This window comes from Hylobates moloch, unplaced genomic scaffold (assembly GCF_009828535.3).
Source record: "Hylobates moloch isolate HMO894 unplaced genomic scaffold, HMol_V3 SCAFFOLD_7, whole genome shotgun sequence".
NCBI lineage: Eukaryota > Metazoa > Chordata > Mammalia > Primates > Hylobatidae > Hylobates > Hylobates moloch.
The window spans coordinates 33,234,549-33,301,293 of NW_026652282.1; the positions used below are offsets into that span (position 1 = coordinate 33,234,549).

The 66,745-nt window shown below is 38.4% G+C and overlaps 1 protein-coding gene across 2 annotated transcripts; it reads left to right on the top strand.

Moving 5' to 3' along the window:
- The first annotated feature begins 8,582 nt into the window (after positions 1-8,582).
- On the top strand, positions 8,583-42,105 carry LOC116811598 (cytochrome b-245 heavy chain). Of its 2 annotated transcripts, XM_032756715.2 has the most exons (13): positions 8,583-8,686; positions 10,660-10,755; positions 12,058-12,168; positions 20,610-20,694; positions 22,304-22,449; positions 24,576-24,766; positions 27,584-27,713; positions 29,877-29,969; positions 32,496-32,749; positions 33,626-33,788; positions 35,006-35,152; positions 38,185-38,309; positions 39,405-42,105. In XM_032756715.2, the coding sequence occupies exons 1-13, from the start codon at positions 8,642-8,644 to the stop codon at positions 39,529-39,531; spliced, it is 1,713 nt and encodes a 570-aa protein (XP_032612606.1). In that variant the 5' UTR covers positions 8,583-8,641; the 3' UTR covers positions 39,532-42,105. The 2 variants fall into 2 exon arrangements, with proteins under 2 accessions (XP_032612606.1, XP_058297517.1); XM_058441534.1 differs by lacking the exon at positions 12,058-12,168.
- Positions 42,106-66,745: the final 24,640 nt, after the last annotated feature.

The window sequence follows — 66,745 nt, forward strand, 5'->3', positions numbered from 1 at the left end:
ATTGCCACATAGTTGGAAGTAAAGCACTCCTCAGCAAATATAAAAGACCAGAAATTATAACAAACTGTCTCTCAGACCACAGTGCAATCAAACTAGAACTCAGGATTAAGAAACTGACTGAAAACCACTCAACCACATGGAAACTGAACAACCTGCTCCTGAATGACTACTGGGTACATAACGAAATGAAGGCAGAAATAAAGATGTTCTTTGAAACCAAAGAGAACAAAGAAACAACATACCAGAATCTCTGGGACACATTCAAAGCAGTGTGCAGAGGGAAATTTATAGCACTAAATGCCAACAAGAGAAAGCAGGAAAGATCTAAAATTGACACCCTAACATCACAATTAAAAGAACTAGAGAAGCAAGAGCAAGCACATTCAAAAGCTAGCATCAGACACAATGAAGGAAAAGACACACAAAAACCTTCAAAAACAAGAACTGGACTATATTGTGTAGACCACTAGCAAGACTAATAAAGAAGAAAAGAGAGAAGAATCAAATAGATACAATAAAAAATGATAAAGGGGATATCACCATCGATCCCACAGAAATACAAACTACCATCAGAGAATACTATAAACACCTCTACGCAAATAAACTAGAAAATCTAGAAGAAGTAGATAAATTCCTCGACACATACACCCTCCCAAGACTAAACCAGGAAGAAGTTAAATCTCTGAATAGACCAATAACAGGCTCTGAAATTGAGGCAATCATTAATAGCTTACCAACCAAAAAACGTCCAGGACCAAATGGATTCACAGCCGAATTCTACCAGAGGTACAAGGAGGGGCTGGTACCATTCCTTCTGAAACTATTCCAATCAATAGAAAAAGAGGGAATCCTCCCTAACTCATTTTATGAGGCCAGCATCATCCTGATACCAAAGCCTACCAGAGACACAACAAAAAAAGAGAATTTTAGACCAATATTCCTGATGAACATCGATGCAAAAATCCTCAATAAAATACTGACAAACCGAATCCAGCAGCACATCAAAAAACTTATCCACCATGATCAAGTGGGCTTCATCCCTGGGATGCAAGGCTGGTTCAACATACGCAAATCAATAAACGTAATCCAGCATATAAACAGAACCAATGACAAAAACCATATGATTATCTCAATAGATGCAGAAAAGGCCTTTGACAAAATTCAACAACCCTTCATGCTAAAAACTCTCAATAAATTAGGTATTGATGAGACGTATCTCAAAATAATAAGAGGTATCAATGACAGACCCACAGCCAATATTGTACTGAATAGGCAAAAACTGGAAGCATTCCCTCTGAAAACTGGCACAAGACAGGGATGCCCTCTCTCACCACTCCTATTCAACATAGTGTTGGAAGTTCTGGCCAGGGCAATCAGGCAGGAGAAGGAAATAAAGGGTATTCAATTAGGAAAAGAGGAAGTCAAATTGTCCCTATTTGCAGATGACATGATTGTATATCTAGAAAACCCCATCGTCTCAGCCCGAAATCTCCTTAAGCTGATAGGCAACTTCAGCAAAGTCTCAGGATACAAAATCAATGTGCAAAAATCACAAGCATTCTTATATACCAATGACAGACAAACAGAGAGCCAAATCATGAGTGAACTCCCATTCACAATTGCTTCAAAGAGAATAAAATACCTAGGAACCCAACTTACAAGGGATGTGAAGGACCTCTTCAAGGAGAACTACAAACCACTGCTCAGTGAAAGAGGATACAAACAAATGGAAGAACATTCCATGCTCATGGATAGGAAGAGCCAATATCGTGAAAATGGCCATACTGCCCAAGGTAATTTATAGATTCAATGCCATCCCCATCAAGCTACCAATGACTTTCTTCACAGAATTGGAAAAAAACTACTTTAAAGTTCATATGGAACCAAAAAAGAGCCCACATTGCCAAGTCAATCCTAAGCCAAAAGAACAAAGGTGGAGGCATCACACTGCCTGATTTCAAACTATACTACAAGGCTACAGTAACTAAAACAGCATGGTACTGGTACCAAAACAGACATATAGACCAATGGAACAGAACAGAGCCCTCAGAAATAATACCGCATATCTACAACCATCTGATTTTTTGACAAACCTAACAAAAACAAGAAATGGGGAAACGATTCCCTATTTAATAAATGGTGCCGGGAAAACTGGCTAGCCATATGTAGAAAGCTGCAACTGGATCCCTTCCTTACACCTTATACAAAAATTAATTCAAAGTGGATTAAAGACTTACATGTTAGACCTAAAACCATAAAAACCCTAGAAGAAAACACAGGAAATACCATTCAGGACATAGGCATGGGCAAGGACTTCATGTCTAAAACACCAAAAGCAATGGCAACAAAAGCCAAAATTGACAAATGGGATCTAATTAAACTAAAGAGCTTCTGCACAGCAAAAGAAACTACCATCAGAGTGAACAGGCAACCTACAGAATGGGAGAAAATTTTTGCAGGCTACTCATCTGACAAAGTGCTAATATCCAGAATCTACAATGAACTCAAACAAATTTACAAGGAAAAAAAACAAACAATCCCATCAAAAAGTGGGCAAAGGATATGAACAGACACTTCTCAAAAGAAGACATTTATGCAGCCAAAAGACAGATGAAAAAACGCTCATCATCACTGGCCATCAGAGAAGTGCAAATCAAAACCACAATGAGATACCATCTCACACCAGTTAGAATGACCATCATTAAAAAGTCAGGAAACAACAGGTGCTGGAGAGGATGTGGAGAAATAGGAACACTTTTACACTGTTGGTGGGACTGTAAACTAGTTCAGCCATTGTGGAAGTCAGTGTGGCGATTCCTCAGGGGTCTAGAACTAGAAGTACCATTTGACCCAGCAATCCCATTACTGGATATTTACCCAAAGGATTATAAATCATGCTGCTATAAAGACACATGCACATGTATGTTTATTGCGGCAATATTCACAATAGCAAAGACTTGGAACCAAGCCAAATGTCCAACAATGATAGACTGGATTAAGAAAATGTGGCACATATCCACCATGGAATACTATGCAGCCATAAAAAATGATGAGTTCATGTCCTTTGCAGGGACATGGACGAAGTTGGAAACCATCATCCTCAGCAAACTATCGCAAGGACAAAAAACCAAACACCGCATGTCCTCACTCATAGGTGGGAATTGAACAATGAGAACACATGGACACAGGAAGGGGAACATCACACACTGGGGCCTGTTGTGGGGTGGGGGGAGGGGGGAGGGATAGCATTAGGACATATACCTAATGTTAAATGATGAGTTAATGGGTGCAGCACACCAACATGGCACATGTATACATATATAACAAACCTGCACGTTGTGTACATGTACCCTAAAACTTAAAGTATAATAAAAAAAAAAGTGGACCACTGGGCAATCACTGGGCAGTTATAAAGATAAAATAACATATATACATGAAAGTGTTATGCATAATGTAAAAAGCTTATAGAAAAAATAATCATTTCTCAGGTATGAAGCTACATTTTAATAACCTGAAAATATTTTAAGTAATACATTCATTATCCATATATTTTCAAAGACAAGAATGATGTTATTGATTATGGTAATATGAAGGTTACCTCAGATTGTTACCACTTGCAACCTGCTCACAATGTAAATTCTGTTATCAATAACTAATAATAGAAAATAACATATTATTATATATTCCTGTTAAACTTTTCAAATATAGTACACGTAACTCTGTGAACAAATCTTCCCTCTAGGGCATTCCCTAGACAGTCCTCAATTTAGCTAGCAGTGTTTGCAAGTTTGCATTTTCTCTAACAATTCTTAATCAATCACTGTCATCATCATGGTCGTATCAATTGCTAAACATGTCCTGTGACTATGTGATAGTCCAGGCATCAATCTAAAATCTAAAAAGATTTTTGCTTTACAATCCACAGTGAAAGAATAAACAAGGCAACGCTTTAAATAGAGTTTTTTTTTAAATTAAGCTTTTCTTTATATCAACTTGGATATAATTAGGCAAAAATTGGGAAAATACGTGTCATATCTAATATCAGTTTCTCACAGTGCCAAATTAATTAACTAGAATAATGGTGATTAAACTCTATAGACTACTTGATTATTGCAGAGGAACATAATTTTTAATTTAAGCTTTCAAGAATAAATCTTAGACTGCAAAGTCAGGGAATTTTCTGGACTTGGGTCTACTTCTCCTCTCTCATTGTTTTTTCAACCAGAGATGTTTGGGATTTCAATCACAAGCCTGAGGATGTTGGACATTACTGCCTAGTGGGTATGGTGAGTACTTCCTTATGTTCACCACAGTCTAGTTTGCTACTAACAGCTTAGGAGACAGTGAAAGCCAATGAGGGTGGGAGAAGATAAACTGTTAGCTAATGCATGCAGGTTCAGTTTTCTTCATCCCCATGTCTAGTCAATGCCTTTCAACTAATACTTGTTACTCTTTCATCAAACTTTCTGCCTGCCTTTCTTAGAGCAGTGCACATTACATTTTACTTAACCAGTGTTCTCAAAAGGGAAGTTACTAACTTTCTGTAAAAGAAAGACTTTACTCTTCATTGCAACTGATCTCTCTCCCACTGTAAAACTGATTGAGATGCTTAAGGTTCTCAAGAAATTGCTACTCATAGCCCTGTGATTACTTTTATAAGGGGGTGGGGGGAGTCAGTAGAATGGAATGGTTGATTACTCAGGGAAAAGATTCTTTCTTTTTTGAATTTTCTTCTCAAATTGTGGAGGGAAGGAAAGGGAGTGGGAAAATGTTCAAGAAATAAGTTTATGTGAAACTGGGAATGTTATTTCCTGGTATATGCAGATTCATGATCCCTTTGTCATTGCCTCCCCAGCAGAGCACAGGCTTCAGGAGGCAGGTGGAAAAGTATGAGAAAGGCTTGAAAATTTAAGTGGGATAAAGGAAGATAATCCAATAGGCACAGAAAGAGAATAGTGGGGATAAGTACAGAGGAAAAGACTGATGAGTTTCAAGAGCTTATGGCGAAGCAGTCATCTTTGTAGAGGAGTTTGAGAGTGGCAGAGATGAGGAGAGAAAGTGGATTTTTAAACATGTTTTATTTTTCTTTGGGTGTAAAGGCCTCACTTCTTTGATTACATGAAAAAAATAAGTAAAGATACGAGTAACTTTTTTGTTTCAGTCAAAAAACAGAAACCACTGTATTTCAACAGGGGGAATTTCATACCAGGAAATGTGTTACATGGATTATGGAAAAGTAGAGAATCCCAACAAGGGGTGCAGAGGCAACATAACATAAAGATGAACAACTGCAGGAAGTGGTTACCACCCTAGGGGTTAGAGGGAAACTAGGAGGTGGCGGTGTAACTTGAGTTCAGAAGCCAGGGCCACCTGGCAGAATCTTGAGCTACAGTGGTGATGGCCAGGAGGAGCTCATGCCACAGGGGAGAGGCTGACTGGTGAAAGTTGGAGCCTCAGTGCAGATGCAGCCCCTTCATGGATGCCACTTAAAACAGAAAGCTCAGGGAAGAAACACTATGGCTTATCTCCTGCTGTCCATTCTCCAATTCAGCTAAACATACTATAAGCCAGAGGGCCAAGGAGACTGGCAATACAATTTTCTCTGAAACACAGTAGAGCAAGGAAAGTGGGGAATACACCTGAGAGCAAGAGGCAAATAATTGGCACATGTTTTGATTGTCTAAGTGTGTTTCTTTGAATTCATCTCTGTGTGGAACAGAACCACGAGACTAACTTCTCTTTATGTGGGTTACACATGCTCTAAGAGCCATAGCATTCTAAAAAGTACCTTTCCTTGAATATTAAGAAGTGAAAAACACTACTACTTTGCTAATTATCATAATTACAGAAGCTTCCCAAGTAGTTCATAGATAGCAATCAAAAGAGTACATATGTCTTTTTTTTCCTTCTTTTGTTCCCTTTCACTCCTCCCATTTCTTTTTTTTTTTTACCTCCATATTAGCTATAACTGCTGTACAACCACCGTTGTGCAATTAGTCAATATTGATCTCATAATGGGGTTACTATCCTACCCTCCTGTCTCTTTCATGTCTTGAAGAGTGGGTAGCAACAAGGAAAATGATGCTACATTTAGCTTTTGGCATCTACCATATCTGACATATCTTTGTGCTGACCCTGTTTACTCACTTAGCATATAGGATGTCATGTTTGCCTGGAAACATTATTGCCATCTAAACATTTTGGTATATTTCTTGTATTTTGTTATGTTTTCATTTCCTGTAGTTGTATGTGGAGTGACTTAATGTAGGGTTTTTAGTGTAGGCATAGTAAGGCTTTTTTCTAGTATCTTGGTCAAAATTATAACCAAATTTCTTGGGTTTCAAATCCCAACTCTACTATTTTCTAGTCATGTGAACTTGGCCAAGTAACTGAACTGCTCTGGAACTCAATTTCCTTATCTGTAATATAATCATAATAATAGAACCTGCTTTACAGTGGTTGAGTTGTGAGGACCAAATGAATTGATGTCTGTGTGTTTGCATGTGTGTCTGTATGTGTAATACACACCTATATGCAGTCATATCACTTAACAATGGGGGATTTGTTCTGAGAAATGTATCCTTAGGTGATTTTGTTGTTGTATGAAAATCATAGAGTGTACTTACACAAACCTAGATGGTATAGTCTACTACACGCCTAGGCTACATGGTATAGCCTATGGCTGTTAGGCTACAAACTTTATAGTTTTTTATTGTACTGAATACTGTAGGCAATTCTAACACAATGGTATCTAACCATAGTTAACCATAGAAAATAGACAATAAAAATAAAGTGTAAAAGATTAAAAATGGTACACCTGTATAAGGCACTTACCATGAGTAGAGCTTGGAGAACTAGAAGTTACTCTAGGTGAGTCAGTGAGTGAGTGGTGAAAGAATGGGAAGGCCTAGAACATTTTTGTACACTCCTATAGATTTTATGAACACTGTACACTTAGGCTACACTAAGTATACAAAACATTTTGTTTTTTCAATAATGAAATAAATTTAGCTTACTGTAACTTTTTATTTATAAACTTTTGCTTTTTTAATTTCTTGACTCTTTTGTAATAACCCTAAGCTTAAAACAAAAAAAAGTTTACAGCTGTACAAAAATGTTTTAATATCCATATTCTAGAAGCTTTATTCTGTTTTTAAAATTTTTATTTTTATTTTTTACCTTTAAAACATTTCTGTTAAAAGCTAAGACACAAACATACACATTAGTCTAGGCCCACACAAAGTCAGGATCATTAGTATCACTGTCTTCCACCTCCATATTTTGTCCCACTGGACAGTCTTCAAGGGCACTAACATGCATGGAGCTGTCATCTATGACAGCAATGCATTCTTCTGGAATACCTTCTGAAGAACCTGCCTGAGATTCTTTTACAGTTAACTTTTTTATAAGTAGGAGTATACTCTAAAATAATGATTAAAAGTATAGTCTAGTAAATAAATGAACCAGTAACATAGTCATCTATTTTTACTGTCAAGTACTATGTAATGTACATAATTGTATGTGCTATACTTTTTACAACTGGCAGCTCAGTAGGTTTGTTTACACCAGCATTGCCACAAACACATGAGTAATGTGTTATGCTACAATGTCACTAGACAGTAGGAATTTTTCAGCATGCACACAGAAGTATTTATATTATATTATATTATATTATATTATATATATATATATAGAGAGAGAGAGAGAGAGAGAGACGGAGTCTCGCTCTGTCGCCCAGGCTGGAGTGCAATGACACAATCTCGGCTCACTGCAACCTGACTCCCAGGTTCAAGTGATTCTCCTGCCTCAGCCTCCTGAGTAGCTGGGACTACAGGTGCCCGCCACCATGCCCAGCTAATTTTTGTATTTTTAGTAGAGACGGGGTTTCACCATGTTGTCCAGATTGGTCCCAAACTCCTCACCTCAAGTGATCCACCCCCCTCAGTCTCTCAAGGTGCTGGGATTACAGGCGTGAGCCACCGTGCCTGGCCAACACCATTATAATCTTATGGGACCACTGTCATACATGTGGTTCGTCATTGACCAAAGCATCTGTATTTATATATATATGTTTCAAATTATATATATATATGATATCTATACATGAACATACACACACACATATATAGACATATATAGCACATAAAATTGGCACATAGTAAGTATCTTGTAAATATCAACCATTACAATTGTTACTACTTTTCTCAGCAAGGCTATAAATGCTGTCGGCCTGTCAAAATCACACCTGTTTAATGTGTTTTACCCAGCACCAAGTCATGTCTAGTTGAGTGGCTTAAAAATTGCGAGCAAATAGCTGGTTAGTTAAAAAGTTATTTCACTGTGTAAAATACATCCCTTAAAATGCACTGTTATTTATCTCTTAGTTGTAGAAATTGGTTTCATTTTCCACTATGTTTAATTGTGACTGGATCATTATAGACCCTTTTTTTGTAGTTGTTGAGGTTTAAAGATTTAAGTTTGTTATGGATGCAAGCTTTTCAGTTGACCAATGATTATTAGCCAATTTCTGATAAAAGAAAAGGAAACCGATTGCCCCAGGGCTGCTGTTTTCATTTCCTCATTGGAAGAAGAAGCATAGTATAGAAGAAAGGCAAACACAACACATTCAACCTCTGCCACCATGGGGAACTGGGCTGTGAATGAGGGGCTCTCCATTTTTGTCATTGTAAGTACCAACAAGAGATAAGTTATAAATTCTCTGACTTCTTGGGGTTATCTTGGAACTAAAATAGACCAAAGCTTTTTTGTTCATTTGAGGAATTGTGTTGAAACTGATTTACCATGTGAACATATATCTATCTGTAAACAGACTGAGTCCATTCTTCCAAATTCCTTAATGGAAAGAACATATCTGGGGGCTCACTTCTAGCTTACTTCTGAATTCCTAGGAGGACTAAATTAGCCAGCATTTCGCAGAAGGAGTAGAAAATATTTCATGCTAATGATCTCTGATTCTGAGTTGTTTAGTAATGTTTACTCAGACGCACATGTCTATGTGTTTATACTACTTTAAAAATGACAAATTGAAATTTTTTACCATTTTCTAACTAAAAAAATGTAAGATTGACTCATGTATGGGAAGTAGGCCTTTATTTCAGTAATTACACTAAATGTAATAAAATTTCTCAAATTTATTTTCAAAAAACAAGTACCTTCTTTTTTTCAAAGATCTAAACTTGAGTTATTTACAAGATTTATAAAAATTCGAAAGAACAGAATTGAAATAAGTCATCTAGATTCATAAATATGTAGTATGTATATTTATATATAATTGTACATATATATAAATCAATATACTCTATCCGGAGAAACTATGTAAGTAAAGATATAGCTAATTTACAAATGGACACAATGATTTCTGTACCTTTTAAAATAAAGAAAATCAACTATTCTCTTAAAATGGTGTTATCAGCAAAGCAATAATGGACAAATTGGGTAGATAGAAATATAATTTTTAAATAGCCTTTCTAAATAACCAATAGAAGCATTACACAGATGTTAAAAAGAACAATTATGAATGGAATATGAATGGAACTTTTATAAAAATTTATCATGAAAAATAATGAGTCTTTGAGTTTTAAATATAGAAAGAAATTAGCGGCACAAATAAAAACAACAAATATTTTGTTATAAAAAATGTTTATGCCAAATCAACATTCTACTGCAATAGAGAATTCTTCCAAGTATTCGAAGCTGTAAACTTAACTTCTTATCACCATTTTTAAGAGCAAATAATTTCTATAGAAAGTAAGTTCAAATTAAACTTTTAGCTCTGGCCACAATTTTTCCCAGGAAGTGACCTCCTTCTAAATTATATACTCATGCACTTGAAAGTGAAAACACAGCTTGGAAAGTCAGAGTAAAGAAAGAACGGCAAGATCAGGAAATTGGGAAGTTGCTTTAGCACCTTTTTCTTTGTAAAGAGAGAATATTATCAAGTGTCTAGGGCATATAATAGCTTCAAAGCATAGTTGAGAAAAGATCACTATGGAGCTGAAGGTAGAGACCTGGGTAGTGTCACCACTTGATCCAGTCAGTGCTTAGGATAAAATGAACTGTCATGATCTAGAAAGCTGTTTTTGTTGTAAATCCCAAGCCCCTCACTATGCTCAATATTCTCTCCTTGAAGCATTAAGTAAAACTAATGAAGGAAAATGGAAGGCTTGGCATTTTAGCTGATGAGAATTCACTAGCTGGATTACTGTGTCGTAGAGGGAGGTGATTAGCACTTGTGAGAACAGAATGCAGTGTCATACTGGTGGAGGGAAAGCAATAGTAACATGTTCCCTTCCTTTCTCATTTTAAGTAGAGTGGCCTGCTATCAGCTACCTATCCAAGGTTAAGCAAAAGAGAGGAGGAAAAAAAGGGAGTAGGGGAATGTAAGACTGATAATTTGGTATACTGGCCAAATCATAAAACAATCATGGGAAACAACACAGGGTGGAGAAGTTTTAATTATAGACAACTGTAGTGACACTATTGAGGAAACAGCTGGCTGTAAGCTGGTTATATCCAGCTTTGTCACTACCTTTGTCAAAGTTGGACTTGGGGAAGTCCTGACCCTTATCTGACTCCAGTCTTGTGTGGAATCTACTGTTGAAATGTGAAAACTTCATGCAATTATTTCTGTTTGTGCAGCTGGTTTGGCTGGGGTTGAACGTCTTCCTCTTTGTCTGGTATTACCGGGTTTATGATATTCCACCTAAGTTCTTTTACACAAGAAAACTTCTTGGGGTAAGTATAAATTCCATCCCATGCAATATTGGCTGGTTCACATTTCTCATCAGACATTCTTGTTCATCTTCCTGTTAGCATTTTAAATATTCTGACCAACCCAAACAGTACCATCAGCCTCACTCCCTCCATTGCAACTTTCTGGGCAAGAGTCACTTAAAGCCTTCCAGTCTGGGACCAACAAAAGTGGGGCAGAGGGGCCCAGTGGCATCCTTCCCCAACCAAGAACCATGTGCCATTGTTTAGCTTAAAGGAGAAATCTAATACTCACTCTGAAATGGAAGGCCAGGTTGGAGCAATCCATCCAGGAGCGACACATGTGGGACAAGTGGGACTTTCCATATTTTCTAAGTCACCTAATTCTACTACTTTTTTGCATGAAGAGCTCTGCTCCTAATCACATGTTATGAAATGATCTTCAGAAAATAAACCTCTCTCTACATATGGAGACTTGAGGAACTTGCTCAAGGGCCACATCTGTTGACTAGGCCAGTAGAGTGAAGGCCCTTCAGTTTCCTGGGGTCCTTTAGTATTCTGAGTTTGCTTGAACTGTCAGGCCTCTTGCCTCCAGAAAACATCTGTTACATCATGCTGAAACTATGAATTAATTGCTTAATATTAATTATTATATGTATTATAAATCATATATAAATAATTTTAGCATATAATTATGCTAGATTATTATAATTGTTGTTAGTTTATTCACATTGATGCTTTCTCCCTCCAAAATATGCAACTTCTTTAGACATTACAAATACAATAATTATAATGCTAAAGCATTTTACCATACCCATTTAAGATACTGTTAAGATCAATCTAAGTGCTAAGAAAATATTTAAAATCTTTAAAAGTCTTGATACTTAACTCTAGTTAATGATATGCGCCTTAAGTGTTAAAGGGAAAGTGAACTGTTGTCTGTAACTTACTTTGAAATGCATCAAAAATTAGATGAGTTGATGGATGGATACAGGAATGGATAGATAGATATGTGATAAAGCAAGCATAAAAGGTATAATCTGGGAGGTGAATAAACAGGTATTTATTGTAAATTTCCTTCAACTTGTCTTTATGTTTGAACATTTTAATAATAAAACGTTGAATTAGGGCAAAAGGTCAATTTCAGATGAAAACAAAGGGTCCTAGCTAGCCCTAAAGGAAAACCGTTGGCTCTGAAGGACCTTCCTGTACAGATCACTTGGTGTCTCTGGTGTGTGGCCTCATGCTGAGAACCTTGGGGAAGAGGGGACAGGGCACATTCTGTGCTCAAAAAAGTCACTCTGCTCCCTTTCCCGCCTCTTCTAGTCAGCACTGGCACTGGCCAGGGCCCCTGCAGCCTGCCTGAATTTCAACTGCATGCTGATTCTCTTGCCAGTCTGTCGAAATCTGCTGTCCTTCCTCAGGGGTTCCAGTGCGGTAAGAGAAAATGTTTTACTAAGTTCCTCTAATTTTCAAAGGCCATCAAGCAAAATGCCTTTTTTTTAGGTAAAAACAAATGAATGATTTGTGAGGATTCCAGCTTCTGTAGAATATTCATGAGCCAAGCCATTATCTAGTATATTTCTGTACTATTTGTGGTTGGAGCTCCCTAAGACAACTATTTGGAAAACAAATTTTGAAAAAACACACAAAACCACCTATACCTCAACAATAGCAATGAAGTAGCACACACATGTACACGTTTACACACACACATATATATACATGATAGATATGCATATATACAGAGCGTTAGGAAGTTGACATGTGATATTTGGGAGTTAATCTTTCAGTGTCATTCAAAAAAATTTAAGTCAGAGGAAATATCTTCTGTGGATAATATCCCAAGGAGATGGAGTCAATGGACAGAGTCACACTATAATGAATCTAACCAAGAAGTGTTGGCTTCATGGAACTGGGGAGCATAGAGCTTTCTAAATGTCCAGAATTCCTTTGACTCTCACTTCAACAATTTAGTAAGCCACTAAATGTACTGTGCTAGAAGGGGGAAAAAAATAAGTAGGAAGAATCTCTGTAACCCATAAAATGATATACAAATTTCTCACTAGTATTATTGTACAAAGATGACAAACAAGGAACTTAAAATCTACAAGTGTACTCAAATAAATATTATACAAAGCAAAATATGATGGGTCCCACAAAGCTTTACAAATAAAATACTATGGTGAAGCAAGAGAGAAGTTGTGTCAGGTGGGGCAGGGAATGAAGACGGGCATTTTAGAGAAGGTGACATTAGAGATGAGCATATAAAAATAAGTAAGCTTCTAAGAGATGTAAAGGAGAGAGAAAGGCATTCTATGTGGAGAAGATGGCATGGACAGAAGCACAGGAAATAGTGAGGAAATCGTATTCTTGAAGGCCAAGAATTGGTATAGCCTTGGCTTCTCTTTGTATTATTATTATAACTATTTTTTTGCCACCTGTGACCATACCAAAGAGGGTAGCTGGGAAAAAGTAGGGATTGGTGTCCTGGTGGGACCAATTCCATGGTTCATTAATGACTAGTAGCTTCTGGGTTTTTTTTTAAATAAAAGGTATAGTAAGCTTTTTGAAAAAAAATACTTATTAAATAGAGATCATTTATGGAGGAGAGCAGAAAGCAAACTACTTTTGTGGGAATGTAGGGATTGTACAGGGCAGATGCCTGACATAAGGCTGGAGAAAAGAGGTAGGATTTTACTGGTAAACTAGAACTGCATATGTATAGTTGAGGAGTTCATGCTTAATTTGGCAATTACATAATATTTAAAGGAGGCAGTGAACTAAACTGTAATAACAAGCATAACTTGCCTTGAACTCTGCCTCATTTTTCCTAGTTACACTAAATTCATGCTGATCCAGAGAATTTTTTTAAGAACATATAACATTCAATTTACTAATATAGGACTAGAGGCTATAATTTAGCTTTTATTTTATGATTTAACTATTTACAAAATACCATTTCATCTTAAACCAACTGCCAAAATTGGGCTCTCCCAAATCTAAAGTGGAAGTCGGCAGAAATATCTGTTACACCTTCACTTCCTCAGAAAAAGAAGAAGAATGTTGATAACCAATTTAAGATGTTCCAGAAAGAGTCGTGATATCTTCCTCTGAAAAATTCTGTGATGAGGTTCCTTTCCTTAAGCCATAAATTCTATGCCACATAATGTTGTCTTGCAAACTGACAGCTAACCAAAACCAAAATCTAACAACAGTACTTGCTTGGTATTAGACATTGATTACAAGGATTTCCAACAAATCTTCTAAATTTAAGAAATCACAGAGGTAAAATTACACTCAATTGAAAGTTTTATTAATGAGCCACCTATTGTAAAGTATAATGTTTAATATACCGTAAGTGCCCAGTGAACATTTGCTAAATGAAGCCCATACACTATAGCTTATTTTTGAGTTGGGTTCTCTATCACCCAGGCTGGAGTGCAGTGGTACGATCATAGCTCACTGCAGCCTAGAACTCCTGGGCTCAAGTGATCATCCCTCCTTGACTTCCACACATGTGGGGATTACAGGCATGAGTCACCTGCCTGGCGAGTTCCTTGTTTCTAAGGAGACACAATTCATTTTTATTCTCCCTACCCCCATTAGAATAGTTTCAATTTAGAGGAAGTAAAGCCTGAGAAACAGGCAATGTTTTCACCAAGATGGCCTGTTAAGAAATCTTGGTTACTCCGCAAGTCCAAATTGCACTGCTGGTGAGCACCATGTCCCATGAGCAGCACATGTTGTAATGCCAGCTTTTATGCCTCCTGTGACTGAGGAGGGAAGATCTGCATGAGAGTCTCTAAAGATAGGGATGAAATGAGACTGCCCTTCAAACTGCAGAGAAGCTTGGCTGTATAACTACATAGATCTTTATATAAAAGAATACGTTTTAAAACTATCAGCAAGCAACATTCTTTTATAGATCAAGCATGTACTTTCTTCTGGGATTCCTAACCTGAAATGTGAACTTTTCTAATAAAACTTCTTCTGTGATTGTGATTAAAATGAGTGAGTGTGCTGTGACTAATGTTGGAAATCATATAGCTGCCACTCATTGAAGCTTGATGGAATTCACCGCATGAAATCTGCACATCAAACCAGTAAAGTGGGAACACAATTAAATGGAAGTGTTGGCATTCAAACCCGGGTCATTGTGTCCCCAGAGCCCATTCACTTTAAATCATGCTGCCGAAACTCCTTGAAATTGTGCTGTTGCAGTATTATGATCTTAGAAAGCCATTATATATATAAGTGTTTGAGCATGCCAAGTAACCTAGACTAGAAATGACAAGGATGTTATAAATACAAGGACTCAGTAGTAGGACACTATATAAGCAAAATAACCACGAACTTGCATTCAGTTTCTAGAGGTCTCAATCATTGAAACTTTGCTTTGTAATCCTTCTGGTTACCTAGAGAAAAAAAGCCCCAGGGTTGCCCACCCCACCACTCCAGGAAAGGTAGGGGTAAAGGCTCTCCGACTGCTTTGTTGAGAAAAATGGAGAAAAGGTGAAGCTCAGCATACAAAAATCTCTGAGGAAACCTTAAAAACCCCCAACTTGCCATGCAGAAACTAATTTCTATCTGGATGGCAGTCCTAGTCTTAAGATCAGAAAGAAACAGGAAGGTGAGAGGGTGAGGTTTTATCTGTTACCTTACATAGTCTGGGAGTCAGAGGCACTCAGTGTGCCTGTGTTTAATCATGTGGTCTAGCACTAGTCTCTTGGGCTTTCTGTCTCATAGTTTTTTTTTTTTTTTTAGTTGAAAAACAGGTCAACTAACACAAATGTAAGAAGGCATATGTTGGTCTAAAAGTATATTAATTGTTTAAGTCTGTCAATTAGTGAGTTGTCAGTCAATAATGTATTTGCTGAGTGCCATCTATGTGCTAAGCACTGGGGACATGTGGTGAGTAAAGAGTAAGGTATAGCTAGGCCATGAGCTTAAGGAGCTTAGAGTGTTACAGGAGAGACAGAGAATAAATATGGAATTTCCAAATTATAAACAGTGCTATGCAAATAAGGTAGTGTTATTCATATTTATCAGATATTCTACTGCCAGCAGGTGTGGATATTACTGTCAACTTATTTGCCTGAGTTCTGTAGATTCAAAGTTGGATTTGGTAATTTCTCCCAGTTGCATATAAATATCTAAGTCAGATACATTAATGATGCGTGTGGTGAGATCAAGTGTACAAAAAGTAGAGCTTTTGAGTTTCTGTAACGTAAGTGTCACACCCCATAAAATATGTACTTCTTTTTAGTTCCACTTCCCCTTTTCTTGAAATATTTTTTTCTTACTCAGTTTCAATAGAGCATAGAAATCTGCTGAAGTGACTCAATAATCTCCCTTGCATTAGAATGGTAGTTTATTGAAATCGGGCAAGGCTTCCGGTGACAGTAACAGAGAAACTTCCCTTTAGAAGTCAATGGCACAAAGTAAAGTAAGTTAGTAAGGAAGCTAGGGGGCATGATGGCAACCTGGATAATTGGGAAGTGGCTGGCAAGAATTTAGAAGTAACTCAAAGCATATAAATGCAATCTGCATGATGATGGGGAACAAAAAATTATGGGCAGTCACAGACAGTAAAGTCCTTCCTTCCTATGCCACCAACTGGTTGTCTCGCCTCCTTTTTTAAGGAAGTGGTGAGGAGATGGTATTCTTAAAAGCCCAGCATCAGCATGACTTGTGGCTTCTTTTTGGATTTGTTTGCCATTCCTGTCCACACCAAAGAGGGTAGGTGGGAAAAATTAGGGATTTCTGCCCTGATGGTTGGACCCACTCCACTGATCCATTAGTTACTAGTAATCTCACTTTTTCCTTTCAATATAATATATGTGTTTTACATTAACTAGCTTTTTAAAAATTACCTATTAAGATGAAACAGAGTATCATTGAGTGGACAATGTATTTCCCAATCACATCTCTCCACTGTTCTGGCTTTCAGTTAATTTTTCTCTAAGGATCTACAGTTAAAGCTATCGGGGGCATCAACATATATTATTTTACATTTTTTATGACCCATGGTGATTATGATGATAAGGATAGTACTATGGAGACAGTGTATGTTCCACAACAAAACCATATTCTTTTGCTTTAAATTCGGCATGCAGGAGCCAGTGAATTTTCCCCAAAAAATTTCAAAAGGATTTGTCAACAAATAGAAAAGAACAGTGTGCGGCAAGTATAGATATGGGGGTAAATACATCTCAATAGGTTTAGTATAATCATCTCCAGTTCCAGGGCAATGAAAATGTACTTCATTTATCCAGCCAAATAATGATTAAAAGATTTTTTTTAAGTACATGACATACTGTTTTTCACACAGGAAGCTTACCTGCTAGCTGGGGAGTGCAGGCTTACTAACTGAAAACTTAAATAATGATACTAAATAACATCAAATATTGATTAAATACCTGTCAATGAATATATGCAAGAGGGATCTGAGGGACTAACTATGATAATTATACAGGTGAGGAAACTGGAGACTATGTTGTTCAATGTCACACGGCTAGGTGGGAGGACTGGGACCCAACACAGGTATATCTGAAGACAAAACTTGCTCTGAAATGTAATTCAGTACTGCTTTCCAACCCTACTAATTCTCATTCTCTGATTCTTTGGACTCCAACCTGGTTTCACCACTCCTGTAAGGACTGTATCAATCATCTATTGTGTAACAAATTACCACAATAACTTAAAACAACCCCCGTTTATTAGTTTACAGCTCTGTAGGTCACAAGTCCAGCACCCACTTGCTGGGTTTTCTGCTCAGAGTATTGTAAGACTGAAATCAAGGTGTTTTCTGGGCTGAATTCCCACCTGGAAACTCTGAGTAAAAACCATCTTCTAAGCTCATTCTTGTTGGCAGAATTCAGTTCATTACAGATGTAGCACTAGAGGTCCCTGTTTCCTTGCTGGTGATCATCTAGGGGCCACTCAGATCCTAGATGTTCCTGCATTCCCTGCCACATGCCCTCCTCCACCTTCCAACCAGCAGCAGTACTTCAAATCTCTGACTTCCTCCATCTCTGACTTCTAAACCCAGATTTAAAGAGTTCATGTGATTGGGTTTGTCGGCCCAGATAATCTCCCTATTAAAGTCAACTTGGGACTTTACCTCTGCAAAATCCCTTTTACCATATAATGTAACAAAATCACAGAGTGATGTCTCATCATTTTCACAGGTCCAAACTCAAGGGGAGGAGATTATATAAGTCATTGGGGGTCATTCTAGAATTCTATCTACCACAAGGACTCTCAGAAACTATAGAGGAAATTAAGTTGAAATTTAAGAAGCCAAAGAAGGAAGGAAGGAAGGAAGGAAGGAAGGAAGGAAGGAAGGAAGGAAGGAAGGAAGGGAGGGAGGGAGAGAGGGAGGAAGGAAGGAAGGAAGGGAGGAAGGAAAGAAAAAGAAAGAAAGAAAGAAAAGAAAAGAAAGAAAGAAACTATAGAGGAACATGGCAATTGGGAAACAGGAAAAAGTTATTTCCTCAAAATTTTAAGGAATACAAAGTAGAAAATAACTTTCAGCACTTGTAATGAACACAAAAGACAAGGCAGCTATATAAGAAAACAAAGATGGTCAACTTTTCAACAACAGATCAGTAAAATATATTTTACAAATAAATTTTTATTTCAAAAACATTAAGTTTGAAAAATTTTATTTTACAAGTTTTTATTTCAAATAGGAAACCATTATTTGAGAGTCTGAGTCACTGCTCAGCTCCACTGGTGAACATTTAATTGTAACCGATGCCATTGGTGCTCCACCATATTCCCTAAGCACCGGCACTTCCAATCCATGCGACAACTGCCCTTTGCAAGCATCATTCACTCTCTGCCTGAGGATTTTCTTTCAGCTTTCTCCTGGGGCAAGCCTGAAATCCCAGGGGATTGATGCCCTGAGAGCATCCCTCAGAGCAGCCTTCAGCCAATCATGGATGGCAGTTGGTGGTTGAACACCCAAGCTTCTTAACCCGTTAGGTAAAAACCAAAGAACAAAACAAACAAAGTAAATAAATAAAAAACCCTTTGGGATAAGTTCTACACAGTCTCCCAGAGTTCCCTGGTGTGATTGAGCCCAATGATATGATAAGATCATGGTAGCTGATATGATAATGCACTCTTCATTAATTTCCTTCCCAGTCTCATTTCTACCCTCGTTTTCCATGATCACCTTCTGGATAGAATACTTACACTTAAATTCTTGTCACAGATTTTTAGGCACTTAGAATAATAGTGACTATATTCCTGCATTTGGTTTGGTAGAAAAGGGCATTAACCTTTTATAGACAAATAGACTTGGATCCCAGCCAATGTGCAATTTTAGCTTTAGTTTTCTTACCTGTAAAATGAGGACATTAAGACTTACCTTGTTGCATTAAATGAGTAATGATTATGGGTAAACAACCTAGTTCACAGAAGGAATTCAATAAAGCATAATTATTTTATTTTTCCTTTTCCTGGAATCCTCAGTGTCTTCCTTACTACTATTTCTGAAATTTCAAGAATCTGACCTCATGGTTTAAACTTCCTGCCCTCCCTAGTTATGGCTAACTGAGAGATAGATGGTGGAGTAAGCACAATTTTCTGTGCAATTATATTTTCTACAAAATCAGAGTATTTTATTAAAAATAAGTAAGCCAAATATTAAACACCCCTATATTTAAATTGAATAAAACATTTAGAACCAAATATTTTAAGTACATAAATTTTCTTTGGTACTTCACTCTCTTGTTCTTAAAGTTCCCTGAATCTCTGTGACAGTGCATTTAGACTATGGAACAAAGCAACCAGAACAAGACATTGGCCAGTTTTCAGGAGAACCAAGCTCTAATTCAACCATAAATCAGTTTAAATCAGTTTTTTTTCTTTCTTTGAGCATTGGCACGAATTGAGATTCAAACTCACATTTTCTAGCATATGTAGATTTGTCAAATACACTAAAATACTGAGTACAATAGCATTTTTAATGCCAAAGGAAATCATGTAAAGTATGAAATAACAGAATGTTTATATAAACTCTAGTATCAGATGGCCTGAGTTTAAATCCCAGCTCTGCAACTTATTAGCTGTGTGACCTAAGGCCAGGTAAACTCTCTATCCCTTTGTTTTCTCATCTGTTATGTAGTAATAATAATGGTACCTCCCTTGTACCATTATTATAAGAATTAAACAGTTAATTTGATTATTACATTAAAGATTAAATTAAATTAAATATTACATCAATTACATTAAAGATTAATGTAAGAATTAAATTAGTCAATGCATGTAAAACAGTTGCAGAAGCTCTTGGCAAATGTTAGCTATTGTTATTTTGGCTATTAGCATTTGGTCAATGGATCTCCCTTGTGATGTTGTTCACCTGCATGGGCAGGTGTATCCTTCTTTCTCCTCTCATAGTGTGTATATCCTAGAACAGTGTTGTTTGAAAACTATCCACTTGTTCTAGAACTGTTCACTTGTCTGTGTCCCCACTTGACTATGAGGTATGTGATATTAATTTCTACATCCTTTGTTTAATGAGTAAATTAATCAGAACTAGAAACTATGTAGCTAGATATGTTTTTTTGTCCAAGTTTATATTTGTATACAGTTAAGCAATGGATTCCAGAGGAGACTTTATGTCACCAGTATGAGAACAGAAAACATACCAGTTAAGCTAGCCATGTCACTTACTGGCTGTTTGACCTGAGGAAGATGACTGCATCTCTCTGAGCCTCAGTTTCCTCATTTATCAAATAGATATAATGATATAGTTTGTAGGGTGGTCATGAAAATTAAATGAGATAATATGTATCAAATGTTTGACACATAGCAAGCTTTCTTGTTAACAATTACTATTCCATTCTTTCCCCCTTAATCCAAAGTGTTGCTCAACAAGAGTTCGAAGACAACTGGACAGGAATCTCACCTTTCATAAAATGGTGGCATGGATGATTGCACTTCACTCTGGTAAGTTTATTAAAGAAAACTTGGAACCAGAGAGTTCCCTCTATTCCTAGATACCTTTTTATATAAGAGATCTACCAGTTTTATAGTTAGATTAAGTGGTGGTTGGTTATGTTGCATTTTTTTAATGAGTTCTGCTCAAAAGTATTTACCACACTTTCTGCCACTTCAATATTAGGATTTATTCCTTTAGGTTTTAAAGCATTTTTATTTCAGGATTTTCCTATAAAAATGAAAATATGCCATCAGAAAAGTCAATCCTGGTGTCCTCACCCTTTGCTATTCTTTCTAGTGTCAAAAATGTTAATTCACATATGCAAACTTACTTATTCTAAATAAAGTTTTTGGTTGCACGTGTGAATTTGTGGACTTTTTGCAGCAAACCTATAGGAGCCATAGCCCATAAATTGAGAATCCCTCAAGACGGTCATTATCAGCTAAATACCTTCATTATTATTATTACTATTGTTAGTGTTATTGTTATTACATGTATCCATACAATGGATATATATGTGTGTATAGAGATATTATGTGTTATTATTAAAATTATTAGGGTGGTAGTGTCAGTGCAAGAAGGGCTATATTTGAGACCCTTATCTAATTCCACTAATTCACTCAACAAATCATTCATGTGCCAGAGAATATATAAGCACAGTGATAAAGCAGACTTGTACTCTGCCCTTAAAAAGTCTGTTCCTAGCCTGAGTAAAATAGGCTTAGATTACAGGCATTTAACTGAATTTCTCTTCCACTGGTAGATCTGGCAGGCTTTTTTAGCGGTGGCAAATAAACAGTTCAAAAGAAATATATGATAAAATCTTGTTAGAAACTGGCATAGTTTATGGATTAAGAGCACATATTTGCGTGCCAAATGTACTGGATTTGATTCTTAACTCTGCTGCTTCCTAGCTTGATGACCTTGAACAAGGTTTTAAAGCAGTCTGTGTCCCAGCTTCCTCATCTGTAAGATGAGCTGATATTAATAGTACCTACATCACTGAGTCAATGTAAGGATTAAGTCATTGTGAAGTACTTATAACAGTACTTGGCATCTAGTAAGCCCTATGTAAGTGTTTATTAATAAAGAATGCAATTTTTAAGAGAGAGAGATTCATACCTTATGGCCATAGGTTTGTATCAATTCAATCAAATTTGTCATCTCTCTCTGGAGGTAATTTCAGAGTCAGGTTAATGGGCCAGCAATTAGGCATTCATTACATGAGCATTTTCTTGTTTGAGCCCAAATATATTATGGAGAGAGATAATGAGAGCATATCTAAATACCTTCAGAAACTAAGGCTATTGTGTAGAATCTTATAACTTGGTTGAGTCTTTAGGAGCATATAGCTCAACATCTTCATCTTACAAATTAGGAAACCAAGACCAGAGAGTTAAGTCATTTTCCCACAATTACACAACTAGAGAGGATCTTACCCATTAGAATTGCCTTGTCTTCTTGGTTCTGGAGACCCAGTTCTTGTTTATAAGTGTCCTGGGCCTCTCTTTGTCTCCCTGTGGCTTATCATAGAGTCAGAGGCTGTCCCAGAAACCCAGCTTACAATAAATTTGTTCATACCCTTCACTCTCTGTTTCTCTTCTCTGCCCTTTTCAGCGATTCACACCATTGCACATCTATTTAATGTGGAATGGTGTGTGAATGCCCGAGTCAATAATTCTGATCCTTATTCAGTAGCACTCTCTCAACTTGGAGACAGGCCAAATGAAACTTATCTCAATTTTGCTCGAAAGAGAATCAAGGTAAGCCTCTCATTATCTGATTTAGATATTCTCTAGGCTATTACAATTGAGGACTGTATTTCAGTGAGTGAAGACCTCTACTTTGCCAGAAAAAAAAAAAAAAGTTGGCTAACCATCAGAGGGACAAGTCTGTAGGTTACAATAATGGGAGTATAGAAAAAAATGTCTCCCACACTCCTCACCTCATGTGTGGAGGTCTCTAGATGTTTTCCAGGTCTTTAAGCTCATCCATGAGAATGTGTGCATGCGAAGCCTGGAGTAACTCAGGCTTACCTGTGACTATGCCCACCAGTCAAAGAAAGCTGGGAACACATGTCTAGTCGAACAAGGTGTGGTTTACTACTTGCTACAGCAAAAGAAATCTCACATCTTGTGGAACTCTGGGCATCTCAAGGGGATGTAAAGTGGATTTAGAATTTAGGATTCTGTTAGATGGTTTGGGGGAGGATTTAAGAATGCAAGGATTTTCTCTGGATCAGTTATGGTCAGGAATTGGAGGTAGTTCTCAGATAAGGTATCTTATTTTTTCTAGGAGGCAGAGGGAACAGAATAGGACTAAGTCTGTAATAGGCAAAGAAGCAGTAGTCATTGTCTAGGCTCAGACATGATTTTGGAGTGGTTTTGTTTTTATCTCACTCCATCACAGTCACAGAGTGACCTCCTCTGATGCTGGTGTTCTGTGAAATTATTTATGTGAAGTAGGGAACATCCTGACCTAAGTATTAATGTAAGGCCAGCCACCAGCTGACAGTTGTGTGATGCCTTTGTCTTTTCTTACCAACAACATCTGAGGGATGACCTGTGTCTACAAATTGTCATTCCTTGAGAAGCATAGGTGCACTGGGAGTAACTCAACATTTCTCTAGGGGTAGCCAGGAGGGTATCCAGAAGTAAGAACTTCTTCTATCCCAGCAGTTGTTGAAGCTTCCTACACTCAGAGACAGAAGCTCCAAGTCTTCATGCACCCAATGACTTGGGAAGATGACTAAATCACATTAATATGCACTGAATTCTAAAAATGTTTTCTTGTGTTTAGAAAACATCCTTAGTTTTAGAAAAAATAATTATTATCCTCAGACTTACATGAGAAAAATTTGCCTGATATAATTAGGGACAGAATTAAACAGCATCATAAAAAGCAGATTTGTTCTACAATATATTGGGTAATTTTTCTTTTACATTATTCATTGTTTGTCCAATGATGTATGAGGGTGGCAACATTAACATAACTAGGTAAGTCTACACTATCATGCTCTATTCAGTTGTTCCTGGATCACTTTTACTGTATCTACGCTCTCCCACTCTTCTAAATGTTTTCATTTTCAATAACCTGTAACTGTGTTTCCTCCTCAGAGGACTGCCCTGGGGCTACTAGGGTCCCTTTGCTCACAGGCTCAGAGATCTTGGAAGGTTGGTGGGGGGCGGCTGAATGGTTACCTGTTCCTGTGCAACCCTTAGCCAATAACTGGTGGATGCAGACTATGAAACCTGGCTTCCTTGCCTTGAGACAGGATAAACTCTAAGTTGTAACTTACCCTCCAGAGTTCCCTTGCAGGATCAGGCTGAAGCTATCCCCTGTGAGACTTTGCCTGATTTTACCCCCTTGCTTGACTTGTTCGTCTTTTCTATCCTATTCCCTACTGTCTTACCAGTTTTTCTTGGAGCACATGTTTTCTAAGTCACTTGCCCATGAAGTCTCATCTCAGGATCTGCTTCTGGGGAACACAGCTGATGATGTTCAGCATTCCCAGAATATACTTGCAAACTAAGCACTGTGGCCCTTTCAAAATCAAAGGGAGAAAGAGGCTTCAGACACTTTTAGGACATCCTGTAGTTGATTGATTTCCTTTATTTTCTACCCCCTTAGAAATAACTATTTAAGTGTATCAATTCACATTTCCTATGACATCTTAACCATGTAAGACATTTTAAAATTTAGAAACATCTGTTTCAAATTTATATCTCTCTGTGAGGGATGATTAGGATTATTCAAAGAGGGGGTGAAAATATCTATTGTTCTATACATTGGACACTTTATAATAGACCTGCATTTGAGAACCTATAATATTGTGCACGCGCACGTGTGTGTGTGTGTGTGTGTGTGTGTGTGTGTTTATATTTTACAGAACCCTGAAGGAGGCCTATACCTGGCTGTGACCCTGTTGGCAGGCATCACTGGAGTTGTCATCACGCTGTGCCTCATATTAATTATCACTTCCTCCACCAAAACCATCCGGAGGTCTTACTATGAAGTCTTTTGGTACACACATCATCTCTTTGTGATCTTCTTCATTGGCCTTGCCATCCATGGAGCTGAGTGAGTGTTTAAATTCTGAAGTCAAGGATTTCATGTCCCTCAATTTCTAGGCAGGATGCTCTGTTAGAGGCACAGTGACCTCCTTGCCTGTGTGTGGTTAGCCTGTCTGCTAAGGGAATGTGAGAGGATAGCAGAGGTCAGTTTGATAGAAACCACTAAATATTGGCATTTTTTTTTCACGCACCCATGTAATTGCTATTCATAGTGCAGTTATGTATAGCAAGCTTGAAAAATACACCAAAGTCTGAGTGTCTTTGCAAATGTATAAAACATGTTGAGAGCACTGGTAGGATCTGGAATATCTGCAATGATGTCCTCTATGGTTTAATCACTAGTAAATTAAACAAACCTCCAAACTAGAAGAGTTAATGATTAATCAGTGAAGAGGTTTGTTATAGTTCAATAAGTTTTGATTTAAGCCTGCTATCATTTATTTGTTGCCTACCATGTATGAGGACCTATCTCAGGAACTGCAAGAAATACAAGCAGGAAAAATATATGGTTGCTGCCTTCAAACATTCTAATATAATGAAAGTAACAGCTAACTTCTATTAAGGGTCTGTGCTAAGGGTTTGACATGAGATATTTTCTTTTAACCCCCAAAATGTATAGATTTCTCACTATCACCATTTCTTGGAGATAGTAATTGTAGACAAGAAACCTGGAGCTAAACTGTTAAAATATGCAGCCTAAGCCACCTCTCTGGTAAGTGGCCCAGCTGAGATTGGAGCTAGGCAGTCTAAAGCAGGCTGTGGTAAATGTTCTCTTAGAGACACACAGTTCCTGGCTATGTGGTTAGGAGAGTTTGCCTGATTGGAAATCCTCTTTCATACCAAGTTTCCTTTTTTGTACTGTTTCATACCACCTGCACACAAAGGCAGGCCTGGGGAAGTTCCCTGGTGGGTATAAGGCTCCAGGAAATTAGGGGTGGAGGAAGTAGAAGCTCAAGACTCACTCTGCCCAGAGCTCAGTTGGTGGCCAAGACATGAGTGTGAAAAAGGGGAAGGGTGGGGAAAGCTGCATTGGGCACTGCATTCTTAAACTACTTGCTGACTGTGACCCCTTATAAACTCTTTGTAAGCACGGAGAAATCAATGTAGACCAAGAATTTGTTGACTCTCTTAAAGCACTCAAGTATCTTTAAATGGGACTTAGTCATAATCCAGTGTTTCAGGTAATCCTAGAGAAGAGAAATAATTTCTTCCCCTCTCCAATTTAGTAATTCCACCACTTCCTGTTTGTATAGTTTCGCAGATATTCATCTTCCTTTCAAGCAGACAGAGGAGATATGTTTATCTCCTTTTCCACTTGAAGAGAATCTGCTCTTTACACTGGTTAGGTGATTTCTCACAGTCTCATGGCTCCATAGCAGCTGAATTGGGTTTAAAATGCAGGTTTCTGGACTCCTGGTCCTGGCATTGAGACGAGAAGGAGAAAATTAGATTATTTTCCTATCATTTACTTCCCATGGGAACTTAGGCATTTTGAACTTTAATAGTTATTTTTTGGACTCTTACTTTGTGTCTGGCATTTTTTATACATCATGCAAATTGCTTATTATAATGAACCTTTAATGAGGTACTATTACATTTGTTTTACAGCTGAAGGAACTGAGGCTCAGAAGAAGTTAAATAATTTGCCTGAGTCCACCAAACTAGTAAGGGGTAGAACTGAGATTTGAACCCAAGTCTGTCTGACACAAAACAGAATTGTTTTCACCAAAACATTCTGCTTTGAGTTACTAAATCATTCTGATTTAGTAAAACGGGGGTAATAATACTTGCCTCTCAGGCTTGTCATGAGGATTAACTGAGATAATTTGTGTAAAATGTCTTTCCCCAAGCCTGATTGTATTGAGCACATGATAGGTGCTCAATACAATAATTCTCTTCCCCAAGACCTAAGGATAGAAAGGAGTGGTTAATGAACTTGAATTCAAACATTCTCAGAATACACCAAATGACACAATAAATTTTAGGTCTCCAAAACAAACCTTTACAATGGGTTTTCTGTGTCTTTTCTTCTTATATATTCTGAAGATGCTGTCATTTATGTTCCTTGAAGTCTATTCAACATTGTGCCTTCCTCTCTCTATCACCAATAATTGTCTTATGTTTCAGTAGTTGCTCAGCTAACATTTATTGAATTGAAATGAATGGGCTCTGAGCACTTCAAGGTACACACTATTAGTGTTGATGTCTGTGAGAATGTTATAATCCCTATATAGTTAAGTATCTCAAACTGGTTTCAAAATTTGGTTTGATTTAGATAATTTCTGAACCCACAAATAAGGTACTTCTTGTAAGCTTCAGGGCTACTGTATATGACTGTCTCAGTTGTCTACTATAGTGGGTGCCTGGCCAAGGACAGTAAAGTTAGCCCACACTTTGATGATTGAGTCCTTTGCTTATAGGACTATCTTCATAGGAAGGGTACCTTTTTCTAATTTGCACAAAGGCACTGTAGGGGCCAGCAGTCACTCTGTTAGATTTGCAATTTTCTGCTTTTGTTTGTTTGTAAATGAAAATGATATGTGAGACAGAAGCAGAAATTCTTCCTTAAGAGAATTTGATCCAAGACTTACCTTCTATAATGTTACATGTAAATATCCCTTTGGTAATTGCACATATATTTTTTCTGTTACTGGGTATTATACATTTTCTTTCCTTTCATCTATTCAGAGGGAGCAATAAGCTATCACTTTTAAGTGAAAAGGACAGGACCTACATCAGAGGACTTAAAATATATGCAGAATCTTTTAATAAAAAAATTTAATTTCCTATTACTAAATGATCTGGACTTACATTTTTCTCCCAGACGAATTGTACGTGGGCAGACTGCAGAGAGTTTGTCTGTGCATCATCCAGAAGATTGTGAACAAAAAATCTCAGAATGGGGAAAAATAAAGGAATGCCCAATCCCTCAGTTTGCTGGAAACCCTCCTATGGTATGTACAATTCATTGTTGTTATTACAGTTTCATTACTGACAATCTTTAACCTGTATCTAAGAAACATGTACAGATGTTATACATCTATATAGATGTCCATTACAAATGTCATGGAACAGCTAAAACGTGTGTCTACTTTTCTCTGCTATACTTATTGGATAGAATTTTTTCTTGAAAACTAAGCTTTGCATTGTTCTGTTATTAACATCCTGATACAAAACTTGGAAAAATAGTGTTTTTAAAAATGCTGTTTTGGTTCAAGAAGTTCCATCTCTTTTCTTCATGATGACGCCAGCTAATGATTTTTAGGTGGACACTTGGGATTCCATTTTGAGCTGAGTTGGATAGCTCAAATAAATCACTTATAAGGAGCAAAGGGCCTCTTCAGATATTAGCACATAATACTTTCCATACAGCTTTCAGATTTGAAAAGGAAATTGATGAGGTGGTACATAAGGCTACATTTAGGCATTAGGAGTTTTCTGTTTATGAGGCATAAAGGAGGCTGGACAGCCAGGTTCATACCAACATCCAATGGCATCATGTGGTGGGCAGAAATGTGGCAAGGGTGACCAAGGAAATACATGGTGAAATACTTTCTTCTTCTATTGGAAGCTCTGAAGGGCTCCATTTTGTGTATCCCCATATCACTGCTCCATAGAGTAAGATGTGGGCCTTGTAATCTTCATATCATTCCCCACACTGGCAGACAGTATACTTTGTTGGTTATTGTGCTAGCCATTGGTATAAAACTAGGCAAAAATCAACATTTGTGCAGGGCTTCTGAAGAGGATTTTTTTCCTTAAGCACAGTATAACATAAAGGCAAATTTTCCATTCCATTTTCTCCTTTCTTTTTTCCTACTCTCTTAGCATAGGAGCACCCTTCCTCTAGACACAGCATACTATCTGAGGATGTAGGATCTTTAAGCATCCTTTCCCATTAATGAAAGCAAACAGACGTATCAGTGAATTGGCTCCACTACATGCAGACATCAATAGAAAGGATAAAAAGGGAACTGTATTGCCAATCCTCTTGTGGGCAGGGGAAGGCACATTTCCTCGATGACAGCTGGAGTCAGAGTACTAGTACCTTAACAGAAACCTACCTCAAAGAGTTTCTAGGTATACTAGCAGCAATATCCAAATCTGCCTCCATTCAGTGGGGCTCCATGGTAGCACTCAGGAAACAGATGGATAATTTGAGACTGTTTTAACTATCTATCCCATTAAAACAAAGGCCAACAACAGAACATTGTTTATATTTGGGGCAAATATTCTTCAAGTTTGGCTGAAGGTGGGGAGATTCAGGTGCTCTCAATTTCCAACAGTAAGTTTCCTATAAAAGTAATTTAGTAGAAAGATTATATGTGAGACTATGGGAAGCACTCTTATTTTTTCCCCCTTTGAATACATTCTGGAAAGTCATCTTTTAGATAATATTGCTGTCTAAAATTCTTTGCTAGTTTAGGTATTAAACTAGAAATCCAACTGGCTGAGTTTCAGGATGGATCTGTTTGGCCTCAATGTTTTTATATGGCCAATAATGCTACAGAGTAATTCCAGTGTTCAGAAACACTGCATGTTCTGCATGTTCTGACCCAAGATATACCTAACGAAATCTGAAAAGCTCTAGGTTTATCTCCATTCATCAAGTGCATTGCATACTCCCAGAATTTCTCAGAATATTGGAGAAACAGCCAAACTCTTGCATAAAATTTGTCATCTTGCATATTTGTCACTGTGACTACATAACTAAGAGAAAGCAATCACAATGTTGTGTTAAAAATATTGTGTTGCTGAAATGTTATCCTTTAAAGAAATGTTAATTCTGAAACCAACCTTGCTTTGTTATAGGATTACTGCAACTGTAGTTGCAACACTGAGAGGAAATCCCATTCTTGTGAGCAGTTCCTCTTGGGAAAGTTTTATATTGTCAGTACAGTTCCCCAATGTGACTAAGGAGAATGTTTACTTTTTCTGGCTCAAAATTACCTTAGTTTCAGATATTTTCATCTATTCCATAGTAGAAGAAATTTAATGTCAAATATTTAAGCAAGCCTACAAAGATTAACTTGGCTTCTAAAATTTTTCTCCCTCTGAATATTTTGTTATCTATTACCACTTAATGTATCTCATTTTCATTTTTGCTCTGATTACAGACTTGGAAATGGATAGTGGGTCCCATGTTTCTGTACCTCTGTGAGAGGTTGGTGCGGTTTTGGAGATCTCAACAGAAGGTGGTCATCACCAAGGTATTGATTGGTTTAGTAATTACTAGTGGTCAGTGTCTAACTATATCATGGACAAGTCTTCCCAACCCCTCTATATCATTGATCAGATATTACAGCAGAGAGAAGACCTACAGTTTATTTCAATTTACTTAGCTCAATAATCCAATGTTTGAGCCTTTAACTGGGGAAACTACAAGTTACCATTTTTGATGTTAAAATGAAGCCAAGTTCTTTCTGGGCATGAATCTCCCCCACCCACTGTGTGTGTGTGTGTGTGTGTGTGTGTGTGTGTGTGTGTGTATGTGTGTGCGTGTGTGTGTGTTTGTGGAGGGGAAGGCGACAGAGGCATTATTTGGTTAGTTAAGAGCAGAAAAGAAAAAGAGGTGAGTTCAAAGGGGCATAAATTGAGTCTTAAAATTTTCAGATGCCAAAAGAACCAGAGATCTAAGGGTAGGTCTCATTGAGGCTGAGCTAGTTTTTCAGGTTGTTTTTACCACCTTTTCTGTGCTGTGTATGTAATAATCTAATAGGAAAGTTGAAGTGCCCAAAATTTCAACAAGTTAGTAAATAAGCTGCCTCTCAAATTTGCTCTCCTAATTCCAAGTCTAGAGTGGCTTTTCCTGAACTCTAATCTGTTTCTCATCGCAAAATAAATATCCAACTAAATAAATGTAAATGGAACTCCTTGTTATAATTTCAGGAAACACCAGGGAAGTCTATCTTTATCAAATAAAATTTAATTCAATTCAACTCAGTTCAAAAAGTGTTTGTCAAAACCCTACTATGGGTTATTTTTGCAAAACACGCAAATTCTTCCTGTCCTCCACCCTATCTTTCCTCATTTGCTGTCTATGGTGGGTCATAGTAAAGTTAGTTCAGCTGGCTTTGGAAGTCTTGAAATATAGGAAACCACAACAGTTCTCCTTTTGTGATATTTATGTTGCATTATAAGAACAATCCCACAGATCAGCAAAAACAGTTGCTGCAAAATTTCCCTTACTAGACTAGAGATGACTGAATCAGACAAGTATTTTTCTTAAACATACTTTTAAGGAAAACTTGTTTTCCTTTGAAGAAAATAGATACTTGTTTTCTTCTCATATAAATAAATATGAGAAACAAGATGTTATCCCAAAGTATTCCAATGAGAATGCTGTCCACTTATTTAGTTACATCTCATTTGTGCCTATGATAGCAAAATTGTAATATGGTAAAAATTGTTTCCATGACACAAAATTGCAACACGGTAAATAATTTTCAACATAATTTTAATTTTCTGTTTTCAAAATGAAGCTTTACCACTTCTTATTTCAGAACAGAAGGGAAGTTGGTTATAGTTTTTATCACGTAAGATGCATTTAAATCACAAGTTCTGGAAACGTTTGACATTTTTTTAAAAAAGAATTTTTCATTCTTCCACAACTCCCTGTTCGAGAAAAGCCCGGCAATATTGGTTAACGTTGGGAAGCTGCTATTTTATTTATATTGATTTTTCTTTCCTTTGATGCCCCTTGGTTTGTCTGTAGTTATACATATAAGGTTCTTCTAGAAGTCTTAGGAATCATCAAAGAAACAGTATATTACTTTCTGTATTGCTCTTCACTGTGTTCTATTTTGTTTTTTAATTATTCACTCAGTAGTTGATGGACATTTGGATTGTTTCCTGTTTTTTGCTATTATGAATAAAGCTGTTATAAATGTGTGTACGTAGACAGATGAGGATGGCAATGGGTGGGTAGAAAAGATGGTGTACTCCCCAGGTAGGGAGAAATGTAGAAATAACGCATGGAATCAGGCAGATTCAAGGTATGAGTCAGGACAAAGATAGACCAACTTAGTTAGTCTTGTTTTGGGGAATGTTGCTACATAGCTAGTCAATGGGATCTCCTTCTTCTGGCCAGCTATTAGGTTGGTGCAAAAGTTATTGCGGTTTTTGCCATTAAAAATATGGCAAAAATCGCAATAACTTTTGCACCAACCTAATACTAAGGCCCTCTCTCATCCTCTTGGGGGATAGGAAGGCTGAGCAGGAAACATCACTTTTTGTAAATTTTTTAGCACTTTTTTTGACTTCTGAGAGGAAAAAAAATCACAATAGGCTGATTTCTTATGTCGGATTCCCTGGTAAAGACTGAGAAATAACTGCATGCAGAAGGTTTCTAAGGAATTCTATAAGAGATAAACCTGGAAAGGAAGTAAGAAAGGCAGGAATGGGGAGAGAGAAAAGCTGACCCTCTTTCTAGTTGCAACTGTGGCCTCAGCTGATACTACAGGGAGTGCGAGAATTGAGATGGCCCCTTAGGAGTTAACCTAAATTAAGGAAAAAGGGACTAGGCCTTAGTATCCCTTAATCAGCCCATCATTAGTAATGGGCTACAACTGAGGGCAATTCCCTGTGACAGACACATCTGCTGGAGGAACTGCTGTGTTGTCCCTAAAGCAGAGATCTAGGTGGGCCAATTTAGCTCAGTCTCTTATCCATATGGACACTAAAAAGGCAAGTATTTAGGAAAAATGTCATTTCCAGACATATGTTTTATTCTATAGGTGGTCACTCACCCTTTCAAAACCATCGAGCTACAGATGAAGAAGAAGGGGTTCAAAATGGAAGTGGGACAATACATTTTTGTCAAGTGCCCAAAGGTGTCCAAGCTGGAGTGGCACCCTTTCACACTGACATCCGCCCCTGAGGAAGACTTCTTTAGTATCCATATCCGCATCGTTGGGGACTGGACAGAGGGGCTGTTCAATGCTTGTGGCTGTGATAAGCAGAAGTTTCAAGATGCATGGAAACTACCTAAGTGAGTAAGAAGTACATATTACCAACGTATATGAGTTCAGGAAAAATGGCACTAAATAGCTCCTCTTCCTCCATGTTTTACTAAGTCTCCAAGAAAACACACAGGTTCTAAGAATATAGGTAGCTATTTCTGTGGTCTCCGTTTCATATGTGTAGTGTGTTTATGCATATTTTCATAAATCTTTTGTGAAATATGAAACCTTTGAATCAAATATTAGAAATAAATACTTCCAAATTCCTTTAAATATGTAAGGGTCAAGGCCAAGTTATATTAACTTTCCTAACAAATATAATTGTAGTGTATCAAAAATATTCTTAAATTTTCATTGGCATAATTTATTTGAAGTTAAATGCCATATATTAGCCCCTTTGCCTCCTTTTCCCTGCATGCCTGACATGCTATCAGGCACTTAATAGATGCTAAAGAAAGGTTTGAGAGTTTGTTGAATAACTCGATGAATAGACAAATGAAAAGTGGAGACATTAAATCTACAAGATGTAATGATGCAGCAAATTCTCACTTCAGCGTGCAGCGTATGCAAGAATTTCAAGAGTGGGATGTCCTGGCAAGACATAGGGTGTGTGTGGAGGGGGCGTTGTTGTGTGTGAAGAGGGGTGGGGAGATAAAAAAAAAACAAAAACTTGTTCTGAGTTACCAAATGTTTTTGGTTAGCCAAATATTTCTCTTCTTACTTCCAAACCCAACGTTGGCACTAAGTTTGGTTACTTGAAAGCTATTTCACAGAAGGAAGCACCCAATAGATACGTTATTCCAATTTGAATTAACATGTTGCACATCCCCAATAATTATGGGTGTCCCATCTCACTCTGAAGAGCAAGACATCTCTGTAACTATCTCCTCCCCATTTCCCTTCAGGATAGCGGTTGATGGGCCCTTTGGCACTGCCAGTGAAGATGTGTTCAGCTATGAGGTGGTGATGTTAGTGGGAGCAGGGATTGGGGTCACACCCTTCGCATCCATTCTCAAGTCAGTCTGGTACAAATATTGCAATAATGCCACGAATCTGAAGCTCAAAAAGGTAAGTCCTTTCATTTATCGGAGGGCCTAGAGCAGTAATCATACTCTGCCATGTGAGGCCTGAGAGTGCTTTCAGGGCTAAGGTTGACAGAGACCATGGGAAGTGAAGAAAAGCTTCTGGTGGTTCCAGAGAGACAGGCTTTTCTTCAAAAGAATATTTGTTAAATCTTATGTGCTTCTAGATAATTAGGCCTATTAGTGAAGGGAATATATTGTATTTGTATAGTGTTGCTGGAAATTCAAAAGAAAGAAAGTTGGGAAAGTATTCACAGCCCCAACTTAATAACTATAATTTTTGCATATTCTCTTAAATATTTTCCACTTTTACATATTTTTAGAAAGTTGTAAATATTGAGTATGTATAATTTCATGTCCTGCTTTTAAAAAAACATATTATAGAAAGTGTTTTTCAATGTCTTCACAGGCTTTATAATGATGACTTTAAATGATCCCTTCATGTTCTATTGAGAGGATATTGAATAATTGTTCTTTCATCTTGTGTTAGATATTGAGATTGATTCAATTTCCAGCTGCCCCCCCCCACTCCACTCACCCAATACTTTTTTTGCAAAGGGAGGAGAGGAGACCTGAAACTCTACTTATGAATATCTCCTCAGGATCAGTTCACAGGGGATTTTTTGGTTACCTATAAATTTGGTTTTATTGTGTAATAAAGGGCATCCTAAATAAACCTCGGGCCATTCTAATAACTGTAAAGATAAACTCTAATAGGGACATTAAGCCTACCTTGACTTTTCATTCTCCCTGTACCTCTTTTCCATGTGGAGGAGATGTGCATAGAACCTTATTTTTCCCCTAGGAACTCATGAATGTCTGGCAGTAGCAGGCAGGGAAGAATTTCTGTGGCAATCCCTGCTAGTCTAGATTCCATGAGGTTTTCTGAGAAGAGGTTCGAAGGAAGCCAGAGATTCTGGGAGAGTGAGAGCAGACTGAGAGAGAAACTTGGTGGGCTAATAGTTTTTTCTTAAGCTATGTATTTCTGAGGCCAAGTTACTTATTTACTGCCCTGCTAGAATGAAGGCCAGAGCAGGTTCATGTAAACTACCCTGTGAAATGTCCAGAGCCTTCTGAAAATCTATGTTTCTAGGCATTCTGAGCATCAGGAAAAAGTTTAGGTGACAGAAAGTGGAATTCCACATGTTAATGCTGATAGGGCCTGCCAAATATAATCTGCTTCATGATCCACCCCATTTTCAGATCTACTTCTACTGGCTGTGCCGGGACACACATGCCTTTGAGTGGTTTGCAGATCTGCTGCAACTGCTGGAGAGCCAGATGCAGGAAAGGAACAATGCCGGCTTCCTCAGCTACAACATCTACCTCACTGGCTGGGATGAGTCTCAGGTAAGGACAAGACTCCAAGGCTCAGGTCCTTCCCATAGTGTACAGGGCTTACGAACTTCCCCTTGGTTATTGGTGTGTCTTGTGTACTATTTTTTCTAAGTATGGTTAGTGGATTTGGTGATCCGGTCCATTCACTCTCATTTAGTATCGCCACATTATATTTAGACTGCTAAGATTAGAATCAAAGCCAAGGAGCCTGTGAGGGAATAAAAGCCATCACTTTGACATTATTAGAGCAATTCTTCCACCAGGCACTCTGAAACCAGGTGATTGAGATGATGCACAGGGTTATTTTGGGGAAAATTTAGCTTTCTGTTTCTCTCTGTCTCTCTCTCTTTCTCTCTCTCTGTCTCTGTGTGTGTGTGTGTGTGTGTGTGTGTGTGTGTGTGTGTGTGTGTGTATAAAACAGACGGTCCCCAACTTACAATGGTTCAACTTAGGATTTTTCAACTTTACAATGAAGTGAAAGCAATATGCATTCAGTAGAAGCCATACTTCAGTACAAGCCATACTTCAGTACTGTATTCAATAAATTACATGTGGTCTTAAAGCTTTTATTATAAATAGGCTTCGTGTTAGATGATTTTGTGCAATTGTAGGCTAATATAAGTGTTCTGAGCACATTTAAAGTAGTCTAAACTATGATGTTTATTAAGTTAGATGTATTAAACCCGTTTTAGACTTACGGTATTTTCAATTTAATGATGGTTTTATCAGGATATAACCCCATTGTAAGCTGAGGAGCATCTGTTTATATAACGTACATAAGCATATAAAGGATTCTGTATATATATATATTTTAATATGTATATATGTATCACGTATATATTTACATGTACTATGTATATATGTATTTATAAAATCATTTAATTTATGTTTTTGTATGTTTTATAATATACTCACTACATTTATAATTATTATGCATATATATTGCCACTTATTATTCTTATGTATCTATTCACATAGATTGTCTAATTTTATCATCTCACTAACCCTGTAAGTAGCTCCTATTATTATCCACACTTTGCAGATGAAGAAACTCAGATCAGGTTAGGTCATTTACCCAACAAGTAAGTGACAGAGACAGAATGTGCCAGAGCCTGTCCTCTCAGCATCTTGCAGTAGTTCATGATTATCATTTATAAATTACTGTATATCTAATAAAGGTGATACATATGCATGTATGTGTGTGTGTATGTGTATGTGTGTGTACAATGAGAGTGCTCTTTCAAAAATGTTTGGAGACCACTATAATAAAGTAGCCAGTAGTTCTCAACTGGGACAATTTTGCTCTGCTCCCCTCCAAGACACACACCAGAGACAGTTGGCAATGTAAATATCCTACAATTAACAAGACAGCCCCCGACAACAAAGAATTATACAGTCCCAAATATCAACAGTGATGAAATTGACAAACCCTGAAACAAGTTAATGATTCCTGGAGTGGTAACATCTTTGTAAATGAGCAAACATTAATGACTAGGCCTGGAAGCAGCATAAGCTATCACCATGAGTGAGGAGCTAAGGCAAGAGTCTCTGCATATTTCTCTCCAGTGTCTCAGCTGGTGTCTTAGTCCATTTGTGCTGCTATAACAAAATACCCGAGACTGGGTAATTTATAAAGAACAGAAATTTATTTTCTCAAAGTTCTGGAGGCTGGCAAGTCCAAGGATCAAGACACCAACAGGTTTGGTTGTCTAGCAAAGGCTGCATCTTCTGGGTGGGAGAAATACTGTGTTTTCACATGGTGGAAAGAAAAAGGGAAGGCTCGTCAAATACTGTGTGATGACTCTTTTCCAAATCCCTTAGCTCATTCATAACGGATAATCCTTCATGTCTTAATCACCTCTTTAAGGCTCCACTTCTTAATGCTATCACATTGGCAACATCTGAATTTTGGAGAGGATACATTCAAACTGTAGCAACTGGGTAGACATAGACCTTGACTCCACAACCCTGGGAATCTTCCATGTGCACCCTGTCACTGTGAAGACTGAATTCCCATTTGGGTTTCGACATATTGTTTATCACAGATTCTCCAAGTCTTAAAGGAATCTTGTAGCAAATATAAATTAGGGAAACATAACCATAAGAATTGTTGCTCCATAAAAAGTGGTTTCAAAATGCCACTTCTGCAATTTAAAAACAAAACAAAAATGCTTTGATAAAAATAAAACTCAGGAAAAAATATCTATAGTATATAAATTGCTTTACTGTTTTGTTATTTTGAAAGCCAGGCACAGGTTTTTTTTTAAATCAGTTATTTATTTGTATTGAAAAAGTAATTATTTTGCTTTGCAAAACTGATCTCTATAGAATTATTAAATTGGAGTGCCCACCTTTCTTAACCTCCTCTATGCCCATCATCCATCTAGTGAATTTCAAATCTGATTTGCTTTTTAAAAATAGATTTAATTAACCACTTTTATGAAAAAGACCTGTTGCTCAAACTGAAGCCTCCTAGAATGGTAGCAGAAAAACAGCATGTGACTATATACACATATGCACGTGCATACACACACACACACACACACACTCACTAGCTTTAGGCTTGATTTGATGTCTTATTATGCTACCAAAGTATTGCTGCATTTTAGTCTAAAATTGTTACATCTCTTAGTAATTCTCCCAAAGGAGTGGAAGTATATTAGGGTGAAGACAAAAAGTCAAACACAGAGCAGAGAGAAAAACAGTGAGACACTACTCATCCAACAATGCCTGACTCAAATACTGCGGCCCTAACCCTTCCCCTATTCTTCCACTTCACCTTCCTTCTTTGTTCTCATTAGGACGCTTGTTTCTCTTTCATGCACTCATCATACTCTGTTCAACATATGGGATAAATATATTTATACTTCGAAGTCTCCCTTTCTAGACTGCAAATTGCTTGAGAGAGATCCATTTTATCTTTGTTTACCTTTCAGCATCCAGCAGGATGCCTTGGTTAGAATAGTTTGTGAAGGGTGTAAATACATTGTATGTGCTTTTACAGAATGTCTCTTTTTTTTCTGAATTCATGTCCTTTCCTGTAGGCCAATCACTTTGCTGTGCACCATGATGAGGAGAAAGATGTGATCACAGGCCTGAAACAAAAGACTTTGTATGGACGGCCCAACTGGGATAATGAATTCAAGACAATTGCAAGTCAACACCCTAAGTAAGGAGTCTGTCACTGAGATGTTTTTGAGGCTTGCATCTGCCTAAAGCGGCAGCCCCCATACATATCTAAACTTGTATATTTTAGAAACTCAAATACGTATATTACTATATAAAGGTTGAATTCATGCCCAACAGAAGATTCCATATATCTTCAACTTTAAGAAGGAATCTTTAATTATACCAAATTACCTGGAGATTTATTAAAAACAAATATTTCCAGATCCCCATCTCAGACTTTCTCAACCTGCCTGTCCCAAGTAGGGCCACAGCTTGGTTCATTTCTTTAGTCACCTAAATTTCATTAGTGTATCTACTTCTTTTAAAGATTCAATATAATTATACATATTGTTAAGGAGACACTGTCCCCACTTTTAGTTATAGCTTCTGGGTCTAAAATCTTAAGTTGACAGATGTCTCAAGGTGCTTTCTGCTCTCACTAAAACTTTAGTCATTATAAAACCTTGAGGGGGATCCCTTGTTTTGCTAGAACACCTAAGAAACTCAAGAGATCACCATACATGTACCCTTTAGACTGTTGTTTTTTGCACTGTAAGGAGCATACAAAGTGCCTGGGGATCTCTTTAAAATGCAGATACCCATTTAGAAGATTTGGGGTAGGGCCAGGTAATCTGCATTTTTTAAAAAGCTGATGCCAAGGCTACTGATCAGAAACCACACTTTGAACAGGGCTTTAGACTCTAAAATTTAGAGAAATGAAGCCACACCGAGTGGTTGGTATAGTTGGCTTGTTCCTAATTTCAAGATGCCAGGGGACACAGAGCCCTGAAGGAAAGTAGCCCATGGACTCATGAATTCACCACCATTTTCTCTGTGATAGAAGTTTCCAAAAACCTTGGTTGGATTTTATTTTTGCCAGGGAAGTCAACTACCTTTTGAACTATCCAGATGCTCACACAAACAGGCTGAACCACACTCCCTCTGAGCAATATGATCCCTTTGCTATTTGTGGAAAAGACAAAGGAGCAGAGGGGACTCTGCCCTGGGGCCTCAAATTAATGGGAAATTCACCTACCTGCTTTGTAGACATCTCATCCCAAAGCTTGAAATTGTCTTTTTTTTTCTTTCCCAAAAGTACCAGAATAGGAGTTTTCCTCTGTGGACCTGAAGCCTTGGCTGAAACCCTCAGCAAACAAAGCATCTCCAACTCTGAGTCTGGCCCTCGGGGAGTGCATTTCATTTTCAACAAGGAAAACTTCTAACTTGTCTCTTCCATGAGGAAATAAATGTGGGTTGTGCTGCCAAATGCTCAAATAATGCTAATTGATAATATAAATACCCCCTGCTTAAAAATGGACAAAAAGAAACTATAATGTAATGGTTTTCCCTTAAAGGAATGTCAAAGATTGTTTATAGTGGTAAGTTACATTTATATAGAGCTCTATGGTTTTGAGAGCACTTTTACAAACATTATTTCATTTTTTTCCTCTCAGTAATGTCAGTGGAAGTTAGGGAAAAGATTCTTGGACTCAATTTTAGAATCAAAAGGGAAAGGATCAAAAGGTTCAGTAACTTCCCTAAGATTATGAAGCTGTGACCAGATCTATGCCATCTTGCTCCAGGTTTGATACTCTTTCCACAATACTGAGCTGCCTCAGAATCCTCAAAAATCAGTTTTTATATTCCTCAAAAGAAGAAGGAAACCAAGGAGTAGCTATATATTTCTATTTTGTGTCATTTTTGCCATCATTATTATCATATTGAAGGAAATTTTCCAGATCATTAGGACATAATACGTGTTGAGAGTGTCTCAACACTTAGTAGTGACAGTATTGACATCTGAGCATACTCCAGTTTACTAATACAGCAGGGTAACTGGGCCAGATATTCTTTCTACAAAAGAATATTCGATTGATTGGAGTTAATGTAATACTCATCATTTACCACTGTGCTTGGCAGAGAGTGGATACTCAAGTAAGTTTTGTTAAATGAATGAATGAACTTAGAACCACACAATGCCAAGATAGAATTAATTTAAAGCCTTAAACAAAATTTATCTAAAGAAATAACTTCTATTACTCTTATAGACCAAAGGAATCTGATTCTCCCTAGGGTCAAGAACAGGCTAAGGTTACTAACCAATAGGATAGCCTGAAGGGTTCTGCACATTCTTATTTGAAGCATGAGAAAAGAGGGCTGGAGGTGGAAAATTAACCTCCTGCCATGACTCTGGCTCATCTAGTCCTGCTCTTTGTGCTATAAAATAAATGCAGACTAATTTCCTGCCCAAAGTGGTCTTCTCCAGCTAGCCCTTATGAATATTGAACTTAAGAATTGTGACAAATATGTATCTGATATGGTTATTTGTTTTAAATAACACCCACCCCTTCTTTTCTGTAAATACACACACAAAATGGATCGCATCTGTGTGAGTAATGGTTTATTTGTATTATGTCATCATCATCATCCTAAAATTAACAACCCAGAAACAAAAATCTCTATACAGAGATCAAATTCACACTCAATAATATGTTCTGAATATATGTTCAAGAGAGAGTCTCTAAATCACTGTTATTGTGGCCAAGAGCAGGGTTTTCTTTTTTTTCTTAGAACTGCTCCCATTTCTGTGAACTAAAACCAGTTTTATTTGCCCCACCCCTTGGAGCCACAAATATTTAGAACTCTTCAACTTTAGTAATGAGGAAGAAAGAGAAAGAGCTGGGGGAAGGGCAGAAGACTGGTTTAGAAGGAAAAGGAAATAAGAAGAAAAGAGAATGGGAGAGTGAGAGAAAATAAAAAAGGCAAAAGGGGAGAGAGGGGAAGGGGGTCTCATATTGGTCATTCCCTGCCCCAGATTTCTTAAACTTTTATATGTATAGAATATAATTAAAGGAGGTATACACATATGTTGTTTTGATTATCTATGGTATTGAATCTTTTAAAATCTGTTCACAAATTTTGATGCCGAGGGGGATTATTCAGGGGACTAGGATGAACTAAATAAGAACTCAGTTGTTCTTTGTCATATTACTGTTCCTTTGGTCTCCCAGAATCCTCAGGGCACTGAGGGTAGGTCTGACAAATAAGGCCTGCTGTGCGAATATAGCCTTTCTGAAATGTACCAGGGTGGTTTCTGCTTAGAGACACTTAGGTCCAGCCTGTTCACACTGCACCTCAGGTATCAATTCATCTATTCAACAGATATTTATTATGTTATTACTATGACTCAGGCTCTGTTTATTGTTTCAATTCTTTACACCAAAGTATGAACTGGAGAGGGTACCTCAGTTATAAGGAGTCTGAGAATATTGGCCCTTTCTAACCTATGTGCATAATTAAAACCAGCTTCATTTGTTGCTCCGAGAATGTTTCTCCAAGGTTTTCTATCTTCAAAACCAACTAAGTTACGAAACTAGAGAGATCTGCCCTGTGTTATCCAGTTATGAGATAAAAAATGAATATAGGAGTGCTTGTCATTATAAAAGCTTCCTTCTTTATTCTTCTCTCAAGCCACCAGCTGCCAGCCACCAGCAGCCAGCTGCCAGCCCAGCTTTTTTTTTTTTTTTTTTTTTTTAGCGCTTAGTATTTAGCATTTATTAACAGGTACTGTAAGAATAATGAAGCATTGTTTTTAATCTTAAGACTATGAAGGTTTTTCTTATTTCTTCTGCTTTTGCAATTGTGTTTGTGAAATTTGAATACTTGCAGGCTTTGTATGTGAATAATTCTAGGGGGGCACCTGGGAGATAATTCCTACGGGGAATTCTTAAAACTGTGCTCAATTATTAAAATGAATGAGCTTTCTTTGTGTCTATGTTACTGATCTTTGTATTAAAGGGTAAGTTCAGCTAGTAACAATTTTCTCTACCCCGGTGGGGTTGAGACATTCTGTGTTTCTGTGTATGACATGCCAAACACTTCATGGTTTATGGATTGGGAAGTGAAAGCTGAAGACTAAGTTCTGTGCTGAATACTGTTGATCCTTACAGCACTAATGTAAGGGACAGGGAGGGCAACAATGTCATAGACAGAATTTCAGAAACAAAGAAGCCCCAGTGTGACATCTTTGTTCCACGTCTACTGAACTTTCATGTTCTAACTTCACAATTGAGTGTCATCAAGTTCAATTGTGGGCATATATGCTCATGCTTCTGTGATAGCCCTTCTTCTAAATAAGTCAACCATTTACAATCTCCACTATTTAGGAAATGCATAGGGGTGTGGGCATGACATATTCCTGTGGGAGTCAACAGGTGCTGCCATGGAGGGAAAGGACATTACCTAAAATAAATGGCAATAATAGAAATAGCCAACATTTGGTAAACACCTCCTACTATGCCAAACATTTTACATATACTTTATTTAATCCCTCAGCAACACTACAAGGTAGCTGTTTTATCCCAATTTTGTTGATAAGAAAACAGTCTGAACGAAGATGAACAAGAAGGAAAAGTTCCCATAACTATTGGGTGACTATGTCAACATTCAATCCACATCTTTCTAGGGATAAATTCCATGTCCTTTATACTACACTAGCAGATTACACTAGGTATAAAAAATTAAGGATATTTTCTTTCTCTCTCTCTCTCTTTTGTTTGAGACGGAGTTTTGCTCTTGTTGCCCAGGCTGGAGTGCAATGGCACGATCTCAGCTCACCGCAACCTCCGCCTCCCGGGTTCAAACAATTCTCCTGCCTCAGCCTCCTGAGTAGCTGGGATTACAGGCATGCACTACCACGCCTGGCTAATTCTGTATTTTTAGTAGAGATGGGGTTTCTCCATGTTGGTCAGGCTGGTCTCGAACTCCCGACCTTAGGTGATCCACCGGCCTCAGCCTCCCAAAGTGCTGGGATTACAGGCATGAGTCACTGCACCCGGCCAAAAACTAAGGATATTTTCAAAGCAATTATGCTAGGTACAAATTATGTACCAAGAACAGCTCGGTAACAGTGGTAACATAAATCTCTAGTTTATACCATTTAAGTAGCTTGGTATCTTAGTTTAGAAATACTGGTTAATCAGATTCATGCTCATTTTTACTTTTAAATTATGATAAAATACAACCTATCAAAAAATGGAATTATTTTGCTTGGCGAAAAGGAGGCTGTAGGGTGACTCAATAATATTTATTAAGTCTACTTTTTCATTTATATTTATTTTATTTATAAACAATTTCTGTCTTTCAGAGAATGGCCAGCTGTTGTCTATAGTGTATGTGTGTGTGTGTGTGTGTGTGTGTGTGTGTGTGTGTGTCTGTCTGTCTGTGTGTAATAAGATTGCATGAGGAAGGAGCTAAATTTCTCAACTGTAAATGCAGTTGGGCAAAAAATAAAGTGTTAACAGAGGCTAGGAAATCTGACCACTAGAGATTTTTAAAATCTGGAAAAATGATCAACCAAGTGGCCTGAGATTCATTTAAACTTGTAGCCTTTATTATCTTGTTGTTGTGGTTGGCGAATGAGGTAGTCTAAATAATTGGATATTCCAGTTAATACTTATTGCTAATAGATTCATAATTTTCAAGGAAGTGGGATGCTATAAATTATAAGAAGAAACTAAATCCTGAAATACACTTCTTCTTGGATTTAAAAAATACTAGGAAAGGTTGTACATGAGCAGAGGCCACTGTGAGCTTATTTTCTAGATTTTACTCTGAAGAACTAACGACATGAAGACTGTGCCTATCAGACTTTTGAAAATAGCCCAAAGTATTTTCTTCATACTTCACAGAGGACTGCTCCAAAGACAGCAAACTTGATTTATATAAGAAATTAAGTCCAAAAGATCTTCATAAATCTTAAAATTACATTCGATTATAAAGAAATCACCAAGTTTAGCATTATGTTAGATCCCTCGATTGCTAAATATCACTTCCTCTTTTCAGTAATAATAAAATCACTAACCTACTTATGTTCATAGAAAACACTAAACATCACTTTTTCTGATCAGATGAGGGCAAGTCAGGGCATAAGGAATGAAAACGCCTTTGTTATTTCCAAGAGATTCCAGGGCAATCTTAGAAATCTTTATGTTAATTGATAAGAAAAAAAAATTATGCTGCCTAAACATCTCTTGGGAATAGCAAATGTGCTTGCATTGGCTGGGCACACTATTAACATGGGAGTTATTCCAGACCAAGGTATTGGAGATCAGCACAGCTATCTGATTATCCTGTTTTCGAGGTGGGGGCTCTGCATAACTCGGGGCTAGAATATCACACTCACATCTGCATTTTCAACTTCCTGCTGCATTCCTTACCCAGTGCTTATTCTGCTGGGACAAACATGCCTATGGCTTTACTGAGATCGAAGGCAACAGCAAGCTTGACCTTGTCCAACTCACAAAGAAAGTCAGATGCAAAATAGCCTTTAAGAGCATGAGTTTTTGCCCTTCCTTTATAGAAAATAATCACAAAACTTTCCTTTCCTTTTGGTAAATATAAAAATGCATTTTGAGAAATTCGTTTCCTCTTTAAGATATTGTATATCAAATGGTGAGGCGATGGGACTCGGGGGAAAATGTAAAACAAATGAATGGTAACCATATTAACAGAAAAAACAAGATAAGGAATATTATAATGAATAGTGTGTTTTTTATTGTTTTTTTAAAACAGTAATGCTTGAATTGATTGCAAATTGGCTCAAATTTCCAACTTCTCCCTGGATCCACATCCTCTGCAGTATGACTTTGTAATTCCTTCCATCATGAGGAGTCCTTTTGCTCATCCCTTGAATCTGGGCTATTCTCGTAACATGAACTGACCAATAGAATGTGACAAAAGTGACGTGCGAGTTCCAGAGTCTAGGCCTCAGGAAGCCTGGTGTGCTTCTCTTCTCTCTTTTGCTTCTCTACCTTTTCCATACAGCATGCTCAGGCTAGCCTGCTCAAGGGTGCAACCTATGGGGCAGAGCAGAGTCAGCCTACTAGTCCCAGCCCTAAGACTCCAGATATGTGAGAGCCCAAGACTAACAAAACTGCCCAGGCCATCCACAGATGACTGCAGATACATGTGTGAGTTCAGTTCACATCCTCAGAACCACCCAGATGTCCTGTAGATGCATGAGAAATATTAAATGATTGTTGTTTTAAGCCACTAACTTCAGAGTAGTTTGTTATATAACAAAACCGCTGATGCAAATGGCATCAAAAATTGTTGAAAGAGAGAGGGGGGTTCAGGGTGAGAGCTGTAGGTGATTGTATCTGTGCTAATACCACATAGCCCTTTTTTGGGGGGATTGCCATGAATAATATATTAGCTTTGCTATGAGTAAAATACTATATCCTCTGAATTCTCATGAATTACGTGGAGCCATACGTGTTTTGGAAGTGTGAAAGTCCCTGGACTCAGATAAAAGGTGTTGCCATCTAGAAAGTACAGGTAGTTTATTTCAATTCTGCTCCAATAACTAGCACGTCATTCCATTCATGTAGAAATAAGCTACCTGGCTGTCTCACTATCTGAAATAGAAGTATGAACTGTGGGTAAGTGGGTGAGGACAATGTCTGGGCAACCAAAAAGGAGCTCAAATCCACAAACAGTACATTAAACAGTGGCAAGTCAGTGAGAAATTCACTCAGAGTCGTGTACTTACCGTAACCAGCTTAGTCATGTTGGTCCCAAAGTCATAGTTGATGAGAAGTAGCAAGTTAAGAGAGAAGGACTTCTAGAGATAGGTACATACACAATGATAACAAGTGACATCAGAGAACCTAAGGAAGGGCAAAGAAAGAAACCCTGCAAAGCAGACTCAAACACTTAAAAGCATAGCAGCTCGGGGCCAGTTAGTGTAAGAGAAAAGGAGCTCCATATGCCTCAATAGAACCTAAGAGCATCATTGTACTGCATTTATTCATTCACTCACTTCACATGTTTATTCAACAAATGCTATGTATGCTGAGATTTTTCTCTGGTCATTGTACTGGCTAGAACCTAAAGGAGTGAGACTATTAATTAGAGTTTACAATCTGGCAATGATATTGTTAACAGTCCATTCACAAAAGGGTTAATTCAAGTTAAGCCGGCCTAAATGTTTATGCAAAATAGTCACGATTTTTGCCTAAGTTTAAAGGGTATCAGAAAAGTGTAGCCATTGAGAATGACTCATTTCATGGTGTTCTCGGATGGCTTAAGTATTATTAGTATGTCTCCATTTCTAGTGCAGGAACCTCCACGTTTTAGAGGAAAGGAGGAAAGAATTCGTGAAGACTGTGCCTAAAAAAGGTAGACATTTGTTTACAATTTATTTAAAGATAAAAATAAAGAACTAGGTTGCTTTAAAAAAGGGAGGGAAAGAATCAAAATACATCTTATCTGAGGCATTAAAACTTTTTTAAGAAAAATAAAACTTAAAATAAAGTTGTATTCTTCTAAAAATAATTTTTTAAATCTTCAGCTGAAAATGAAAAATACAGATTATACTAAGAAGCAACTGTTTTACATTCTGCTTTCTGAATGGTATTTAAAAACTCAGTTATTTTCAGAAATGAGGAAGTCTGGATCTGCTAGATGAAGGTCGGCTGCAGGTGGTGTTTATTGCTTTGAGATGGCAACAAACCGTAAACCCCATCACTCGGTAAATATTAAACTGGCTGAATGAATCCAAAGCATGACTAACATATAGGAAAAATACAGCCCTGTTAAGCAGTCTTGAAACCCGCAAGCTACATGGAAAACACAGATTCAACTACAGCATAAAAATTCAGACAATTCCGGTTCAGGATGATGAATTGATCCTAAGCGATTTTCTTTCTCTTTCTCTGTCTCTCTCTGAAGGCTCTTAAATGGCATTTTAAAAATAATAATGGGGCCAGGCACAGTGCTCACGCCTGTAATCCCAACACTTTGGGAGGCCGAGGTGGGGGGGTCACGAGGTCAGGAGTTCAAGACCAGCCTGACCAACATGGTGAAACTCTGTCTCTACCAAAAATACAAAAATTCCCGGGCGTGTGGCTCACACCTGTAATCCCAGCTACTCAGGAGGCTAGGGCAGGAGAATTGCTTGAACCCGGGAGGTGGAGGTTGCAGTGAGCCGAGATGGTGCCACTGCACTCCAGCCTGGGTGACAGAGTGAGATTCCGTCTCAAATAATAATAATAATTAGCATGTCTTTTAATTAGCATGTTATTATTATTATGGTTGCTGGGTGCAGTGGCTCACACCTGCAATCCTAGCACTTTGGGAGGCTGAGACAGGTGTATCACCTGAGGCCAGGAGTTCAAGACCAGCCTGGCCAACATGGTGAAATGCCATCTCTACTAAAAATACAAAAATTAGGTGGGCATGGTGGTGGGCAAATGTAATCCCAGCTACTCAGGAGGCTGAGGCAGGAATAATCACTTGAACCCGGGAGGCAGAGGTTGCAGTGAGCCGAGATCATGCCACTGCACTCCAGCCTGGGTGACAGAGTGAGACTCGGTCTCAAAAAATAAAAAATAAAATAAAAATAATAATGATATAACCTGTGTAAAGAGAATAGAAGAGGACTATCATGGAATAAAAATTTTTACCATGTTCCTAGAAGCTGGATAATTGATAGAGAAGTGGTAAATTATGAATTAAGTTGAAAGAAATCAAACTTAGAAGTATGTGAGGAAGGGACAAGGCTCAGGAAGATGCCTACCTCCCTGAAGAATTCCAGAGAAATTAGAGGCATGGAAATACCAGATACAAAGAAGGGGAAGAGTGAAACATGGGAATGAAGAGTCAAGTCTGTCATCCAACTGACGGAAGTTTCAGAAAGAGAGTATAGAAACAGCACGTGTGAGAAAAGTGTCAGAAATTATAAGATACTTTATCTGAGCTAAATAATACAAGTCATCATATGGATAGAGTCCACAGAGTAGCCATCACATTGAAAATAATTTCTTATGTCTAGACATATTATTACAAAATTTCAGAACATCGATGTTCAAGTAAATTTGCAACAGCCTCCAGAAGGGAAATATTAAAGCAAAACAAAACAAGTCAAAACACAGCTAACCCACAAAGTAGCAAGAATCAAACTTGTTTCAGCAACACTGGAAACTAGAAGACCATGGACCAAGGCCCATGGACCAGGGACCACATCTGAGAGAGAAAAAGGATATGCCATCTGTCTATGTACATATGGCCATGGGAAGTTTCATAGAAACTCAAAGTTCTGCTGGAAATGATATTCAACCTAGAATTCTTTTTTTTTCTTTTTAGATGGAGTCTCGCCCTTTTGCCCAGGCTGGAGTGCAATGGTGCAATCTCGGCTCACTGCAACCTCCACTTCCCAGGTTCAAACGATTCTCCTGCCTCAGCCTCCCGAGTAGCTGGGATTACAGGTGCCTGCCATCATGCCCAGCTAATTTTTGTGTTTTTAGTAGAGACGGGTTTCACCATGTTGGTCAGGCTGGTCTCAAACTCCTGACCGCATGATCTGCCAGCCTTGGCCTCCCAGAGTGCTGAGATTACAGGTGTGAGCCACCATGCCCAGCTAGACGCTCTGCTAAAAAGCAAAGTTCGAGGCAGGGATTAAAATACTTATACTTTGCTTGGGAGGTATAAGCCTAAGGTGGTGAGCATGAGAAACCGAAGAAGTGAGGCAAGGGAAGATGTGAAGCATCACCGCACAGCCACTAATTCACAATGAGCCCCAAAGAACCATACTCAGCACGTGTGTGTGCTCAGTACAAGGGTCTTTCCTGAAAGGGCTTCAAAAGCCTATTAGGAATGTGAGCTAATCCATGAAAGGAGCATGGCGCCATCTCTTTATTTATTTATTTATTTATTCATTTATTATTATTATTATTTTTTGAGACGGAGTTTCACTCTGTCGTCCAGGCTGGAGTGCAGTGGCGCGATCTTGGCTCACTGCAACCTCCACCTCCCGGGATCAAGCCAGGCCGGTTTCAAACTCCTGACCTCAAGTGATCCACCTGCCTTGGCCTCCCAAAGTGCTGGGATTACAAGTGTGAACCACCACGCCCGGCCACATGGCACCATTTCTAACAAATAGTACGTGCGATAAAGGTTATGGAGAGTTGTGGGGTTCTATAAAGTCAAAATGATGAGGCAGGGCAAACGGATGTAACCTGTAATTTTTCCTGGTGAGCAAGTTAGAGCAAGCTTACATTTTGGGGGATGTTTAAAGCTTCTGCTTTACACTTTTGAGAAATTTGAACCCTTTGAATTCCTGAGGTAGCACACTACAGTAGGAGCAATGCTACCACAGGGAGAGGCCAACTGACTTGGCCATCAACTTGATTAATAATTACTAACATGATTGGGCAGATTTGTTACTTGAAGTTTGTTAAAACAAAATGATATTTTAACAAGATGATATGCTGGATAATTTTTTATGCTTATGGAATCATTCGACTGGTCTGCTCTGGAATTAGAACTTCTTAAAGCCAGGTACAGTGGCTCATGCCTGCAATCCCAACACTAGGGGAGGCTGAGGAGGGAGGATGGCTTGAGCCCAGGACTTTGAGACCAGCCTGGGCAAAATGGTAAACCGAGACTCCATCAAAAAAAAAAAAACACTACACACACACACACACACACACACACACACACAACTCAGCCAGGCATGGTGGCGTATGCCTGTGGTCCCAGCTACTTGGGATGCTGAGGTGGGAGGATCACTTGAGCCTGGGAAGTCGAGGCTGCAGTGAGCAGAGATCGTGCCACTGCACTCCAGCCTGGGCGACAGAATGGCTCTGTTGAAAAAAAAAAAAAAAAAAGAAAAGAAAAAAGAACTTCTTGTAATAGAGGAGTCCACGCGCTCAGCTCTAGGAGAACCTTTGGGGCCTCACTGCCATGCGCCCTACTGGAATGTGCTCTCAGATGTTAACAACTGGGCTAAGGGTTCGAGCAAAGCCTGGTCTGAAAGGGCCACAGAAACATGATGCTTTGACTCTGGAGGCCTTATGGGGGGGCGGAAGTCTCCCCAAAGCAAAAGGGACCCTTTTCCTCTTCCAGGACCAGTAGGCCAACCTCGCTGGTCAGGGTCGAGGCTTTGGCTCCGTGGGTCATGGGTCATTTGTCCCCATGGGTCCCTGTGCAGTGCTGCCCCTTGTACCCATGTCCCTCCCATCTCTGAAGTTCCATGTTTGATGGGCCCAGAACTCAACAAAATGCTGTGGGGAGACACAATGACTTGCCGGCAGAGGACAGACAATGTTTCGAGAGAGGGCAGGTGCCCAAAGTGAGGAGGCCTGTGAGCCTTATCCGCCGCCCCCAGGGTGTCACGGACCCAGGCTGCAGAGTAGGACCCTGCCGGGCAGCACAACCCGTGGCGGCTGCGCAGAAGGACGGGATCCGGTGCTGCAGAACACGAAGATCTCTCAGGAAGCCGCCGCACCCAACACTGGAGGTGCCCCCACAGCCACGTCCGGCGCCAGCGCAGAGCAGAAAGCAGGGCACTGGGGCGAATTTCGCGCTCCAGACTGGGCGGCTCTGAGGCCCACAGAGCCCGGGGACACAAGCTGGTTCCCGTGAGGCGAGACCAGCCTGGCAAGGGACTGGAACAGACAGAAGGAAGGGGATGAGACTCGAATGCGGGAAGGAACTCGGAGGCTCCCACAGCTCCTGGGAAGAAGCCACGAACGGTGGGCCTCTCAGTCAAGAGGGAAAAGCATGAATGAAAAGAAATTTCAACATGAGAAAAGCTGCGGACCTGGGTTATGGGCAGTAGGGATTAGAGGAAAGGTTCGTTACAAGGTTTAAACCTGAGTGGCCAAGAACAGTGGCACCAGGGGTGAGAACTGGCATTTGGCTGAGTCAGGCATCATCGTCTGAGGAGGGAGAACAGGCCTGCATTCGGTGAGCAGTGAAGATCTCCAAATGGTCTAGGGAAGAGAGAATGGCATAGGAATTTATTTTTCCAGTGTACCCTTCCTATCTGTTTTTCATTGGTCAGGATTAACTCCATGATACAATACACACCCTCACCCCCCACCCATATACATTTCTAGGTTACATCATCCAGCCTCAGTGACAGGTCAGGAACTAGACCTTACACCTTGCATTGGTACATTACATCCAAATCGGGAAGAAGAGGGGCAACCCCACACAGATGGGGCTCTGACCATAGAGGGAAAGAAGGTACACTAAAATTAACCTTACCTAAAATTGCATTATTCTTGAGAAGTCATTGAGGTTGTATTTTTGAAAACTGAGGAAGTAATCTAAAATGAATGAAGAAATAAGACCTAAAAAGTAATGGCTTTACCCCAGGAGAGCAAAGAATGTTCTATGATTATGGCTGGACAGTTGGCTCTGAGAACAACTATTTCAGACAGAAGCAGGGGACAATGCTCCAACAAGATCTACAGGAAATAAAGGAACTTGGTGAAATAAGTAAAGTGATAGAGAATTGGGAACAGCTTGAGCATACGGTAAAAGCATTTGGTGGGAGTTTTAAAAAAAGAATCTATTCAAACATCACTCTAGGAATATTCCCTTTGAGTGGTATAGTCATGACATTAGGTTCATAGAGAAAGAAAAATACTCCCAGCACACCATTCAGGTCAATGTTGAAAAGATGTATTTCATAATAATGTAAATGTGTATTGATTTTCTAATTTTAAAATTAATTAACAGACAAATTACAGAAGACTTAGACAAATTACAGAAGACTTAGACTATTAAAAAATAGAATGTAAAGTTATCAACCTCGACAATATAAAAGCACAATGGAATGGGTGGAATACTGACCACACCTGAGGGAGAAAAAGGATATGTCATCTGTTTATGTAGATATGACAACAGGAAGCTTCATAGAAATAATTTCACATGCCCAGATGTGTCACAGAAGTAGCTGAAAGACACTGGATCTGATAGGGAAAATGGACAGATGACACTATGTCCAAGAGCCCCACCCAACTCTGTTGACTTATATAAGATTCTGGAATCATGACTCAAATTCCATGGGTGACAGTAAGGCCATAATCCTAAAAAGACTGGGATTAGTTTTCCTGCTACACGATAGAAGGTGCTTAAAAGAGAATTACACTTTGTTAGAGAAAAATAGAGTCATACATCGTGCACACCTCAGTTTGGAGACAGCTTTACAACTACTCTAGATGCGTGCAGTTATTTAATGCAACATTGGAAACATTCTAATTGTTCATCAGTAAGAAGTTCTAGTGCAATGTATGTTTACTGCAGCACCATTTACAATAGCAAAGACTTGGAACCAACCCAAATGCCCATCAATGACCGACTGGATAAAGAAAATGTGGCACATATACACCATGGAATACTCTGTAGCCATTAAAAAAGAATGAGTTCATGTCCTTTGCAGGGACATGGATGAACCTGGAAGCCATCATTCTTAGCAAACTAACACAGGAACAGAAAACCAAACACCGCATGTTCTCACTCGTAAGTAGGAGTTGAACAATGAGAACACATGGACACAGGGAAGGGAACATCACACACTGGGGCCTGTCAAGGGGAGGAAGAGCATTAAGACAAATACCTAATGCATGCGGGGCTTAATACCTAGACGACGGGTTGATTAGGTACAGCAAACCACCATAGCACATGTATACCTACATAACAAACCTGCACGTTCTGCACATGTATCCCAGAATTTAAAGCAAAATTTTAAAAAAAGAAGTTATAGTGCATCCACATACTGGAATACATGTTAAATAGTCACATAGTTAGATCTATATGTGTGACTCTATTCATGTTACAAAACAACACTCTACGTTTATGTGTGTGTGTGTGTGTGTGTGTGTGTGTGCGCATGGGGGAATGGGGGCATACACGCACATGCATGTGTTTGGGTGCATATCAAAGGTCTGGAAAGACACACATCAAAGTATTAATATGATAATCTGGGGAAATAAGAGGAATTTGCATTATGTGAAAGGGAATTTTTATTTTTACTTTATATTATGTATGCTCTGTTGTTTCTGAATATTTTAATTCAGATTATGCATGATCTGATTTGTGCACATATATTGTTTACAAGATGTTAGCCTCTTCTAAATTTTGATAAGAAGTTCATTTCCAGGCCACTCATGTCATCCCTGTTTCAAAAACCCTCGAAGGCTTCCTGCTGCTTCAAGAAAGAGACTTAACTCCTTAATGTGGCTTAAAAGAGATTTCATGATTTGGCTTGTGTTTACTCCTTTTGCTCTACTTCTTCATTTCTTGATAGTATACCTACTGTCAAGGGGGCAATCTCAAAGCTCTTCCAACCTGTCACAGCATTATGTGCAAAGTCCGTAAACTTTAGTTGATACTGAGACGTTTCCATCATTTCTACTGTCAAGCCAGTCAATTCTCAGTTAACAGCAAACAACAGACTACTAGCATTGTTTTCCGTCTTTCCCTCCAAATCTACACATTCAATAGGCACATGATTTTCTTCCCAAGTGACTATAGGCAACATTTATAACAAACGCTTTGCCTCTGCTTAACACGGATCTTCATCTTTTCAGCCTTCAATATGTTTCTTTGACACCCACCAACCTACCACTCTGTCAAAGTCACTCATTTTAGATTTTGTTACAGTATGCCCTCCCCACTGTATCAATTTCTGTTTTACTTAGTCAGCATCTGGTTCTGCTGAAGTAACAACCCCCAAAATCTCAATGGCTTAAAGCAACTAGAGCTTATTTATTGCTACATTATGTGATCATTGCATGTTGACTGGGGCCAACATTTTTCTTTCTTATGGAACCACGCTAAGATGGGCTCTATCTTCTTGCTTCTACAATGTGCCTGGAACTTTACATACTTCATCTTGTTTAATCTTCACAACAATTATTATCTGTGCTTTCTAGGAGAGAAAACTAAGTCATGAAGATATTAAGCAAGTTTCCCAATGTCATGCATCTAAGAAACAAATCAGCTAGGACTTGAATCTGGACAACGTGTTTCCCCCCAAGCTTACCCTATACCTTCGTAAGATATTTATGAAGAGTCGTGGTAAATGAAGGGAGATAATAAAATTGACTGGGATGGGAGGAAGGGGTAGGGGTTTAACTCAAAAACTGACCTTGGAAGAGAATGATAATTTCAAACCTAAAATTTTAATTAGTGACAGTATATAAAAGCAAAATTATGTTAATGTTAAATAAACAGCTAAAAATTGGGTGAGAATAACATGTCTCTATTTTAGTAATTCCATTTACTCAGCAAAATGCTTAAGGCATGATTCTTTAATTAGTGCAGTACGGCTTGTATGTCTAGGGCCACTGTGAGTCCTGGAGTGCCTGGGATTATCTGCGTAGATTGGACATGAAGGTTTAATGGCCATGAAGCAGGCAGTATTGCTTGATGCCCTAGGATTTGTATGGGAGAGCTGAGGTAGACGCTCAACACCAGGCAGCATTCTAGGTGGAAAAGAACCACTATAAATGGAAAAAGCTGGCGTCCTCTCACAGACTTTGCTCCGGAAGCTGAACAGAGTGTGGTGGAGAGGAGCCTTTTGAATGTAGCACTGAGTACTGTGTCCCTTTGTTCCCTGATGCAGGACGAGAGTTCAGGTGTCTGTTATCTAGTCGAGCTCCAGGAAACTGTTAACCGAGAACAGACTATAGAGGACCATCGTGTTTCGAGGTCATGTGGAATTGTCTCTAACACTTGAGGACCATTTCCCAACAGAAAAGCACAGCAATGTCAGTGAGTCCGTGAGGCAGGTAACACCTGTGGCGACAGCTACAGCCAGAATGGATGCCATCCACCTCATCAGTGTAGGACACAGATGATCACTCTCTCCTCCTTGCAAAACTTGCTTCACCTGGCTTTCAGGACCACACACACACTATTCTAGTTTTCTTTTTTACTTCACTGCCTGTCCCCAAGTCTTTCCTGTCCCGGTAAATAGAAACTCCATTTGCTTAGGCCAAATATTTAGCCTACCCCTGCCTCTTCTTTCTCACACTTACCACATACAATTCATTATTAAATCCTGTCAACTTTCCCTTCAAGCCATTTCCAGAATATGATCCCTTCTCCCACACTTCTTAGTATAGCCACAGTGACCATGTCAATCCTCTGCTCAAAATTGTCAGAGCTGCATCGTCTCACAGATATGGTCCTACAAGATCAGATTCCTTGTCACCTATTTGATCTTATTTCCCATCACTCTCTCCATTTCCCACTGAGCTCCAGCTACACTGGTCACCTTGCTGCCCCTCAGACATACTGAAACTAGTGCCACCTTAAGATCTTTACATTTGTGCGCCTCCCCAACTTCCTGGAAAATGTGGCTTGCTCTCTCACCTCCTTCAGGTCACAGCTGAAATGCCATCTTTATTAGAGAAATATGCTCTGACGGTACCATCTAAAATAGCAGCCCTGCCACCATCCCCTCCTTGAATAACTCCCAATCTCCCTCTCCTATTTCTTATTATTACTTCTCTATAGCACTTATTACCATCTGAACATATTTGTTTATTGTCTGCCTTTTCACTAGAATGTAAGCTGTAGAACAGAAAAGTTTTATTTGCTTCCTGAGAGCCTGGGATTGTTTTGGCACACAGTGAATACAAAGTAAATATTTACTGCATGAATTACTGACCTAACCCCATGTTGCGTGTAGAAAGAGACCAGCGAAGGAGAATGAGTCTTGGGAAGTTAGGCAAAAGAGGCCTTGGAAGGGCCACTGAGGAATCCAAATGAGACACAGCTGAGAGACCTTAAAAAAACAGAAGGAATTGGAATTCCAGTGATTTCTCTGAAAATAAGTTGCTACAAACCAGAGACTGCTGCTGTTTTTCAGGGGCCTGGGAAATGTGGTTCCAGCGTGATGAGTTTAAGGTTTGACATATTTTAATCAGTTTAGCAAAGGCATTCGTTTTATAGAAAAAGCTGGATATCTGTGACTATATATCTTGGGTAGGGGGTCAAAAAGAGCAGCAGAGAGCCATCATTTTGAATCTCAGGGAGAGCACAAACTTCCAGGCTTACATTTACAATACAATCAATGGCATCCTTCTGTCCCCTGGTGGCCGCAAAGCTAAACTGCATGAAGAGATAAAGTCTTTGAAGGTAAGAAAACAAAACAATAATTTCAAGGTATTATCTTTGAAAGCCTGTACCAACCATACATGTGTGTGCAATGCATGTGTGTGTGTGTGTGTTTTAGCATAAAGATCTCCCAAGGTTTCTTTTTCATGAAACATGCCCGTGCTGCCTTACTCTGAGTTCAGCATTAAAGGGGACCAGTTGAATGGAAGACATTACCCTGACAGCTACCTTTTGCTGTAAAACACACCCCCCAGTCCAGACCACAAACAAGCTCCTTTCATAGCCATCTGCCAGGTGTGTTTGTATAACCGATATCTGTTGAAGCTGGGAGGTTTGTATAGGCAACCTTAAAGTCTGGGATTCTACAACTTTATGATGATTCTTTCTCATTCTATCCCCTTCCAGTCTATGAATCTGGGCATCCCAAATTTTCCTACTTCAGGCTTTCACTTGTTGGAAGCATCTACATCCTCTTTGGATTCACTTCTATTTGTCCCATTTTAGTTCTGCAAAGCCCTACAACAAGTATTGTTGAACAAAAAATACCAGAATAGATCCTGCACAGATGAAAAGAATTAATTTAGCATTGTATATCTGTTAGATGCAAGCTTGTATAGATTTAGGTATGTGTAACAGATATCTAAATGTCTGTTCAATTCTTGGTTTGGAGTTGTTAGTCCACGATATTAAAGGTGAAAAAGGTCCTATTCATTTTATAGATGAATTAAGTGCAGTGAAATGATTACTTCAAGATCACATAGCCAATTGGAGGTAGAGCCAGGACTAGAATGCAGGCCTTCTTACACCTTACCAAATGCTGCTGTTGGCAGCAGAGAGACAAAGCTATGAGCATCGACGAAGCTGACCCCAGTGAACAGTGCTCCCTGTGGTTTTAGATAGTTCAACAAACCTCGTTCAGCTCAGCAAACAAGAAACTAAACTTCATGACATCCTTAGTTTTGCTCTGTGCCTGGCTGCCTAGACCTACCAGTCATGATATCCAGGGGATTCCAACTCCATGATATCTCTTACATTCATCAGTTTTCTTCCTACTTCCACAGAAATTACTGTGGTTCAGAAGAATCATCTAGAAGAAACCCTGTTGCAAGTTCTATGCAGCACACATGTGCCAACACACTTACACACACACATGCTCGCATGCACACAAACACACACACACAAACACACACACACACACACACACACACTACCCATAAGTATATGTAAAGAGAACGGCGGGTATTATATCCCAAGCATGCCAAAAACAGTAGGCCCAGTGTGTATGACTGTTGTGCTTTTTTGGGGGGGTAAGCTGTGATTCACAATGAATTCCATTTTAGAATGATAATTTTAAGGGCTGGCACAGGATCTCTTTAGCTATATATGTATACATTGTATATCTGTACATGAGAGAGCCACTTGCTATTTTTAAGAATATTGTTTTTTCTCTTCTTGAAACAAAGTATTATTTTTAAATTACAGAAGAAATACTATTTATTAAGATTTAAAAGGTACACCTCCTATAACCCAGTAATCCTACTTCTAAAGTGGATATGTGGACCCAAGGAAGTTTGTACAAAGATATTCATAGCAGCATTGTTTTGTAAGAGTGGGACGGTAGAAACTACCTAAATGTTCATCAATAGGAAAATGAATAAACTGTGACTTATCCATACTGTAGATACAATATGGCAGCTAAACTCAACAAGGTGAGTCTGTATATACTGACATGAAAAAAAAATCCCCAAGGCATACTGTTCCATAAAAGGAGCAATCTGCAGAATCATATATATTATTTACAATTAAAAAAATTATACATTCATTTATTCATGCAAATGTGCAGAAAAGCCTGGAATCTTATACATCGAAATAACAGTAGATTTTACCTCATGGGAGTACATGGGAAGGGTGGGGGACAAAGAGAAGACAAGATGAAGGGCAAGGGGCATTTTAGGCTTTTGTTATATCATAATGTTTTGGGTGAAAAACAATATCATGTATTGTGTAATTTAAGTATTAAAAATTAATATATAATTGTTTAACTATTTCAAATCATATAATACATAAAGTAAAAAGTGATATTTCATCTTTACTTTTCCATAATTTATTTATCCCTTCCCCTTTTGGTGGACACTTTAAAGTTGTTTTCATTTTTTAAATTTGTTATTACAAAGAAAATTCTTGTTTGCTTTTTTCTTTTTTTCACTCATGTTATTATTTCTGTAGTATAGATCTCTAATACTCTGGTCATGGAACATAAGCACTTAAGAATTTGACAGATGCTGCCAAATTGCCCTCTAGAAAGAGCATGCTAATGATTCATAGAACATTAGTTCTGTCCACGTAAACTCCCTAGTTTACATTACCAATCTTGCTACAATAGCAGTTGCACCCAGACGTTCTGATGGGGCCTCAAGTCCAGATGATAGCTGGCTTCATTTCCTTCCCTTTGTCTGTTGACCATTGGTGGAACAAGTGCAATGTCTGACCAGATGGCCCAATCAATAGAGGGAGCTGGGGTAGAGTGAGAGAGGCTACTAGAAGGGTAAATCTGCAGGAGCTATGAAACGCTGACAAATTAATGACCCACGGGCTACATGTGACCCACAGACATGTTTCCTTTGGCCTGTATAATGTTGGGCTACACAGTGTGTAAAAAAATATGACTCGGTGGTAAGCATTAAAGGAACAGTGCTTAATCCCCAACTTGTGATGTTTTCTTTCATGTCGTTCTCTGTGTACAGATTTATCAATTCATATAAAACCCCTGATATTTCTTTATTTCCTCACTCCTTCCACGAGAGGTAAAGTGGCTCCTTTTTCCCTTTTTCTTTGTAGCTGGTTCACCAGAAGAGCATGTTTCTGCCTTCAACTGGGCAATAATTCAGATTCTGGAGTTTAACATTAGAAAGACTAGCTGCCCTGAGACAAGTTCCATTCTGGAACAGAAAGGTAATATTTTTATTTGAAGCTATCTTTATCTTTGTCTCCCAATTGATTCAGAACTAAACTAGGAAAGAGATGTACTATTTATTGGACCTCCTTAAACCCAAACACCATGTTCTAAAATATGGAAATTTTGAAATTGAGAGATTGTGCATCATAATTGATATTTCTGGATTTTTTGAAAAAACTGGAAGATTAACCCTGAGCCCTTGTTTCTAAATTGTGTGCTATCCAACTCGTCACAGTCCTTACTATTCCCTATTATCTGATACCTAGAATGAGAGACCATTGACATTGAGCCTCATGTGATAATAAAATTGTAGTAGACAGAGTAATACACCCCCCACCATCACAAAGATGTCCACATTCTAATCCTCAGAACCTGTCAATATGTTCATGGCAAAAGGGACTTTGCAGGTGTGATTAAGTATAGGGACAATATCTGGGTTGGGCCCAATATAATCACGAGGTTCCTAATAAGGGAAATATGAAAACAAGAGGCTCAGAGTCAGAAATGATGGAAGCAGAGGTCAGAAAGGAACGGGATTTGAAGACACTACACTGCTACTTTGAGGGTGCTAGAAGGAATCACTAGCCAAGGAATTTAAGTAGCCTTTAGAAAGCAGAAAAGGCAAGAAAAAGGATTCTCTCCTAGAAGCTCCAGAAAGGAAACATCTCTGCTTATACCTTGGTTTTAGATCAGTAAGACCATTTTGAACTTCTGGCTTCCAGAACTGTAAGTGAATAAATTTGTGTTGTTTTAGACCACCAAGTTTCAGTGGCAATTGGAAACTAATTCAACAGTTAAGGAGAAAGTCAAATACTTCTTATACTGGTATACGTATCACAAGAGGGAAAACAAATTAGATCAAGATGGCTATACATTTCAGTAATAATATGAGAGAGTATTTCTTTGTTTTGTTTTAAGAGACAGTGTGTCACTCTGTCACCCAGGTTGCAGTGCAGTAGTGGCATTCACTGTAACTTCAAACTCCTAACTCAAGAAATCCTACTGCCTCAGCCTACCTAGTAGCTAGGACTACAGGTGCACACCACCACAGCCAGCTAACTTTTAAAATTTTTGTAGAAACCGTGTCTCACTATGTTGCCTAGACTGGTCTTGAGCTCCTGGCCCCAAGTGATCCTCCAGTCTCAGCCTCCCAAAGGGCTGGGATTACAGGCATGAGCTACCACTCCCAGCCCACATTGTTGATTATTTAGCCAGCATCCAATAATCCCCTTACCTTTCATTAAAAGTACTCTGATTTTTGTTTAAGTATTTAATGCTCTCCCATATCTTTGATATACTTTAGGGAAAACTAATGTTTCTCTGGTCTAAATGTAATTCTATTCTTGCTACAATGAATCATTCAGGAGCCAAAATTTAAGAAAGTCAATGAATAGAATTTCCAGATTAAGAGATTGGCTCAATATTGGGCATGTGGCTTAATTTTGTTTTTTTTTCTTCCTGTATTCTTTCTAGCTAGTGACCTAATTTTTACCAGTGCAAGTCTGTGAAATTGTTTTCTGTTTCTGTGTTACAAACAATCTCAAAATGTAATGGATTGGCAGAAGTCAGTTGGAAGATTCTTTTGCTCCACATGGTATAACAGAGTTACTAATGTGCCTACATTTAGCTAGGAGTTTGGCAGGAGGTAGAAATTCCAAAGGTGGCTTTTTATTCTTTGGAGTCCATCTTCAGGTGACTTGTCTTCATTCAGTAGTCTAACCTGAGCTTCTTTATGGTATGGTTAATAGATTTCAAGGAGGAGCATTCCAAGAGACAAGGATGCAAGAACACAAAGAGAAAGATACAATGTATAAATAAACTTTTGCTTTTTCATCATACGTCCCATTGGCCAAAGCAAGTCATATGTCCAAGTTCAGAGTCAATGAAGAAAGTGACTACACAAGGGCATGGATACCAGGAGAAGAGATTTATTGCAGGCCACTATCCACCACAGGAATGCTTAGCAGAGGTTTAAGGGAAAGAAATTTTCTTATTTTTAACTATTCAGATGTATTTTCTTTCTTCCTCTATTCAATATGGTATACGAATGGGAAGCCTGGATCTGCTTTAGCCGTTTTTGCACAATGATGAAAGTCAGGCTAAGGATAAAGTCAACTAACAGAGTAGGCTAGGCTAAGGATAAAGTCAACAAACAGTGGGACACAAGTGAAGCAATCACAGAGAAACAGACCTTAGGCCACAGGATTAAGTCAACCTGAAATACGTTTTATTTCTGGACTTCCAAATAAGTTAATTAAAAGCATTCTAACTATACAGCAAATGAATTCCATTACTGCATATTTAACATGCAAAAGATGTCTGTTGACAGAGTATAACTTAAAGTGCCATTATGAAACAAATCATAAGAACTATGATAGAAACATGGAAGTGTTTAATAATAAAAATAATAAACTAAAAAAAAGAACTGAAATGTCAACAGTGTTTGCTTTGGAAAGCAAATTGGTGATGCTATTAAGAAGTACAGTTATTTATAAAGTAAAAAAAAAAATTGCTTGTGCAGGAAGTCCTTTTAGATAGAGCATATATAGAGTTTGAGGTGGAGCCAGATGGCCATTTAGAAACCTCCATCTGGCCAGGCCTGATGACTCACACCTGTAATCCCAGCACTTTGGGAGGCTGAGGCGGGCAGATCACTTGAGATCAGGAGTTTGAGACCAGCCTGGCCAAAGTGGTGAAACACTGTCTCTACTACAAATACAAAAAATAGCCCAGCGTGGTGGTGCGTGCCTGTAATCCCTGCTACTCAGGAGGCTGAGGCAGGAGAATTATTGCTTGAACCTAGGAGGCAGAGGTTGCAGTGAGCTGAGATCACACCACTGCACTCCAGCCTGGGCGACAGAGCGAGACTCCATCTCAAACAATAATAATAATAATAGTAATAATGGTGGCCGGGTGTGGTGGCTCACGCCTGTAATCCCAGCACTTCGGGAGGCCAAGGCAGGTGGATCACCTGAGGTCAGAAGTTCAAGACCAGCCTGGCCAACATGGTGAAACCCCGTCTCTACTAAAAATACAAAAATTAGCCGGGCATGGTGGCAGGCGCCTATAATCACAGCTACTTGGGAGGCTGAGGCCAAACACTGCATGTTCTCACTCATAAGTGGGAGTTGAACAATGAGAACATATGGGCACAGGGAGGGGAACATCACACACCGGGGCCTGTCGGGAGGTAGGGGGATGGGGAGGGATAGCATTAGGAGAAATACCTAATGTAGATGACGGGTTGATGGGTGCAGCAAACCACCATAGCACATGTATACCTATGTAACAAACCTGCACGTTCTGCACGTGTATCCCAGAACTTAAAGTAGAATAAAAAATAAAATAAATTTTAAAAAATCTCTGGACACATGTTTCTCTTCTGACATTATAGGCTCTGAAGTAAGAACCACAGTCGTCATACAAACCTGGGGAGTGTTACGCAGGCAGTTCCTTCCTACTCATGGCTGTGCCATCAGTGCATTATTAATCAAAGCTTGTTCAATCAACACTCTCTCCTGCCAACGTGTTCAACACAATCTGACATTTACTAAATGTGCTTCAAAGAAAAAAGAAAGAAAACACATGGCAAAATATATGAAAAATATTTAACTTCACTAGTAACAGTAGTAATCAGAGAAATGCAACTATAACAAGATACCTATCAAATTGGCAACAATAAAAAAGTCTAGCAATACCATTTCGGTAAATATATGGAGAAATAGTACCTTCTAGAGGGAATGTAAAATGATGCAACAACTTCAGAGGGTGCTTTGGCATTACACTGCATTTAATAAAGAATGAGATCGCTATAGATGTTGATTTAGCAATATCTAGCTACGTACTCTAGAGATATCCATATATGTGCACAAGAAGACTTGTCCAAAAATGACTAGTGCAGCATGGTCAATAATAATAAGCAACATAAATGTCTCTCTGCAGGAGAATGGATGAATGGATGCACTGGAATATTATACTTCAGTTAAAATGAATGACATAGAGTATATGTATCAACATGACTAAATCTTTAAATTATGATGTGCAGTAAGAAAAACAAGTTGCAGAATAATAATTACAATGCATAGTAATACATAAAAATAATACTCTTTTTATGAAGTATGGCAACATACCAAACAATACCATACATTTTTTCTTGGTACATACAAAATTGTAATAGTAAAAAAACATGCAAAGGAATGCTAAGCATCACATTGATGGCAGTGAACACCTCTGGAAAAGAGCAGCTAGAAATGAAAATTGGGGCATGAAGAGATCTTCATCTGGATCTGTAATGTTTATCTTATATTTTAGAAAGAGAAACTAATAAAAATAAATAGGGCAAAATGTTAATGTTTGGTGAAACTGGCTGGAGGATTGTTTTTAAAAAAGAACAAAACAAAACCTCAAGGAGTAATCTGGCCTAGAAACTCCTTCTAGGATTGACAGTGATAAATTGATCCACATTCCTCAAATGGTGGATAGTTGAAAACTGAATTTGAAAACATGCTTTCTAATTATTTTAGATACATCATACTCTATCACCAATGATAGAGTGAATAAAGAGCAACAGATAAAATTCATGAAATGCAGTGTTGAAAATTAAAGATGATGACATCAAGCAATCAGAATGCTAGAAGTGCCTCAGAAGAAGTTATCCTGGGCCATTTTGCAAAATTTTTATTCATGTTTGGAAGTAACTACATTTATGAACAGCTGCTTCTTCAGGACAAAACTAAGAACTGAATAGAACTATGTAATGCTCCCAGTTAAAGAAATCCAGGCTAAATTCTTTACCGCACATCACAAAGAGAAATAAAAGACCTTGACATTGACATCTCGGGCCTGAAGAAAAATGTTGTTAGACTGAAATGAAAGGATTAGAACATTACAAAAGCAAAACTAAAATTTTCCTGTTTCTATTGGTTTTTAAATTTCAAATTTAAAACATAATTTCCAATGTTGTACAAATTATTAATACTGACATCAAAGCTTAAAAATAAAGCTTAATTCTGTTCACAGCAGCTAATTTTTCTAATACCATATATATTACCTACCTGCTCCCTGATGGCACACCCTATCCCCTGCAATATGGCTTGGCTGTTCTGGCATCTCACTTTATCTTTCAGTATGTCTCTACCCAGGGTTGTATCAAGGAGGGTAGTCAGAATGGTCCTCCCTGGGCATAAGCAATAAGAGGGTGCATTGTCTGGAGGAAATTTAAAGACAATAATAAAACTGACCAAAAGTTGATCTGCTTTTAAAATGTTTTTGGTATGAAATTATCTTTATTTCACCTTCATTTTTAATTGAAATTTGTATTGATAAATAGACTTTATGCAATTGTAAGAAATAATAGGGAGAGATCCTATGTATTCGTTTCCCAGTTCCCCCAGTGGTTAACATTTTGCAAAACTGGAGCACAATGTCACAGCCAGGATATTGGCATTGATAAAATTTGATTTTATTCAGATTTCCCAGTTTTACTTGTACTCATTTGTGTGTGTATTTAGTTCTACACAATTTTATGATGTCTAGGTTTGTGTATCCACCACCACAGCCAAGATACTGAAGATACTGAACAGCTACAACACAAAGATTCCTTGTGTTGCCCCTTTTATAACCATACCAAATTCCCTCCTGCCTCCTGATGGAGGAGGTTCCTCTCCCTTCACCATCTCTGTCCTCTGACATCCACTAATCTGTTCTCCATTTTTTAACTATTGCTTAAAAAATGGAGAACTTTTTAAGCAATTTTTGAGACAAGTTCTCACTCTGTCTCCCAGGCTAGAGTGCAGTGTCATGACCACAGCTCACTGCAGCCTGTATCTCCTGGTCTCAGGCGATCCTCCTGCCTCAGCCTTCGAAGTATCTGGAACCACAGGTTCACACCACCACACTGGCCACTTTTTTAACTTATTTTTTTGGTAGAGATGAGGGGGGTCTCCTTATGATGTGCAGGCTGGTCTCAAACTCCTGGGTTCAAGTGATCCTCCTGCCTTTGCCTCCCAAAGTACTGGAATTACAGGCCTGAGTTGCTGCGCCCAGCTGAGATTGGCTTTTCTACTTAGTATAATTCCCCGGAGATTCATGCTATTTGTTGCACGTATCAATAGGTTTTTTTTTGTAATATTCTATGTATGTACCACAGTTTGTTAAGCCATTCACCCACTGAAGGATATCTGAGTGGTTTCTAGATATAAAGCTGTTATGAACACTCATGTCTAGGTTACTGATCTGATTTTTTATCACCTGGAAATTCTGTCATTTACTGGAGTAGACTATTCCCATCAGCCTGTTTCCTGCCTAGTACATCATGCTCTCTGCCACAATTGCTGCTGATACCATTATCAATACTGCTGCTGGTGTTAGTAGTATTGAAGCTTGGACAGTCTTCCCTGGATTGGAGAGTGGTAGAGACGAGAGGGCATCTGTAACCGCAGCTCTGCCATTAAGAAAACGTGGGCTAATCCTTAACCAGACCCAAGTGTTTCTGCTTCTCTCTTCATCTGCCCTGTTCTCCGCCTGTTAACTAATACTCTGCTTATTTTCTAATCCAAAATTCAGAGGGAACTAGTTTGCTTGGCTTAACTAATGTACCAGACGCCTTATGGGTTTAAAATCCGTCTATGGATGAATCATCACTGGGTCAGGTGCTCATGCCTAATGCCGTATGTACTCACTCCTAAATAGAGCATCTATTTCCCCAAGCTGAAGGGCAGGATTATTTGATCTGTGGGCTATGCAATTTCTGCTAACAGGAGGTATTGAGTGGGCCATGACTGCAATGTCCAGTAAGCATGGAAAATTCTCTAGGTAAACTAGAGGCCCATCTTAATCATAAAGTAAGCCAAAAATAATAAAACACCCACAAAGTGTTGAATTTTTATAATAATGTTCTTCAAAAAATATGGTTGTAAAATAAACCCCAAGATAAGAAGATAAAAAATAATCTGTAATCCAGTGAAAAGTTAGGTGATGCGTATCAGAAAGGAATAATCTAGTTTTGGAAAAACTGATTTATAGCTCTTCTTTCTTATAATAAAGAGATCACAAGTTTTGTTTACTGGTAAGGTTCCTCTGAGACCAACATGATAAAATCATAATAGGTAAATGTGTTCTGTGTTCGATTGCTTACAACAATTTAAAAAAAGGCTCAAATCATTAAGGTATAATTTTTAAAGTGACCACACAATATTTCTTACTCTAATGTAGGGGTTGGTAAACTCTAACCAGCCTGCTACCTATTTTTATATGTAAAGTTTTATTGGAACACAGTCATACCCATCTATTTACTTGTTGACAGCTGCTTTTACACTACAGTGGCATACTTGAGTAGTTGCAAAAACCTTCAAAGCCTCAAATATTTACTAGCTGGCCCTTTACAAAAAAAGGTTGCTTTGTTTAATTACCAAGAACTCATTATACCAATCCTGATCATTTTTGGTGGTATTCTGTACGAGCTTTAGCTGCAAAAGCCCATGTTAATTCGTGCAACTTAACCCATATCAAATTCCTAGCCTACAAAATTAGAGGTTATAGAAGGGTCAGTACATGCCACAATC

Excerpts from the sequence above, each read along its gene's own strand:
- LOC116811598 (XM_032756715.2), top strand. The coding sequence starts at position 8,642 with ATGGGGAACTGGGCTGTGAATGAGGGGCTCTCCATTTTTGTCATT. Across the intron at positions 12,169-20,609 it reads TCCTCAGGGGTTCCAGTGCG|TGTTGCTCAACAAGAGTTCG; the intron begins GTAAGAGAAAAT and ends CTTAATCCAAAG. Across the intron at positions 27,714-29,876 it reads TTGCTGGAAACCCTCCTATG|ACTTGGAAATGGATAGTGGG; the intron begins GTATGTACAATT and ends CTCTGATTACAG.